This window comes from Saccostrea echinata, unplaced genomic scaffold, assembly GCF_033153115.1.
Source record: "Saccostrea echinata isolate AGI-Se365-2 ecotype Australia unplaced genomic scaffold, CSIRO_AGI_Sech_v1 ptg000015l, whole genome shotgun sequence".
Taxonomy (NCBI): Eukaryota; Metazoa; Mollusca; class Bivalvia; order Ostreida; family Ostreidae; genus Saccostrea; species Saccostrea echinata.
In genome coordinates, this window is record NW_026889764.1 from 12083694 (window position 1) to 12155782 (window position 72089).

At 32.8% G+C, this 72089-nt stretch overlaps 3 protein-coding genes and 1 long non-coding RNA gene across 5 annotated transcripts in view; 1 reads left to right on the plus strand and 3 right to left on the minus strand.

Annotated features, from left to right (window-relative positions):
* The first annotated feature begins 22638 nt into the window (after positions 1-22638).
* Positions 22639-29264, plus strand: LOC133187629 (uncharacterized). The gene is made up of 8 exons (XM_061323048.1): positions 22639-23278; positions 23415-23447; positions 24401-24543; positions 24653-24934; positions 25656-25760; positions 26632-26667; positions 28795-28854; positions 29036-29264. The coding sequence occupies exons 1-8, from the start codon at positions 22639-22641 to the stop codon at positions 29225-29227; spliced, it is 1491 nt and encodes a 496-aa protein (XP_061179032.1). The 3' UTR covers positions 29228-29264.
* Positions 29265-39195: 9931 nt separating this feature from the next.
* On the minus strand, positions 39196-40976 carry LOC133187631 (putative nuclease HARBI1). Its single transcript, XM_061323049.1, has 2 exons — positions 40861-40976; positions 39196-40219 (listed from the first exon to the last, which is right to left on the minus strand). The coding sequence occupies exons 1-2, from the start codon at positions 40974-40976 to the stop codon at positions 39196-39198; spliced, it is 1140 nt and encodes a 379-aa protein (XP_061179033.1).
* A 9919-nt stretch (positions 40977-50895) lies between these two features.
* Positions 50896-54879, minus strand: LOC133187871 (uncharacterized). 2 transcript variants are annotated; one of them, XM_061323262.1, is made up of 6 exons: positions 54787-54879; positions 54096-54234; positions 53015-53092; positions 52509-52653; positions 51629-51769; positions 50896-51311 (listed from the first exon to the last, which is right to left on the minus strand). In XM_061323262.1, exons 2-6 carry the CDS (start codon positions 54222-54224, stop codon positions 51049-51051), a joined length of 756 nt encoding a protein of 251 aa, XP_061179246.1. In that variant the 5' UTR covers positions 54225-54234; positions 54787-54879; the 3' UTR covers positions 50896-51048. The 2 variants fall into 2 exon arrangements, with proteins under 2 accessions (XP_061179246.1, XP_061179247.1); XM_061323263.1 differs by lacking the exon at positions 54787-54879 and having other exon boundaries at positions 54096-54709.
* Positions 54880-68161: 13282 nt separating this feature from the next.
* LOC133187872 (uncharacterized) overlaps positions 68162-72089 on the minus strand; it is an 11320-nt gene continuing 7392 nt past the window's right edge. The window contains exons 2-3 of the long non-coding RNA XR_009721266.1: positions 68545-68616; positions 68162-68293 (exon numbers count right to left, since the gene is read on the minus strand). This is a non-coding gene — a long non-coding RNA (uncharacterized LOC133187872). The remainder of the gene's footprint in view (positions 68294-68544; positions 68617-72089) is intronic.

Genomic DNA, 72089 nt, shown 5'->3' on the forward strand with positions numbered 1-72089 from the left:
TTCCATCGGCTTGTTGCACAGAATACACGTTACCCCCTTAATCTTTCATAACTTTATAAGGCGTAGAATTCCAGACACCTTGTATCTTGTTTCTGCCCTGAATTCTGTTCCGCATTAAAACACGTGTTAAAAGAGGTTTTTCTTTGGCATCTCTGTTGTAGAGTTCTTTCCTACGTAGAGCATTGTCATCCAGATTTTGCTTAGCGCTTTCCATCGCTGTTCGAAGCCTTTTCCCGTGTTGTACAACGTAACAACTGTTGAAGAGATTTTGGTTGTTGGAAGTCCGAGAAGATGATCGATAGGTAAGGTCGGATCTCGTCCAAACATAAGAAAATACGGTGTATACCCGGTAGAAGAATGGATTGTTGAATTGTATATTACATAAATTAACTCGGGCAGATGTTCAGGCCACTTACTCTTTTGCTGGGGAGATAATGTTCTTAACAGATTGTGCATTGTACTATTATATCCTTCTACCTGGCCGTTTCCCTCAGGATGATACGGAGTTGTTCTAGTTTTGGAGATATCATACATTTTACATAGTTCTTTTTACAACTTCGCTTTAGAAGTTTCTCTCTTGGTCGCTATGAATCCTTCTAGGAATTCCAAAAGGAACTAGAAATATGTCCATAGGACATGAATGCACCGCCGAGGGTATTTAGTAATGCAAAATGAAAATTTGTATTAGTGTATGAAATTTGATGAGAATATCTTGAATATTTTCTTTAAAATTGAAATTGAAATCTAACAAGTTGCAAATATATATATATATATATATATATATATATATATATATATATATATATATATATATATATATATATATATATATATATATATATATATATATATGCTAAAGTTTTACCAAATTATGCATTAGTGCAAAAGCTTACATAAAAATATCGTAAAAATAATGGTTTCTTTAAAATTAAGCAAAATGTAAATTTAAGAAAAGTGAGGTCAAGGTCACAGGAAAGTTCAAGGTCCACTGTTTGATGCAGTTGAATATCTTAAGTTTGATAAAAATATTTTGAATGGTTTATTAGAAAATGAGCTAAACACTAATTTAAAATAAATGAAGTTAAGGTCAAAAGAAAGGTCAAGGTAAAAAAATGCTGATGCAGTTGAAAAGGTTACATCAGTATGTATTAGCATATGAAGTTTGATAAAAAATATTATGAGTGGTTTCTTTAAAACTGTGTTAAACACAAATTGAGAAAAGTGAGGTCTAGGTCAAAGGAAAGGTCAAGGTCCGAAAATATTGATGCAGTTGAATAGCTTACAAGAGTATGTATCAGCATATGAAGTTTGACACTAATTTAAGAAAAGTGAGGTCAAGGTCAAAGGAAAGGTCAAGGTGAAAAAATGTTGATGCAGTTGAAAATCTTACATCAGTATATATCACCATATGAAGTTTGACAACACTATATTCAATGGTTTCTTTAAAACTGAGTTAAACACTAATTTAAAAAAAGTGAGGTCAAGTTCAAAGGAAAGGTGAAGGTAGAAAAATATTGATGCAGTTCAATAGCTCTCATCAGTATGTATCAGCATATGCAGTTTGATAAAAATATCTTGAATGATTTCCTTAAAACTGAGCAAAACACTAATTTAAGAAAAGTGAGGTCAAGGTCAAAGGAAAGGTCAAGGTGAAAAAATGTTGATGCAGTTGAAAATCTTACATCAGTATGATTGGTACGCTAAAAGATTCCCTATAGGTGGCCGTACTGTGGGAACTGGTGCTTTGGCTACCATGCAGCGTTCACACTTTTTGCAATATTGTTCTACATCATTTTGTATTGTTGGCCAATAACATCTCATTTTAATTAATGACAAAGTTCTTTCTATCCCTTGATGACCTGCGTGATTGTGTAATGACTCTAATACATGGTCTTTCAAAGACAGTGGCAAAACAAGTTATCGAACAGTTGCCTAATACATGGTCTTTCAAAGACAGGGGCAAAACAAGTTGTCGAACAGGACCGGTATCACTTTCAATGTTTCTATATAGAACTTTATTTTCAATTTGTAATTTGTTTTGTTGTTTTAATAGTTTTCGAACATCTTTCTTCTCTTGTTTCAGTTCTTTAATTGTGGGTCGAGTATGACTATTAAGCTAATGCATGACTCTACTTATTGTTGGATCTAGTTCTTGTAATGAAGACAATTCAGTAGGTTGGTATTCTGGCAAAGCTGATGTTGCTTCAACAGAGTCTACATGAGTAAATTGAATATGAGCATCTAAAAAATGAGTACCTTCATCTCGAAGATCCATCAGTGAGGTGCTGTATATCACATTCTGAAAAAACAGATTCAGAATTACACGTGACAGTTCTAACTCTTGGTGAAGGTTTACGACTTAAAGCATCAGCGTTTCGGTTAACCTTTCCTGATCGGAATTTTACCTCAAAGTTAAACTGTGCCAGTTGACTAGTCCATCGCATCTCCGTTGCCCCTAACTTCGCAGTCTGTAGGTAACTCTGCGATTATTATCCGTGAAAACAATAAACGTTGCTCCAAGTAGGTAATCGCCGAATTTTTCTGTCACTGCCCATTTTAGTGCCAACAGTTCTAATTTCATGGAACTATATTTCTCCATATTACGTTCCGCTGGTCTCAATGTTCGTGACGCATATGCTATAACTACGTGTCGTTGATCGTTGATCAGCACCATGTCCATCAAAACTCGCATCAGTCTCCAGAATGAAAGTTTTCTTAAAGTCAGGGTATCCTAAGATTGGAGAAGATACCAATCTTTCTTTGAACTCGTGGAATGCAGAATCACATTCTTTACTCCAAAGTTCTATAAATGGTTTGGATGGACATTTCTTCTTTTTCTTCTTGTTATCTGTGGTTATACCATGTAAAGGCCTTGCAATTTTTGAAAAATCCTTCACAAATCGTCTGTAGTAACCAGCTAATCCTAAAAATGATTGTAACTCTTTTTTCAGATATTGGTGTTGGGCATGATCTTATAGCTTCTGTCTTTTCAGGATCTGTAGAAACTCCTTCGGCTGAAACGATATGTCCTAAGTATTTTACAGATGTACTGAAGAAATTACATTTTCATGGTTTCATTTTAAGACCACGACTTTTTAGTTTGGAGAATACAATGTCTAATCGATGTATGTGTTCTTCAATGGATTTAGAAAATACTAATATATCATCCAAGTACAAAAGTAAGATGTCAAAATTTTCATCTGTAAAACAAGCCTCCATCATTTTTTGAAATGTAGCGGGGCTGTTACCTAAGCCGAAAGGCATCCTAAGATATTCATATAAGCCACCAGTTCCAACTCGGAATGCCGTTTTCTCAATTGATTTCTCATCCATAGCAACTTGATGGTATCCTTGGGCTAGATTTATAGAACTGAAGTATTTCGCTCCATGTAAGACGTCTAACGTTTCCTCTATTCTAGGTAACGGAAACGCATCTTTAATAGTTTTCTTGTTCAATTCGCGATAGTCAACACATAAACGAAGACTTTTGTCCTTTTTTCTCACTATCACGACAGCGGATGCAAATGGACTATTGCTCTTTCTAATTATCCCTTGATTTAAAAATTTGCGTATGTGTTGTTTTACTTTGTTGATTTGATGTGGTGGTATTCGATGATGTGGCACTCGAACAGGAATGTCATCTGTTACCTTGATGTTATGTGTAATCAAATCCGTATAGCCAAGATCATCATCATCTTTAGTAAACGCGTCTGAATGTTTTTGAAATTACTTTTTCTGGCTTTCGGTCAACTGTGCATTTCTACGTTTAAATTTTAAATCATTCTCACATTTACTTCTGTCGGTTTGATGAAATCTGTATTTATTTCCCGAACGTAAACTTTCTTATCAAGAATTTCTAGGTCGTATTCATCGTCTGTAGTTTTGATGACATCAACTTTGTGTAAGGTTCCAATTCGACCTTTTGGTTTTAACCAGACATCTTCATCGCCAATATTTATGATTCTGACAGGGATCTTTCCATTTTCTACTGTTCCTAATGTGTCGAATACCATGATGTTCCGTGGAAGCGATCCTGTTGTTCTATGAATTGATTGGACTGTGGCTGTATATTCTTCACCTTTTTTATTTTGGCGAGTTTAACGAATAACTACTTTCATTGAATTTCTTGTCGCCCGGCGATTTTTACAAAACTTATTCGGTCATCGTGTTCAACCATATCGAGGACAGTATTGACGTTGTTCCAAGAATCCTGTTGTTTTACACTTTCAAATTTAATTTGGTCCTTTTCTTCGTTGATGTAACTCCGAATGATTTAAAATGTTACAACCTAGAATTATAGGGTCGAAAACAGAACTGTCTTTTGAAACCAAAAATCCTACATCAGTAAATTTACAACCAAATACATCAAAGTCAGTTTCTATGTATCCTAAATACGGAATTTGCGTATCATTTGCTGCAACGAGTTTGAGAAATTTTCGGGTGTCATTCAGTTCTAAAGATGCTAAATGTTCATTATAAAATGATTCTGAAATAGTTGAAACTTCTGAACCGGTATCTAAAAGACAATGGAAGGAAGTTGTGCCCATTAAGTTTAATTGTGGTTGTTGGACATTTTGATAACGCATTGAAAACTTGTTTCTGAAGTGTCATTTTGGATTCTATTTCCTGTCCCTCATCAGTTAGACTCCTCACCGTGAGGGTCAAGCTTTTGGGTTGTTTTCTGGTTTTCTTTCTTTGAACGAAAAGCATTTGTTACTCTTGTGTCCTTCTTTTTTACGCATTTGAAGCAACTGATCTGACCGGTTTGCTGTATCATTCCTCTGCCTGCTCCTCTTCCACGGACTCTTCCTCGAAACGTTCCTCTGTAGTATCCACGTGTCTGATAAGTTACACGTGATTGATCGTATTTTGGCTGCTTTGTTAGGTTAGTCAATAGTTCTATCTGCTGTTGTTGTTTCTCCAATATTTCTTATTGTTTTCGCAAAATTTCCATACGATCGTCATTTGAGGTTTTCTTTTGAGTAGATGATCTGTTGATTTTTGCAGTCCCAGACTGATGTGTTTAAATTGTGTTTGATTGTGTTTAAATGTAACAATAGCATACCTTGAATTACATGTATAAAAACTAGTTCACCGGTTTAACAAGACTACTATATTAATTACTATTTCATGATATATGATATGATAATTATTTAACAGAATTAATAAATTTGATTATTAGATTCTTTCGTAAACATGAATCTCATATGTAAACGTAAACAATCAACTCATTTAGGAATTCCAAAATAAAGACTTAATATGCTGTAAATTACACATAAATTTTACAGGATACTTAATACTTTGATAACTTCTATGGCGATAAACTAGAAATTATTTTAACTTTTACGGACTTCAATTTCACAAAGCTTCCGAATCTCAATATGGTGTGTCTTGTTATGAATTTCAACCGACAATTCAAAGGAATAAAAATTATTATTTTAAAGAAACACTATTATTTTATATTATTCTTATTTTTAGATTTATGTTTTAAATAAAGAACTTACAGAAACCCAAAAAATAATTTTAACATAAAGTAGTACTGAAATACGAATATATTGATATTACGGTTATTTAAATAATTTACAATGCATTGTTCGTATTACTCCATGGTCCAGTTGATAGGCAGCTCGCCTCGAAATCTAAAGGACCACGGTTCAAAACCAATCACGGGAACAATTATTTTACCAAAAATTATTTTGTCAAATATATAATTTTAAAAATAAAATACATTATAACAATTTCACAATATCACATTAAAAAGTAAAACAAAGTGCCTGACGTTTCTTGAATTTTCTACAATTGAATTTATTTACAAATTTGAATTTCCTGAAATATCAATTAATCAAATTATGAAAACAAATAGTGAGTGTACCTTTATCAATATGAAACAGTAAACACAATATGTATGAAATTTTCTCAATTAGTATGAGAAAATTGAACAAGTAAAAATTTTAACTGAAACCAAATAATTCTTAACAAACAGCCAAATTTCAGATATCATAACTATTATCTGAGTGTCACTCGCGGGTTGTGATCAAAATCAAATTGATCGATACATATGCAATTAAATATCATTTTCCCTTCCATGTCACTTACCATAAACCGGTGTTGGATGCACTGTTTTTATTCGCAAATAATCTGTGAACACTGTCACAGCCCTCTCTTCAGACATTTTTGAGTAAAACAATTTAAACTTAAACTCTGAGCTCCCCTGGTCCCCAACATGTAGTCCTTCCACTTTCGAGGAAATTCGAAATTAACTGTACCTCGACCCCGACGTAAATTATGCAACATCACGAATAGTATTTGCTTTCGCATGGTTAGTATAGATACCGTCAACGTATATGTAACCTAATTTTTATTGTCTATTGTGAAGTGAAATTTTGACTTGAAATTCTCCATTTTTTTTATTTGAAACAATTTTTAAAAGAATTAGGCCAAAAAATCTGCAAAAATAAAACAGTCATACAAAAGTAAAACAAAAACAAAATTATAATGTATATATTCCAGTTACGGCTACAAATTGGCGTCCCTAATTTTAACACTCCTTTTACTTAATGCGCTTAATGCCGTAAGTAACTACTGAAAAAGCTATGACTTTTTTCAAAAATCATTAAGTCGCTGTTTGTATTGATCAATAGTAGTTAATTGCAAATTATGCTATATACAGTACTTAATTCGTCTTCATTATACATCATTTATCTACGTACATGTAGATTGTTTATTAAATTTTCTCCCTAAGCTATTCTTTAGAATTCGGACCAAATACGACATTTAATAGTGTAGACTGTTCAAATAATTACACCGTTAAAGTTTACAATATACTTCAGACAGTTTAAATAAAACAAAAACAAAAAATGATTTCCTTTTCAACAAATGGCCATATTCTCAAGTTCCTTTCAGTAATGCGTAAAAAGAAGTCAAAAGTCTAAAGCGACAATCAAATAAGATAGTTTTCATAAATGCATGTTTTAAAACGATGAAACCATTATAACCTATTTGTTACAAAATGGAGAACTGAATACGATTGTTTACCGTGCTCTGTCTAGTAAAAGGTGGGTGGCTTCAAACTTTTGCATCACGTTCAAGACGCTATTAATCAAGTTAATCAAGTTAAACAGAAAACACTTATCATTTTTCCTGAAAATTTTTGCTTAGTTCCTTTATAAATGCTAAAAAGAGAAAAGAAAGAGAAAAGAATGGTGTATATGGAACATTGTATACAAGGTAATTTTTTTGTCATAATATACAATTCGATATAATTTTTTTCAAAATTAAACAACACCCCCCCCCCTCCCCCAAAGATAATTAAGGATTATCACTGCATAAAGCACCTGTTTCGGAACACCCAGAACTTAATTCAGCATCGAATCCTCACTATTTCTAAGATCCCTATTTTTCCTCGACTGGTAGACAGGAAATCAGATGGTATTCCCATGGCTACAACAACTGTACCAATGATATCAATGTGTGGCTACCTGTGTAAGGCGAACAGTTCCTGTCGGGTATTCCACTACAACAACATCTCACAAGAATGTGGACTTTATAACAATCAGAATCACAGAGATGTCGGAGAGGAAGTGGGGACCAAACACTTTCAAATAATGCCAAAAGGTGTGTGTGAGAGAGAGAGAGAGAGAGAGAGAGAGAGAGAGAGAGAGAATATAGTACTCTTTTAAAATATTTTCCAACATTCCCCCTTCTTTCAATTTTTTAAATTATTTGTTGCCCTGTATCAATTCTGCTCAGTTTGCTTCTCATTTCTTCTCAATCGATCGGGTCGAATGATATTTTGTAGATCCCGACGTTAGGCCAATATCATACCTTTACAGGAAATTTTATATAAATTTAATAAGGACGTTACTAGTATCTGAAATTCTGAACCACGATTCATAATTAAATTCAGACTGACTGTTTCATGAAATCAAAAATAAATAAGTTAATTAATTAATAAATAAATAAAAAGAAATTTTTAGAAAAATCTTGACATATTTTTCCTTACCAACGCAATTTGGAGAAGGTTTCTAGTATTTTCAACTATGTGTTAAAGTACTTTTCGTTTGTTTTTCCTTTTTATAATAGATTTGGATGACATTTTAGGTTAATTAAGGTGTTGTACTTTAAAATGAGGATCATTTTTAATGTACAGATGGTGATTTCGTTCCCCCGCCTTCACCATATGATGACAATATAATATCAGAAGTTGTAAACTACAGTTTCCAGAAAAAGAAAAAAAAACTGAGGGAAAGAAATGCATCTGTAGTAGATGCAGGACTTTTTTTCGAAGTTGTAGTTTATATTCTAAAATAAGTTAATGTAAGGATAGCAGAGGTTCCCCTCTTTTCTATTTTATTAAAAATAAATTTTTAGGCTCGACCTGTGTACGTACATATTTAGCTACAGTGTTGATTGGTTGATTGATTGAAGCTTTGTTCTTCCTGTAGAGTGTGTTCTAGGAATAGATGAGTTGTTCCCAGATTTAAACCAATGTATCTACATTCATACAACAACCATGATCTACGGAGACGCCCAAGGAACGTGTCATTCAATGTCCAGAGAATTAATGAGCATATATGGAGGGAAGTACCTCGCAGTCAAGGATGTGATGCAAAAACGTAATATTTGTGAGTACATGCACCATTGGAAACCAACTCCTTGATTGAAAAATGAAAAAAAAAACCAAAAAACAAACTCCCACCCTCTCTTCTTAACAGCAATTTTATTTTAATTACTAGTACTTAATAGCGTGGCAACCTGCAGAATAATGTTTTGTTCTGTCTTTCAGTTGGAATTCACGTATACGCTAAGAGTGTCGACGCTTTCTCATATGAGTGGCGGAATGGTTCGCCGATCACAGATCACTGGTGCCCTGGTGAGCCTCTGGAGGACCGTGACTGTGTTAGTTTAATTGAGACGACATGCATGGTGTCCAGAGATAGGACTGGACGATAGCTCCTGTACTAAAGCCAAGAGAGTGTTCTTTTGCGAAGACTGACTTCAATGCATCGTCAAACAAGCATTTAATTAATCGTTACAATTGTTGAAGTTTCCTCTATACTGATTTCAATTATATCCAAACCCTTGTATCACAAGGTACATGTGATTCTCATTGTGTAGTCACAATTATAATTAGTCCAACATTTTTTTTACAAGTATTTAATGCCGTGTCGGTCTGTTTTAAAATTGAAATTTCACCATATGCTTTTTTCCTGTATACTACCATTAGAAATCACTATATAAATCATTGGATCCGTTTGACCAACTTTGCTGTGGGTATATAATTTAAAAAGTCGAATTTGTGACAACGCAGATTTCTCTCTTTAATGAATAACAACGTCTGCCCTTGCTTAATTCTGACTCTGACGTCTCTCTCCGTCCTTGTCAAGCACCCTTCCCAGATAAACATAGGACTTCACCTCTTAAATGGCACTCCACCTACGTTATCAGGGGATTTTCAGTAATGTTGATCTTCATTTTTGTCTTCTCCTTGTACATTGTAGATCTTGAATCCTAGCGCATTAGATATTTATGCAAGGAGGGTAGTCTTTTTTTTCGATCTGTATTCGTTTGTTGGACAGAGTAAAGCGCCAGATCGTCAACGAAGTTGATTTCACTCAGCTTTGTCCAGTGTTCAATGGATTCCTGCCTTTTGTGTTTGTTTTCATATGTCCCAGTCAGTACAAGGAGTAAGATCAAATATGGAGATAACAAACAGTAATCAAGCTAAAAAGTCCATTGAAACAATATACTAGTAAATCGGGAGCAGCAAACACGAACCAATTAAAACATCATAGGTGGAATCAGGTGCACCCCTTGCCGACCGCATCACGTCCGCCTCCTTGTCATGATCAGGAAAACGGAAAAAATTCTTAGATTATTTAATGTGTAAAAAATGGCCTAACAATTAGTATGAAAAAATGTCAGTCAGCATTCAATAGATTGTATTTGCTGACAAGGTCATTTTATCAACCATAGAACTTGCAAAATGAAGACTTCATACGAGACTGTTGATATTCTTGTTTCATCAACTTATTTGTCAATAGCTTCTCTCGTTTTAGAAATTGTTCATACGTAGAGAATGCTCTTGTGTATCGGATCAACTGAGAGACATAAACCCCATTTGCAGGTGATAAGGGGTATATTGCTGCATAAGGAAGGGAAGTTGACGATTGTAAAGTTGAAGTCATCACGTTTATCATAAAGTTTTGTTGTTAGGTTATCATAAACATCTTTTTCTAGTAAAATAATCAAATGTGTCAGACTCTGTGGTATCTTATATTTCAAGTTCACTGGGATATATCGAGTTGACATATGGGTGTAAGTAAGTATTGTTAATTGATAATACGTCGTCGATATATTTAAATGTCGATTTGAAGGCCACAATAAGTGGTTTCTCCTCATATACAAGTTTTTATATAAATTCTGCGTCATACGTCTGCTAATAATGGGACGCAATTGGTACCTATGGAAGTTTGTTGGAAGACCTGATCTCCAAAAACATCATAGATATTGTCAATCGGAAACTCTAGCATCGTTTTAATATCAGCTTCAAAGTACATGTGTGTACACCCAGAATGTTTTTTTAACAAAACAATTTTGCAAATGACGAATGACAATTTAAGGTATGTAAATTTACGAGTAATGTTCTCTTTTTTTTATTATTCAAAAAGCAGTTGTCTATGATGTCAAAAAGCCTGGATTTTAATTTATTGTTGGGAATGGTTGTATGAAGTGTTGAAAAGTCGTATGTTTTGATGTAATTGATTTTGGTAAAATTTTGTGATTTCAAATTTTCTAAAAGTTCCTTGGAGTTTTTAAGTATCCACATCTGATTTACACCACTTCTGGAACATATTGTTGTACAATATGCCTGAAGTTTCTCCCTCACTCCTGTTAATATTTTAGTGAGGAGTAAAGGAAAGAGTCTTGGTAGAACAATTAAGAGGAATGTCGACAGTAAAATAATTCCCCCGCACGCTATTCGATCACCTTAAAATTGTATGACAGCTGCGCATGTACATGGCATATCTTTGTGGGTGCACAGATTAGGGAGATGGGCTTCTGCTCCATCAGTTTCCAGAGTGTCTCCCTGACAACGTTGTCGAATGCCTTTTCATATAATGGACAAGGTGGATGTAAAGAGGAGAATTCCATTCCACTGACTGTTCCACTATGATTATTATACTGTAGATCACTAAATTTTCGCAATACCTTATTTTCGCGAGATAGTCATTAATTCTTTATAGGGGAGACAAAATGTATTGTGGTTTTTGCGCTATATAATCTTAAGGAATACTAATATACACGACAATGAAATTTTTGTGAGCACACTGTCTCGAGTAGTTACGCGAAAATAAAGTTATCGCGAATAAAAAGTGATTTACAATACACTGTACAAGTTGGCAAACTGATCAGCATAACCTATGATACTTTTGGAAAAATGCCTGCTAGTCCTGGAGCTTATTACACGTATCTCTCTAAATTGATTCTGTTGCGGAATTTACATTGCATTGAAGCGAATATTCACTAACGACTCTTCTCTTTGATACTTTTAACTTGAAACTGTCTTTTCATTTGCTCTGGACCTGTTCTCCTTCATAGGTCATGTTGACGAGTCTAAGCAGCGTGTCAAATACTGCCTTTATGTCAGCTTCAATAGCTAATGCCCGTATCTCATCTGACTGAAAAATATATGATAATCCGATTTCCAATTGTTCATTTACCAGTAATCTCACTGGAAAAAAAGTTTCTTTACCAAAACTTGGGAAAATCCTACCAACAAATCTTCTAATGTTGTTGATGAAATATGGAGATAACGAACAGTATTCTAGCCAAATGTCCATTTAGACAATATAAATCAGAAGCAGAGCAAACACGGACCTCCAAAAACATCAGAGGTGGGATCAGGTGCCATGGAGGAGTGAGCATCTCCTGCCGACCGGTGACATCCGTCTTGTGCTCCTTGTCATGATCGGGAAAAACTGAAAAATCCGTAGACAATTCAGTGTATAAATAAAGGACTAACAATTAGTATGAAAAACGCCAATCAGCATTAGACTTAATGATTGGTTGTATTTGCTGATAAATGTACTGACCATAAAACTTGCGAAATGATGACTTCAAACGAGACTGTTAATGGAATAGAATGTACCCTTTTCTAGCCTTGTTTATGTCGGTGAAACCAAGGGTTCAGTGGGCTTCATTTTAAATTAACAATGGCGGTCAACAGCTTCTTTACAACCATTTAATTCTCCTGACCATTCAATTTTGTAAATGAAAGTTAGAATTTTAAGAAAAAAATATCAACATATTAATAGGCCATTCTTTAACCTTTCTGTAGGCAACGAGAAGAATACTGGATTAGGAAACTAGGCACTCCTTTTCCATCTGATTTCAATGACAAAATCGGTAGTGCGATAATCCTTCGTCCCCACTATAGCGACGTGAATGTGATTGAACTTTTTAACAAAAGACAGAGACATAAGCGTAGTCATGGACATCGTATCACAATAAACCTAAATCAAATACACATAATGCCTCTTTTGAATCATTTCTTCCTTACGTCATTAAACAGTCAAGTCTGTATCACATACACACCAAACTTGTGAGTTTTATATGGTCTATATGAAAAGGCTTTGCTTGAATTATTCAACACAGAATACAAGATGGATTCTCTAATTAATCATGCATAGACTTTTTAAGCCGTCACGTTTTACAGAAGACAATAATTCTCAAGAAATCCATCTTTTTCTTGAATTAAAATTTGCCAACAGAAGAACTGACGTTGTAAATCTTAGTAACAGTCATTCTTAATCACAAAAGAGGTCCAGTTTTGTACATGTATTCCACCATATTTCTGGTTGATGTCCCCACCTTGTATTTCTTACATATATTCATCGACTAATTCTTCCAAACTTTTTAACTACAAGAAAATTCTACAGTGCCTAGATATTAAAATCCTCCAATGTGTTCGTGTTTTTCTTCGTAATACACATATAGTCCCGCTAAACATATCATTACTGGCGATTAGTATGCAGGTAACGATGAAGACTTTAAATCACTTAATATAAAAGGGCTAAAATTTTAGAAAACCCCGATCATCGGCTGGCAAAAAAATTTCATAAATATTATGAGTTCCACTGAATATTTAGCCAGGCGATTAAACAAACATAAGAAAAGAAGACCCTGTCAGAATGTTTGTTTGTTTGTATGTTGTTTAACGTCCCTCTCGAGAATTTTTCACTCATATGGAGACGCCACCACTTGCCGGTGGAGAGCTGCAAATTTTGTCCTATGCTCGGCACTTACGGTCATTGAGCAGTGAGGGATCTTTTTCGTGCCAGCACCTACTGCGACACGGGACCTCGGTTTATACGGTCTCATCCGAAGGACCGATCTCTACGTCCCACAGTGGGATTCGAACCCGCGACGTAAGGATCAACTCCTTACTCTGCGACTCTAGAGCAGACGCTCTAACCACTGCGCCACGTGGGCGAGCCCTGTCAGAATGAATTGAAAGTATAAGGTTGATGTTGAAGTCCTGTGTTCAACAGTTAATGGCAATATGAAAATATCCAACCTTCTGTCTTCAGTAATTCAAAAGTAAGATATTAGATAGGTTACATGATCAACTAATATGTTCTGGTCCCAGCCAACAAAGCAGGTAACAAAATAGTTTTAAAAACTCCAAGGGACTTTTAGAAAATTTGAGATCAGAAAATTTTACTAAAATCAGTAGCATTAAAATTAAAATGTTTGTCTTTCAAACACTTAAGGACGTACAACACACCCACCACCAAAAACTTCCGGTCGTTTAATTTTCGCTATTTTTTTTTTTTTTTTTTTTTTTTATATATATTATACATGACTACAGTGCAGGGAACTAATTTTGTTACATAAACCAGCATCAGCATAAGCATTAGTAGCATCAGGATCGAGCTAGCATCAGCATCAGCATTTAAAAAACAGCATTACCAGGATCAGCATCAGCAAGCAAAGGATAAAACCAGCATTGACCTACATAAAATCAGCATTATCCTATTAGCATCAGAAAATCAATGAGTTTTAATTCGGTAAAAAAATAAAAAAGAAAGAAAGAATATTGGTTAAAGTATTCACATTATTGATATATAGTGAGATATTATGATCAAATAATTGTAAAAGACACTTTTATTGCTTTAAACGGCAATGCTGAAATTCATTATCTACTTCCGGTAGCATGATGCTACTTCCGGTAGCATTGACCTAATTATAAAACAGCATCAGGATAAGGATTACTAGCATTAAATCAGCAAGCAAAGGAAGCATTCAAATCAGCAAGCAAAGGAAGCATTCAAATCAGCATCGATGCTGTAACAAAATTAGTTTCCTGCACTGTATATATACAATGCTTATGCACATTTTGGACAAAATCGTTCGTGTCGTATTTGGACAGGAAGTTCCAAAAGTTACTCCCCTTTGGTTGTTCGCGCTGAGAAGAAATTTTCAATCTGCGAGCTATAAAATCCTTTATTATCAAAAAAGTTTAGCTAACCTGGCTGTCAAATTTCATCGACTCATTCATATAACCATTTACCACACAAATAAAGTATTTTTGTAGAGGTACACATCGGCAAAATATTTTTTGAAGAACTTAAACTGAAATACTATGGTTCATTTAAGCCGTAAAAAAATGCGTATTTTTTAATTTAAATGTTTTTTTTTTTTTTTTTTTTTTTTTTTTTTTTTTTTTTTTTTTCTTACGAAAAAACCTATCGTTTTATTTTGGATAAAATACCTTTTTCATGTAACTGGTTACAAAAGTAATCTTGAAATTTTTTTTTATTTTTTTAAACGAGCCGTTTTGAATTTTTAGCGGAAAATCCCCCCTCTCTGTCCTTAAGCCACGTTTCTCAAGCGTCTTTCAGACGTGGTACGAAAACATTTCTAGATCTACAAATACACATGAAAAATTCCAAGCTAGAAAATATTTTTTGCTTTAAAAAATTATTTACATTATATTTCAGAGTTCTTGAAAACTTTTCAGTTCATTAAAATGCTGATGTAAGCAACTTTTGACGAAGCCACCCCCCCCCCCTTTTTTTTGAACGCAGTCATTAGAACTTGATGAAACATGGGTTACACTCGAGATATATATTTAATCTTTCAATCCCTGAAGTACCAATAAATTCATTCATTCATGCAGATTAAAATTCTGACGACTAGAATTAGAGTTAAACTATCAACTACAAGAATAAAAGTAAAACTTATTCTCTAAGGATTTTATGTCCACGTGTCCAATATGTAGTCCATACACATGGCTGAAATGCATTTAATTTTATACCTGCGTATGAATTCAACTTACATTGACTTTTAATCTCATTTTTCATTTAAAGTGACCGCACAATGTTGAAAATTCAGCTCTTCTATGATGTAAACAGACTGGTAAATGGAATATTTTGTTTCTTATTTATTTCAAACAAGAGAGGGTTCTAAAAGCCCCCTCCCCCCACTTTTATGAATCCTTCTGTTGCTTCTATAAATAAAATGGAAATTTCGTATTCGTCTACATTAACTTCAATTTATCAAACTGTAAATTCTCCATCTATGTTTAAATCATTCATGTGTCAAAATATTCATGTACAGTGATACATGTATAAAACGTTTTGTTTTGATTCGAGGAAATGCGCACTGAAATTGTTGACAATGGTAGATCTGACCAGTTTGCCGCATATAAGATACGAGGGCTATTCATTAAATAATGACACTAAATGTACTCCCTTTAAATTTTACACTTGATTGAATTGGAACATCTCTTGAAATGTTTATTGTCTTCCATACTATTGATTTGACATGTAGTCACAACCTATTTATAAAGCAATTTTCAAAGAAAGCATCTTTTTCGGACCCACCCTGAGGACACTGTTAACATGAAGACAGAAGGAAAGTCCCGAAAGAACATTTTGAACATCAGGTCGTATGTTAAGTATCGCTTTCTAATGAATATTACGAGAAAAGAAATTTTCAAAGAACTCGCGTCTTTATATGGAAACTCTGTTGTATCTATCAAAATCGATGGATAAAGCATTTCAAACTTGGTAGGGAGTCAGTTGAAAATATCAAACAGCCCGGAAGGCCTAGATAAGTTCTCAATGAGAAATCAGTTGCAGCAGTAAAAAACATTATCGACAGAGACGGCAGAGTGACCGTGAAGCAGATTGCCAAGAAGCTGAACATTTCATCGGGTAGCATTTTCAAGATTTTAAAAGAACTTTTAGGAGTCAGGAAAGTATCTGCGAGGTGGATCCCACACATTTTAAATGATGAGCAAAAAAGAAAGCGATTGCAAATTTCTCGAAAACTATTGAAAATTTACGGAAAATGTGATAAAAGACGTCTACATGAAATTGTTACGGGGGATGAAACCTGGCTACATTTTTATGAACCTGAGAGAAAACTGGGAAACAAAATATGGTTCCTTAAACAAAGTAAACGACCTACCATTGCTAAACGCGGCAAGACAGCAAGGAAGGTTTTGTATGCAATCTTTTTTTTATTCTAACGGGGTAGTCGCTCAAATTCCAATTAAAAAGGGCAGAAGTTTTACTAAAGTTGTTTACGTGAAAAAGATATTGTCTGAGGTACAAAAACATTGCAAAAACAGAAGACCAAAGTCGGGAATGATGAGGATCAAGCTTTTACATGATAATGCTCCAGCACACACTGCAAAGTACACACAAGATTTCTTGTGTGAAAATGGAATACAGCAACTGGATCATCCCCCTTATTCACCAGATTTATCCCCATGTGACTTTTTATTATTCCCTAAATTGAAAAAAATGCTATCTGGACGGCGTTTCCATTCCCGTTCTGCATTAGGTTCAGCGGTGTATCAGTGTCTAAAGAGTATACCTCTTTCGGAGTATAGAGGCGCGTTCCAGAGCTGGATAAAACGACTTCAAAGATGTGTTGAAGTAAAGGGTGATTATTTTGAAGGAATGTAAATAAAATAGAAAATAATACTATGTTATTTCTTACTGTATTGAAGAATTCTCACTATTTAATGAATAGCCCTCGTATTCGTGAATTTGGACCATTTCAGTAAACAATTCTATTACATTTTCGGTACTTACGTAGTATATATTATAGTTTTCAATTCCTGAGTTCATCAGAATTCATTGTAAATATGTCTTCATAACTGTTCGGCAAACAGGAGGAAATAACTCAACAAGGGGAGGGAAAAATCTCCCATATTTTTTGAGTTGTTCCTCTTTAATCAGTGAACTTTTGGAAACGGGTTGTAAAACATTTTTTTTTTCTTAAAAGGAGAACAAAACAGTATTTATATGGCTAATTCTTAATTTTAAAATAGGCCCGTGATCTGGTAATGCAAATGTTACATAGCCAACTGTAACAAAAGAAAGTAATGTATCATAAAAAAGATAAAGAATATTGTTCTGCTAATATTGATCACGGATACGAGATTCATTTGAATTGAAAGAAATTTTAAGACAAAATCTTTCTTTTCTTCCCTTTTTATGGAGGGAGGGGCGGGTTTAAAAACCAAAAGCGCAAATAATCAATTTAAGGATACGATTTGGTATTTCTAAAGAAACCACCTGAAGTTTCTAATCCCATTTTCTTTTAATTACGTTGGGGTCGATTCGGTCGTCATTTTGGCGCTTTATTATAAACTTCAAATGTGACGTCAAGTTAAACGTTTAATTGAAATCGCAAGAGTTATCTCCCCAAGTGTGTTGTACGTCTTTAAAAAACATTCTTCAAAATAAATTAAAGACTAGGATCTTTTACATCATTCACAACTGTTTATTTAAAAAAATTTACATACCTTGACACTGACCATTTTCAATTTTATTTTATTTTTTAAAAACCCATTCTGATTCAACACACAAGTACTCTGAGGTTGATAGTAAAAAAATTGCTTGAAATTCTTATTGACAAGATCTATATATTTTTTGGACCAAGTCTTCCAATAATCTTACAGAATTTCATGGGTATGATTGTGCTCTGTTATCAACTGACATGTTTTTGGTTTCTTATGAGTCAAGATCTCAAAAAACTAACCTGAAAAGAAAAGTTTCTTGCTGTGGCCTTCACCTCGACAATTAAATAATTATATCGATGACGTTTTATCAGTTACTTATATTCATTTTCCTTTCGTTGATTTGATATTTTGATCAAAATATAAGTCAATAAAAAGTCTAACAGATCTGTTTCACAATTGAATGTTTGGCTTACAAAGATATTGATTGCAAACACAAAAAAAAAAAAAAAAAAAAAAAAAAAAAAACTTTAAGACATTATGATTAATTTTTATTATGACTTCAACTTCCTTTCGTAAACTTCCTTATTTATGTAGCAATATACCATTATTACCAGCAAATGGAGTTTATGTTTCCTAGTTAGAGCATGTTCTACGTACGATTTATTTTCTAAAACGAGACAGGGTACTGACAAATAAGTTGTTGATACAAGGATATCAACAATCTCAACATTTTGCGGGTTCTATGGTCGATACAATGATCTTGTTTGCAAATACAATCTATCGTAAAGTTGAATGTTGACTGACGTCTTTCATTCGAATTGTAAGCCATTATTTTCACACTGAATTGTCTACACTTTCTTTCGTTTTCTCAATTATGTCAAGGAGCACATAATGGTTGTGACCAGCGGCAGTGAATGCTCATTCTTCAATGACACACGTCCTCACCTCTGTTTGCCTTGGTCACAATATTGTTTAATAGACTTTTGAGCATAATTACTGTTTGCTAGCTTCATGAACATTTCACTCTGCTGCTTTCCAATTCCTTTTATTCTTGCTATTAATGGGAAAGCAGTGCTAAATAGTAGTTTGATTCTGCTGGTTGAATGTCTGGTGGTATAGAGGAGACTGACCGATTTAGGACATCCTAAAAATTCTACCCAGCTCTTTAGCCTTCCTTCTTTTGTTATGAGGTTTCCATCTTTACCCGCACAGAATTATCTGTCTAATTGAATGTGCATGCCAGCTTCCTTGTTGTCATAAAAAGGTTTTACTAGGCCCTGCTGCATCTTCTGCCTGATTAGTTAGGCTGTCTTTGTGGTCCTTCATATACCTTTGATACTAGCCTTTACTTCCCTGTCGAATGCTTTCTCTGCTCTCGTTCGATTTGGGTTAAGTGAGGCTTTCTTTGATTTTCTCACCTTCGGAATTGGCAAGGTAGCATTGCATATCTACTCCTTGCGATGTACACCCTTTCTACCAAGAACTTCCTCATAAGTAGAATCTTCTTGGTTTGCTACCAATGTGACTCTCTCTTCTCTATCTCTCTTTAGCCACTCTTCTAGTGACTAAAAGGAGGTAACAGGCTGAGATAGAAGGGAGTCTGTATATTCCTGTGCCTAAGCATGCCTTTTTGAGACGTGTGTTTTAATAGGATACCATCACTAATCAAAAGGAATTATAAATCAACACCTTTTATCAATCGTACAGTCGCCCGCGTGGCGCAGTGGTTAGAGTGTCTGCTCTAGAGTCACGAAGTAAGGAGTTGATCCTAACGTCGCAGGTTCGAATCCCACTGTGGGACGTGGAGACCGGTCCTTCGGATGAGACCGTATAAACCGAGGTCCCGTGTCGCAGTAGGTGCTGGCAAGAAAAAGATCCCTCACTGCTCAATGGATGTAAGTGCCGAGTATAGGACAAAATTTGCAGCTCTCCACTGGCAAATGGTGGCGTCTCCATATGAGTGAAAAATTCTCGAGAGGGACGTTAAACAACAATACAATACAATCAATCAATCAATCAATCGTACATCACGGCACAAACGACCGAATTTCTGACTTATGCAAAGAAAGTCAATTTGATTCTCTGTGACATGGTGTGGGGATATCCAAGTGGCTTTGTGGCCTCACTGGGAAAGATGTTCTCTCCTCTTTCTAGTTGGTTCAAGTCACACAGGTCTGCAAAACACTCATCATCATAATTTATCTTTCCGAGTCCATGTGTTTCCATAACCTCTTAGAATTAAATTCATCTATTTATACTCTGTCTTAATTAGTATTTATATTTTTTGTCAAATGTCCCACTTAAAACAGCAACATCTTTAACCATTAACTGCAATCCTCTGAAGTAGAACTAATAAAATCACAAAAATTGCAGCAGTAAAGTAGGGCTACAACAGCAGCAATTCAGTGTTTAATTTCTAGTCACAAGTTAGAGCATTTCAAAATGCCTGACTGAAAGCAATAAATATAGAATGTATGAGCATGATAAGTGATAAATGTTTCCATCCGTTTCCCGGCTGGATCAGATATTTCATTAACGTACAATTTGATTGATTGAATGTATGAAGTTCCTTTCGAGAATTTTTCATTCATATAGAGACGTTGCCATATACCAGTGAAGGGCTTCAAATTTAGACCTACAGGTATACTCGGCACTCAGGGCCATTAAACAGAGAGAGAGAGAGAGAGAGAGAGAGAGAGAGAGTTCTTTATCGTGCCAACGCCTACCATGACACGGGACCTTGGTTTTTAAGGTTTCACCCGAAAGACCCGTGATTTTGAAGATCTTTTTAAAGTTTAACTTGGTTTTTAGAATCATCCGAAAATGGTAAGTGAATAAAATTTATGTTAACATATTTAATGTTTATTTCTTAAACAACAGGGATACAAGTGGAATGTACATAACATTTGAAAGAAATTAATAGGATTGTTGCCTTGCAAGTACTTTTTAAAAAAAAGTTTTTAAGGTTTCATCCGAAATACTTCTAGTGCAGGGCGCTTGGCGAAGGAACAATTATTATCTGTGTATACGTCGTAGGTTTCACACGGTGCGGCGTACGAGAATACTCGGGCCTCTCGATCACGAAGCGAACGCCTACCCCTAGGCTACAGTGACCGTAACAAATTAATGTAACTTACTTATGCTGGAAAGCTGTCAAATGCATAGACAGGCCTGTAGAACGCGTGGGGGGGGGGGGGGGGTCCCGTTGCTACGATCCTCATAGAAGATCAGAAATGCCGAAAGGCAGCTGGAATACGATAACTTCTTATTATTATATTATTTTAAAGAAATGAATATCTTTATGGAGTCATAATTGTAGCGTGTACTTTTATGCATGTTTTTTAGCTCCTCTGAGCCGAATGCACAAAGAGCTAATGCTATGGCCATTTGTGCGGTCAACTTCATGTAATATAGGTCATGTCTCAAGAATCACCCAGCCAATTTTTGTCAAATTTGTCTAAGATAATTCTTGGCCTTAGGGCTTTCATTTGTACTAAAACAGAGATGTGACACTTAAACAGGAGGCAATCAGAAGTTAGAAACTTATTCACTATTCACTATTCACCATTCACTTTTCGAATAGGGAACCGTATCCTGTTGTAGGTTCCCGATTCAAGTTACCGTTAATCAAAAGATACAGGATCCAAAACCAATATAGCTAGCCTTACCAAATAGTGGCCGTGGATATAATACTCTTAAAAGGAAAACATTGTACAAAGGGCTTGGTAACATCCAGATCCCATATTATGACCTTCATCTTTAGGCAGGGGAGGGGTCTGGAAGGGACCGTTTGACCGTCAAAGTGAATAATGAATGGAGTTTACGAGACCGGCAACGTATTTAGCTAACCCGGTCAAAAACGGTAAAAACGCCTATAATACTATGTATATATAATACTATCATAAGAGCACATAGATCGAGGGGCTGGATTACATCCAGGATCCAAGATTTTAGACCTTGTACGATTGTCAACAAGTGTGCCGTCCACGTTGACTGTTTGCTAGAACACAAATGACATATTGTGATCTGTTTCTTCTGAAAGAAGGACACATTGCACCTTGCTTTTGATACTTACGACTGGGATCTTCAATAACAAGGGCTATATTTTGTAAATTTATTGAGGTTTCAGGGGAAAATCGACTAAATATCTAGCGCAATATGAGTTTTGACTGGAAATTATCGAATGCATTCGTTGTTTGTCTTCCAACAAAATTGTTTCCTTAGATGAGCACCTAGGTTTATGCATACATAGCCAATCTTGGATTCAATTTGCCTTGCAGTTACTTATTGCATTCAAGCATATTTGGCAGTGGTAGAAATTAACAAGCCTTACCATAATGAAGCATTAGCATTACATGAACAGGATAAAAAATTACCAAGGATAATGCTTTTTTTTATCCCTATAAAATACACTTTGGTCGGAAAAGATTTTGAAAACTCCGAGTCACAATTATAGAATAACTTACATTGCTACAAGACATCCAAGAAAATTTTAATAGCTACTGGCAAAAACTTTGATTGACTTCTGAATATAATAAATTATAATGAAAACTCGCTGAGATAGCGGTTACATTTAATGATTATTTATTAGATAAGTTAAAGTTATTTTATGTCAACGTATACCAGGGTGCTTGTTAAGATAAAGATAAAGATATCTAAATTGTCGATATAAAGACAAGTTTGTAAAAATTGGATGCTCTATTAGAAATATGTTGATATAGGCTAGATGTCACAGTCACGTGATTTACCTGCACTAGATTACTAAAACCCAACAAAGCCATTTAAATACCACAGAGCAAAAAGCTTCAGGTAACATAAATACCTTTTTCACTGAGGGAGATACGCAGTATTTTTGTAAACCAAACATTATTATGATGACAGATCTCGAAAACTACCCGCTATTAACCAGTAACAGAAATTTTGAATCTGATCTTGAGGTTGAATTCTCTCTTCATTTGCTGAATACAGAATCACAGAAACACCAAACCGAAGGAGAAGGATTCCAAAGGTTTAATGAGACAGAAACTCAGGTGAAGGAACTGGTCCAGGAAAGCCAGATTCCAGACCCATCGCCAGAAGATAAGGAAGTACCACACATACCCCTGCCACCCGGGAAGAAATATCACTTGTTTGTTTCTTACTGTTCAGAGGATAAAGAAGAAGCAAGAAATATTACCGAACAATTGACAGAAAGATTCAACCTTACATGTATGAACTGTAATGATGATTTTACACCTGGTAAAAGTATAGACCAAAATATTCACTATGAAATGGAGTGCAGCCTTAAGGTCCTCTTACTGCTGAGTACATCTTACTTGAAAAGGCATTGGTGTGTAACAGAAGCCCGCGAAGTTTGTCAATTATCATTTACTGATGTTAATAATTTAAATGTCATTCCGGTACTTTTAAACCCTGTGCAAGAATTGCCCCCTTTCTTGAAGTCAATAGTTTATATAGACAAAGTTATTGAAAAGGATGTTGCAGCCAAAATCTATGATGCCTTCAATCGTACAGGTGAGGTTCAAGTAAGATATATTTCATTTTGTTGTTAAGAAGTTGCTATTCGTTTTGTATCACCATTCAATTATTTTAAATTTCTCTACACGAAATTAAGAAGACACCTAACATTTTTTTCTGTATAACTTTATAGGAACTTTGGATCCATTACATTTGAACAGAAAAGGTATGTCCTTTGATATGAAGCCTTGCTCAATGCTATTAATACGAAAGTTGATACCACTTATATTTTTATTTTCGTACATATTGCATTTACCCACCACTATATCTCAGTAGTTGCAACGTGTACCTTGAAATAGGTACAAACTCATCAACGGCAATGACCACATTTAGTAACAGGAAAAATCATACCCTTTGTTTGACATTGATGTCAGTAAAATAAACTGAATGCATGGCCACTGAAAGGAATCTTAAGTGACCATTGATTGACAATTCAGTCAACGACAGAATCAAGGTTGTATGATTCCTCATCCTAAAATATATATGAAAATTAGACGTTATTACAATTATTTCACTGATTAAAGTTATTAATTGATGTTAAACTGTATCAAATAAGATTAAATTACTAAAGTCAAGGCACCTCAATCACCAAACTGAATATTGTGATATTTGGGCGATGCCTAGAAAGAGTCTGTTACAAATTATGACTGTGACAAGATTGCGGCGCGTAAACCGTCGATGAATTGTATATTTCATTACAAGAAAGAAAACCCAATGATTTGAACTGACGACTTTTGAAGCAATTAGGTTGGTAGTCACGTGGTACACTTACAGTCACTTTTACAAAGCTATTGCACGGTCAATCTCCTAGTGTGAATGGATACCTTTTCCGGTATATATCAAAATAAAAATCACACAAATTTATTGTATGAATTATGCTCATTTCATGTGACGTCCATGATTGTAAAAAAAAAATAAATTGTTTATGATTCTTTTGTGTACATTTCATTATATATATATATATATATATATATATATATATATATATATATATATATATATATATATATATATATACATACATATATATATATATATATATATATATATATATATATATATATATATATATATATATATATATACAAGAAAATGATAATCTTGTAAATTGTTTTTTAGTTTCCAGACACAACGGTGGTTTGATATGCCAAAAAGTAGCAGAAAAAGCCAAATTTGCTATCCATGGACTTGCTTTCAGATTTTCACCTTTGGAGAAATATGAGCAAAGGAAAGCTACTCAGTTTGACATTAATCTAAAACAGGTCTTATATTTTTTCTCTTTTAATTCGCAAATCGTTTCAGTATGATACTTTGAAATATTCTAGAATATTTTAACAACACATCATATGATTTTTTTTAATTATATTTCAGCTTGAAAACCACTACACCACTCTTACAAAGTCATTAAATAACAAATTCCTGTTCAGGAATTATCAAGTTCTTACAACAGTGGAGTGGCGTTGCATGGCTTTGTTTTTACTATTTCTAGCAGCTTTTGCCGTTCAGGGCTGTTTGATAGTCTTCAGTGTAACCTTTAGTTACGAAAAGGAGAAATATAATATGTTTAATCTGATAATACTAACAGTCGGTTCGTCTATGGTGATTTCAATATTCCCGATTGGATACTTTATTATTTATGTCTGTCGAAGAGTCGTAAGTAGGACATCTCTCTCTCTCTCTCTCTCTCTCAAATGTTTTGCGTAATATGTATATATATTGACACGCAAAAGAAACGCATCTTCTTTTAGAAAAATATAAGATATTAGGAAATTCAATAATTTTGTACTTATGTAAGAACATCTTCAACTTTCCTGTGTCTGTAATTGGCGATGGCGAACAAGGCGAGCGAAATGCCTATAGTGCAAAAATAGGAAGATGAAAAATTAAATCTCGGTTTTAACATTAACAAAATGTTCCTTGATATTTTATCAACATTACAATATACTTTATGTAGAATCTGCACAATTTGTAAAAATCTCACAAAGATTGAAATTATTTGCCTATGAAATATCATATACAATCTAAAACGGTCAATGATTTGAATGCCACCTGCGGTTGGAGGCTGCGAATTTCCTCTTTTCATAGTGGCTCCGGTTCTGGCGTTTTAATTTCCTAGTACGACGGATATCAAAATCGTGAAAAACGTCTGGAAAACGTCAAATTTTTCGGATTAGGTAGCATCCGAGCTGCAATTGTTGGGCATGGCGGATTGCACGCTATAGTTGAATAAATGTTTAATTTTGAATAACATTAGATAGAAAATATTCACATACATGTAGTTGTAGTAAATTACTTGTTGCGTTTATTTTTTGTGTCAGTATATTTTTATTTTTTAATTCCCTACTGTTATATTTTCTAAAATATTAATTTATAGCTTTCAAAAGGTGTCCACTCAGTAGTGCTTAAACACAATCTGATGTTTTACAAGGAAAGTAAATGTCTTGTGTACTTTGACAACGCATGCCTTTCCAAACCTACTGTATCCTTGAAAATTCATTTCAGAATATTTCTAAGACAAAATTATATTTCATCATTCTGTTTAACATGCAACGTTTCTTAATTATAGGAAAAATATAACTACATTGAACGTTTTCAGAGAAGTGTGTAATTTTGTATGTATATCTTTAAAACATTTTCTTCGTAGCCCCATAAAATCGGCTATATAATAACATTGTGTCAGGCGAATCGGCGCGTGTTCTTCAATTTTGCAAATGAATATTATCAACCGTACAAAGCATTAATTTGTAATTTGATATCAGTGTTTGATGCTTAAAGGTTAAACGTTGTTTTAGATTTATTCATGATTTTGTAATACGTTTGTTTATATATATATATATATATATATATATATATATATATATATATATATATATATATATATATATATATATATATATATATATATATATATATTCTTATTTATCGAAATTGTACATTGCATTCTCGGAATTTTCTTAGTGCTAATTTGAAAAGACATATAACACTCATATGTCTGTTTAATATAGACGATAGTGCTGTGAATTTTAATAATTTGGAAAATCGGATTTTTTCTGAGAAGAAAAAGAATATAAAAATGAAGTAGGAAACTTTATGTGACGCGCATCAATTTACTTTTCTCACAATGCTGGCAATCGTCATATGCTCTATGACGACGAGAAAAACTTACTAACCATTAATCATTTTCCAGCATTTTTGAATCATTGTTATCTTAAATAAGACCACTAAGGTCATTGGATATTATTTTAATTAAAATGATATTTTGTTTTAATGATTTAATTTGCATATTTACACGACAGTTTTTGTATATCACAACTGTTAAAAATATTTTCTCCTTAACAAAAAAAACCCAGCTTTATCTCTACAGATACGATACTACAGAATGCGAGGTATCTATATGTCTTATTCTTATCTTGCTGATAACTTTATATTCTTTTTGAGTATATTCATTGACGTTTTACAGTACCACAAACAATCCGGATAAGTACACATTTTTAATTTTACAGCTGGATAAAGTCTAAGAACCGATAATAAAATTAATTACAGTCATATCTTATACTTACATTATTTTGCTGATGACTTGCCACATATTTTTGACATTCAAAGATCATTTCTGAAAAAAGAGTTTACACTTTGACTTCAATCACATCACAATGGAAATATTCTTACTCATTCCATGGTAGTTCATGAGGACATGAACTTTTTCTAATTTGCAAAGAATCTTAAGGAAAAATATTATGAATTGTAAATATATATATAATTATTCTCTCCAGTTGAGTAGTCAGATTAAACTGTTAAAGAGATGAAGTTTGATCAATTTCTCAAGTATATAAAATTTACATAAAATCAGGGATTGGGTCGACTTCTTTCAAACGTAATAGATTAAATTACAAATACCTTGGATTTTAAAAGTAATCAATTGCAAGTTTATTACAGTCATTTTTTTAAACTAATCGTTTACATTTGATTACTTTTCCAGCATATAATCTTGATTACTTGTGATTACTCTTGGTTACAATATTTTTAAATTTCTTTTTGTATAAGTTCTTTTAATGTTCGGCAAAGAAACTCGATTTTTTTTACAGGAAATTATATTCTAAAATCAATACTCATTTTACACACTTTTTAATTGCATTTAATCATCATTTACATCAGATGGTTTATCTGATAATCTGATTTCTGTCTCATATACAAGTAAACATTTCGTACCGATACATACTCAAATCTTTCTGCGAAGGCACAGAATATGAATTGTATTTAATGAAATTCACTCACAATGTTGTCGAAGTAGAAGTACAATTAAGTATGAGTTCTGTTCAATATAATTCATTCAGCCTGTAATCGAAATCTAATAAAACTTTCAAATATATGTGTAGAGAAACCCTGCAAAAAGGTTTTTCAAAATAAAATGGCTAAGGATTTTAAATAAAACAGTGAAAAAAGATCTTTTACTTTCCTCTCCCCGTGGTGAGCAGAGGAAACATGTTTTATGTATGTATATGCTGTACTTTGTACACGCATAAAGCACTGGCTAACTGAAGAGGCATTGTAGCTATAAAGTATACTTATAAATTTAGCGGTAATGTATAGTATACTATTTTGTAGCGGTATTGAGTACATTTGAAAAAAATTAACACTTACTGAACAAGTATTGTTACTTCACTATTGTTTATACCCAAGCTGACCCAGTTTTAGTACACCTGTATTTTACTACTAATTAATTCACATATTTTGTTTGGTTGTGTGTTTGTTGTTTAACGTCCCTCTCGAGAATTTTTCACTCATTTTGAGTCGCCACCGCTTGTCGGTGGAGAGCTGCAAATTTTGACCTATACTTGGGACTCAGGGCCATTTTTTCCTGCCAGCACCTACTGCAACACGGGACCTAGTTTATACAGTCGGTCTCCACGTCACACATTGGGGTTCGAACCCGCGACGTAAGGATCAACTCCTTTCTCTGCGACTCAAGAGCAAACGCTCTAACCACTTCGCCAAGCAGGCGACCACATATTTTGTGTAATCAAAGTCTTGATTTTTAGAACATAGCTAGTATGAGAGAATTCACTCACTACATGGTCAATTACCTGATAAAAATATTTCCAATAATTTTTACTTATAAATAAATTTACAGACTGAAAGTCACCAAGATCATAATCTTTATGAAGTTCTATTTAAACAATTTTAATCATAAAGTAATTAAAAATAATCATATGTTTACAAGACTTTTTTCCAGAGTATCGACTCAATTACATTTCATTAACATGTATTTAGAAAAAATGCATGATTACTGATTACTCATGATTACACATCATTCTATAATCGATAACAGCTAGCTGATTACGATTACTTATGATTACCCAATCCATGCATGAACTGATTCTGCTTCAAATCGGATTCTTGACAAACGAGCCTAAAATATTTTTCGCAGCTGAACCCATTATAAAATACTAAACCAAAATTTGTCTTTCATTGATGAAAACATCCTCAATTATTTGTGATTTATCCAATACTTATAGAAACATTTGATATATCTACTGAAGTCAAAAAAGCCATCAGGAGACCTGGAAAAAATCGAGGTAATTTCAGATCAGTTTTAACACCCTCACTTCTACGCAATACTTTTTAGCCTAACTCTTTCAATCTTTATTAACAATTGATTATTTGTATTGGTCAACTATCAAACATGCTTATATATTTACTGTAAACGATAAACATCCTTATGAATAAAAAGAGGATTGTGATATCCATTTTTTTCAGAATAAAGTAAAAGATTTAATTGAAGAGAAACTGGGAGAATTTCAGAAAACGAATGCCATGAAAAACTGGACTAGCTTAGCGGAGAGTGGCAGTAATCGTCATCCAACAAGAAATAACCGAGCATGTCTTTGTGAAATGATTGAAGACTTTGTGAACAAAGTACTTGATGATAGAACAGTGATTGAAGTCTGATAACCTTAAATTTATGAGATATTTCATAAATTGTATATTACGATGTATAATGCATTTCATACATATTTGTTTTTATAATCTCATTAAATTTAATAATATCAAGCTCATTCAATGACTTTGATTAAGAATATTGGTTTCTGATTTTAGAAACAATCCTTTTGTAGTTGTTTGTCTTACATATATTGCAATATCGTCACAAACTTAATAGCGGACGTTTGTGATTCCAAAATCGAGTCTTCAACTCTTAAGAAGGGATTCTTCTCATATTTCTTGTATTTAAAAATTAATGAAATTTTCATAGATTCAAGAAGACATTATCACTAAGTAATGGTATCAGTTAGATTGAATTTGACAGTTTTATTTTAGAAGCAAGGTCAGGTCAAGATCACTATCTTTTCCCTTGACTTTTAGAGTAAAAAATTACTGTTGCTAATCATGTGATGCCTACTTCTATTTTAAAAGTTTAAATGTTTTTCTTTTTACACAAAAAGATGTTACCATATCGGGTCTCTCAGATGATCCTACCAAATTAATTGATATAATTTGACTAAAAGAGATATTGTCTAATCCGAATTTCCTCTGTTTTTCTTAATTTTTCAGGATATATTACTTATTTTTTATATACTTCTTATCTTTAAATATTTTTTATTTTCACAAATGGTAAAGTAGTCATAGAAATATACAAAATGATATGAAAACAAAAAGCTTTGACCGTTTAGTAAGAGAGAAAAACACTTTTTACTTATTTTTTGCTCAAATCTGTTTTTAGATCTGAAGCTTTCAAAAGCTAACAAAGTTGTACTTTGTCTAGAAAATCATTATTATTTGCTATAGTTTAAAACTTTGGGGTATTTTTATTAATTTTAGCTAATTTCAATATTTTTTTAAGTCGTTGATTGTTTAAAAAAATTAACTAAATGTATTGTTCTGTGAGTGATTTTGATAGGCAGAAAAGGAGATATTTTCATACGCCGCAGTTGCGCCAATAAATAAATATAGTCTCTGCTAGATTTCAAACTCATCTTAAATTGTACAATTATGATGGGTAAAGAAAAATATGATCTTTTAAGTACATTACAGTACGTATAAAAGACATACAAGCAAATATATACTTGGATTATTTCGTCTAGTCAGAAACCAGAGAAAAATCCCTCCTTAAAAGTTCATGCAAATGTAGCAATAAGTTTTGACCGGTCTTTTTTTTTTTTTTTTTACAAATTTAAGGCACTATAGATACTAGAAATAAAAATCTTTTAGTTGAAAGACACATCAAAACCAAAGGGAAATTGTAATTGTAGACTCAACACGAAACATTCTCACCGAAAGATTAAAGAAATAGGACATACAGTACCGACCGGACACAACCTAACACCAGAGCGAACCCAAAGCGCACCCCGGGTTCGCTTTCTGGGTTCGCTCGGGGTCCGCTACGGGTCCGCTTTCAGAAATTTTGGGTGCGCTCTGGGTTCGCTTCGGGTTCGCTCTGCGTTCGCTCGGGGTCAGCTCTGGGTCCGCTAGAGCGAACCCGGCGTTCACTTTCTGGGTTCGCTTTACGCACTCATGCGCGAAGCGGACCCCACTTTAATCTTGCCGCCAGTAAGCTCCGCCCCTTGTTTATTCCAAATACAGCAGTGAAATCGATCATTGTTGTTTTTGTGGCGATCGATACATGTGCATGTGCAGTGGTTGCAATGTTATTGTTGACAACATACACGAACGATCACGTTTTACACAAAATAGTTAAAAATATTTAGGAGTGGATATTAAAAAAAAAAAAAAAAAAAAAAAAAAAAAAAAAACTTATTAATAGATATTTTAGATTAAAATATTTACTGCTGCAATTAATCGTCTTTGGAAAACTGGGGAAAAAAATTATTTAAAAAAAATATTTTTGAGACTACATGTAAATAATATTTAATAGGTATTTTAGATTACAAATAATTATTAATGTAATTCTCCGACTTAATTTTTTTTTTCTTTTTGATACGTAAAAATGTAATTTATGATCGAATGCAGCATGTTCTATCATATGATATAGGTTGACTGTGAGTTTTGATTCTATTGGATTTTATAATACGCAGTATGGGGGTAATTTTTTTTTTTAAAAGTGGCTTAAATAATGAATGAATACTTATATTCATCTTTCCATTTATGAATTCAAAAATCAACATTTTTTTTTAAAATTCATTCATCTGCAGAAATTAAAATAATAATAAGTATCAGGGATAAAAAGTAACCCCGACAATCTTGTCGTGTACATTTGTCGACTTATTATTTATGTAAGTATTGGGAATTAATAATTTTTTTGTAAAAATGTACATATCTGATGTATTGATATTAAAATATCATGACCACAATAGGCAGTTAACGTGACCCATCATCAGAGAAAAAAAAATCGTTAAACATCTTAACTATATGCTTAATCATCTAAAGTTATGCTATTTAAAAGAATACAATACTGTACGACTTATTATATTGCTTATTTAATACCGATAATTAGTTCGTTCAATAATGTACATGTAAATCGCGCGTTGTTTTTTTTTTCCTTTTTATTTCAGTTAATAATAATAATAATAATAATAAAAAAAAAAACAAGGTAAATCAAGCTTTACATTATATTTTTGTAAAAGATAAATCAAAATAATATTATAGCAGTTTACGATTGGACATACTGTACATGTACATTTATGCTGTTCTTTATTCATTTTTTTATGTATTTATTATTATTATTTTTTTTTTTAACTTTTTTTCAATTAAGAAGATTAATAATTTTGATGTTGATCTGGATTTAAACAAAAATGTAAATTAGAATTATAAAAATAAAATAATTGAATGAAAGCACGTACATATACATACTTTTGCACAGTATCTTGAGATAATGAAATGTTATAATTTGAAAAAATACTTTTTTTTTTCTTTTTTTTTTTTGTAACAATTGTGATAACCATTATTTTCTTTTATACATTAAAGAACTTTTTGTCTGATAAATTTACGCAATATAAATAGATGGATTTTAAAAAAAAAAACAAAGAAAATAAATGTGTAAATATAGCATGCCATCTAGATATTAATTTATAAATATAAATATTTTTTTAATCGTGTTAATAATAATTTCACACTGTACATGTACATAAACATGCTTTGCTTGTAGAATGTTTTATTTACATCGAATGACAAACTGGCATGCTGATCGGCCGACGCGCTGATTGGTTAACACGTCTTATCGCTAATCCTGATTGACAGATCAGTTACGCAACACCGAACGCGCGTTCGCTTGCTGGGTTCGCTACTGAATTTGGGGTTCGCTTTCGGCGTTCGCTCTGGGTTCGCTGCGGGTTCGCTCGGGGTGCGCTCCGGGTTCGCTCGGGGTCCGCTATAGCGAACCCCAAGCGAACCCGAAGCGAACCCAGGCAGCGAACCCGGGGTGCGCTTTGGGTTCGCTTTCTGTTAGGTTGTGTCTGGTCGGTACTGTATTTGAATTTTGCACTTTGGATGACGAAGTGTCAGTGAAAAATTCTCCGTGAGACACCTTTTACTTTAAAAACTCTAATAAAGAAAGGTCTCTTATGAGGATACTGTGTAGGAGAAAACAATATACAATCAAAAAACAAGTGATAAATAAATTGTGTTACAGAAGTTCTTTGCGAAAAAATCAGGTGTTTTTCATTGTGCGCTCAATAGTGACAGATTTTAAATATTTTGATTACAAGGCAAAAAGAAGCCACAGAGTGAGATTTTATTGATGTCAGCTTTCTGCTATATCATCTTTTTCAAAAGAGAGAGTAAGAGGGCTCTTCGGAAATAATTGAGACATTTACTTTTACATGTACTACACAAAAGAAAGAGATAAATTTATCGAAATCGTCAACATTCTATCAAAGACAAATAAAACAAATGTGGAAAATTTCTAATTAATAGGATAATCAGATAAGTCCCGGTGAAATTAAGACTTGCATATGTTTATTGAACTGGAACAGCATCATTACGTAATTTTCTCGTCAAACCAGCCGTAGATCTTTTCCATAGAACTTTCGGGAAGCGTACCTCTTCTTTCTCTGTCGTCACATACTAGTATAATATTCTATCAATAAAAATCTCTCTTTTCTTTAAGGATTCTTTCAAAAAGTTTTCTTTAACGATTCTTTCAAAAAGAAATAAAATGTGTGTTGTTGCTACCCAAATGTAAAGTTACACGAAGTATCACAAAGTCTTACAGGTTATTTAGCATTACGCAGTACCGATTTCTGCACCGCGGGACAACTTAATTTATAAAGTCCGTAATAATTGATGGTCGTCCAGAGCCTTTGTTTTTACTTTGCTTGAAATACTTATATTTGTAAGAGAAATATATACCAGTAAAAAAGAACAAAACACCAATGAACAAACCTAGACATTTTTTCGCATTGTTATTGTTTTAGCAGTCATGTAGTCCGGATAAGATTCCCTAAAGCGCTATACAAAATTATAGGTATGCTCGCTGAGCCGCCTTGACGTCAACTTCATTTTGTCGTTGTATTCAGATTTTTATACCGTGCCTATTTTTTAATGATCTCCGTATTTCTCGTCAAAAGTCTTACAAATTTACACAGCATGAAGTCAAAATACAATTGAAAAAATTATGTACATAATTTGAATTATTTTTCCTTCTACTATGGGTCAACCGGGAGTTTGAAATTAGGAGTTACAGATTGTCGCCTGTGTGGTGAATGGTTATTTCTAGAGCGTTTGCTCTAGAGTCGCGGAGTGAGAAGTTGATGCTAACGTCGCGAATTTGAATCCACTGTGTGACGTGGAGACCGGTCCTTCGGATGAGACCGTATTTACCGAGGTCTCGTGTCGCAGAAAGTGCTGGCAGAAAAATATCACTTACTGCTTTAAGGCCGTAAGTGCCGAGTACAGGTCTAAATTTGCATCCTTCAACCGGGAAGTTGTGGCGTCTCAATAGAGTGAAAAATTCTCGAAGGGACGTTTAACAAACAAACAAACAATCAATCAATAAATTAATATCTGATTTCATGACTCGGGTACCCTTTTCATTAATACATTAGTATACCATTGAAAAGAAAAAATAAAATATTTATAAAATATTTCTGCTTTTATTAATTTTTTGTTTGTCTAACGTAAATGGCATTTTCACCGAAAGGCGTTCATTGTATAGAAAGAAAAAAAAACACAATGTCTCAACAAGTAAATTGATGCAAAGCATCAAATCGGCCACAAAAATGTATTTCATTTTGAAGAATTTCCACAAGAAAGAGTCCAGAGAAAAAATCCAAATAGAAAAAGTATATGATACAATTTTACACTTCCCTTACTTTTCTGCGCATTTTTTCCCGCGAGTTTTCAGTGATGAATTGTTAAACATTTTATTCAAATGAAAATAAATTCATTAATATGAAAATCGGACTGCAATAAAGGATAGTAATGTATTATCATCAAATTATTTGATTCAAGGATTATGAATGTCTGAATGCTAACAAAATGGACACAAGCTTCACGTGCTGATACCCTGGATTTTTGTCACTTTATAATGCCGAAAACAGTTTTGTGATAGGTACATGTATGTATGTGAAGTGCAGGAAAAAAATTCATTGTGTCACTTGCAACTGCAGTGTAAATTCAAAACAGATTTCAGTTCTTATTCCAATTTATTGATTATTTTAGACACTGTAATTCATATCCGGAAACTCAATACGTTTTTATATCTTACGCACGTCTATGTTAGGGAGCAATTTATGAAACAACTTATTGCAAAATCATTAAATTATTAATTATCTGACGAGAAATGAAAAACAAATGGAAACATAATAACAAAATATTTAGACATAGTTTTAAGCATTTTTTAAAGGATTTTATTCTTAACTTTTATGTTTGTTATCAATAAGGAATTATTGCAACGAAGCAAGAAAAAATAACGTCTCATTTCCCCATGAGCGCATTCTGACACAACCACAAATTGATCGGCCGCTGCTGCAGCCGATAATAATTTCGGAACAGTTCTTGTCATTAACAATCAAATGGTACATATAATGAGTAACAGCTGACAAGTTTTCATTTTTTTTGTTGAAAACCAAAGACGGTCTGAATTCTTCCTAGCATCCCACTAGACGTATAACTGTTTGTCATGATTCTGAGAACAATTTTACGTTTTACTTTTTGCAATCTGCAATTGCTTCGTTAATAACACATGCATATTTTCGTAACTTTCGTAATCGATTAACTAGGATAGTTGATTAATGTTAAAACAATTACAATGGTTTTCATTGTTAAATTCAGAAAAATTCCCCAAACAACTGTATAGCATGCTTTTAGATAGCTTTCAAAATAAGATATTGTTTACATTTTCTATCATTAGCAGCAAGGATGCATATATATTCAAATATTTTTGTGCTCATTTTCTATACTTAAATATATAGTATGCAAATGAAAAGTAGCTTGTTTGTAAAATTAAATAATAATTATTGACTGTTTGGAATAAATATTTTATTCAGGCAATATTAGGTAGAAATGAATGTGAAAAACGAACTACATACTGTTGGAAAGCCGATGGCTTTATGAAAAAAAAATCCGTCCCTATTATACATGTTTATTTTTAAGCTCACCTGAGCCAAAGACGAGCTCAAGTGAGCTTTTCTGATCAAAAAGTGTCCGGTGTTCGTCTGTCTAGCTGTCCGTCGGTGTGTCTGTACGAGATACATTGTGCAAAATCTAACAGTATAGGGTTACTTTCGGTGGTAAAGTCTATATGGGTTTTGCTTTTCTGTATATTCTTTGACTGCAGTTTTATGTTTATATTTTTATAGTTAGGTTGATTTTCAATATGGGATTCCTCACGTCCATACCTACTATAGACAAGTCCATAACATGCATGTCTGAAAATCCTTATGGGGTTAAGTCTGTATTAATTAGTTTTTTAACTTCGCACAGTCATATCAAGCATAAATAAACCCTGTTATTGAGGGGTTAACCCCATGTTCACAATACAGAAATAACCCCAGAATACTGGAAAATACGCACTATTAACCTCACAGCGTATCTCTGGTAAGACCAGCTACTGTCCGTCTGTCACACCTAATATCTCTGGAACCGTAAGACATATGGATTTGATATTTTAAACATAAATTGCCTTCTATGCTTTCTGTAAAATACCAAGGTTACCGACCTTATGTATCTTGAACTTGACCTTTGTTCTACTTTTCAAAATAATTCATAGTGCCGATATACAACACATTTTTGACATATAATTAAGATGTACGTCTTTTCTATTTAGCACGAGCACTGTCATATATATATATATATATATATATATATATATATATATATATATATATATATATATATATATATATATATATATATATATATATATATATATATATACACACACACACACACACACTTTGCAAAAAAATACTCCGGACGGTTCATTCTGATTTACGGTCTTTTGAATTTTGAGAGGCTTGGTTTTGATAATTAGCATTTATATCACACGTTCATGAGCTCATGGCACTGTACCTTGAAAATGTACGTTATACGGGGTGCGTTCGTTTCACTGTTCAGAACACTCTGAACAGACAGAACAGCAAAAAAATGAAAATGAACACTGTCCGGAACATGTTCTCTTTGTACCCGCGAAATAGTTGGTGTAGAGAGAACAGTGACGTCACTAACATGGCGGATTCATGGTATCACTGCAGCTGCGGGATTTATTTTGCAACGGAAGCCAGATACCAGAGACACCAATGCTTCCTGACAAATAATGCCGATAGGTCCAATGACGGTAATTTTTGCTTGTCACTATATTAGTTATTTATATTTGATTAATTAGAGCAAAAAGACAAAAAAAAAGTCTTATTGTAGAACCACGTGCAGAATGTAATAATCCAAAAGCGCGTTGTGTGACACCCCCCCCCCCCCCCCCCACCACCACCACCACCACACACATACATACAGAAAAGCAATTGGAAATAAAATATGATGTTTTAAAGTATTTAATTGTTTGCATTTAACATATAGAGAATGGAATTCCTTTAAAAGTTGTCCGTTTAACTAAGGGGAAAGTGCGCAACTTTAGCCAATATTGAACTGGTTTAGAAAATAACGTTTAAAAATGTTTATCAGCTGTCTATTTAAATGTTGAAAATGAGGATAATTAAAAGTATATGTATACTCAACTAAAATAGCCCCAAAGTGGATTTTTTTTAGTTATGTCAGAGGAGAAACTTGCGTATCTGCTGATCAGTATTAATTTTATTTTAGTAATAATCCATGAAATCAATAAATAGGATAATAACAAAAATCTCTAATTTTATTTATAGAGAGAGCCGAAAAAGTGAAAACAAACATGGAGAGTAAAACATTTTTTCAGTTTGAAGAATGTGGAGATTTTTTCGACAGCATGACCGTTTTCCAAAACCATGCATGCGCTCGTGCACGCGTTGATCACCAAGGGCCCACCGCCCAAGAGCAGTGTGATGCCAGAGAACCACCCAAAGATGAAAAAGGTAAAAACTACGGCAATTCTTGGACAAGAAATGCAACTTTGCTGCTAATAGACTTGTATAAAAAATACAACGACCAAATCCAGAGTGGCAAAATTAAGAAACAGGTTGTGTGGGAAAAAAAATAACAAACCAGATGAGGGAAGAGGGATATTCGTTCAATTCTGAACAACTAGCTGGTAGATGGAAGTCTTTGTTAAGGGCCTACAAAAATGAAAAAAAAAGATCACAATAAGAAATCTGGGAGTGGAAAGAAAGGAGAGGAATGAAAATGAGCTGAATTACATACTAGGTAATGATCCTATAATACACCCCACATTTACACTTTCATCTGACGCATCCAGTTCCGCTGCTGAAAAAAGAAAATTAGATGAAAGAGAACACAGTGTCGTTGAAACATCCAGTGAACAATCATCATGTAGTACATCTGCACCGAAGAAAAAACTCACAAAAAGGGGGACAGAAAGACAGAGAAATGAAATGATGCAGGTTTTTAAAGAATATATGGACGAACAAAAAGAAGAAAGAATTCGGAGAGAGAAACTACAGAGAGAAAAAATGGGCCCGATGCGAGAATTAATCGATGTTATGAAAGAAAGCACAAAGAAATAATAAACGACATTGGTAATGCGAAAATATGAACAGAAACAGTATTTAATTTAGTATATAGTGTCTGGTAAATTTTAGATATGATCTTGATTTGAAGCAAATCTAGAAATGATCATGGGTTTAAAAAACAGGATAGACAGACCCATATCAACATTCTCTGTTTTCACTAAATTTATTTAATTGTAATTTTTTTTTTTTTGGGGGGGGGGGGGTGATGTCAGACAATAATCACCTTCAACATTTTAAAATGTTCATTATTTTTACTCTTTTTTCGGAATGTGTGATCTGCATGGATGCAGCTCCTGATTGTGTTTTATGTGATTGTGGTCATTTGGTCACATGTTTGGAATGTGGGAAGAAAATAACAATTTGTCCACTCTGCCGAGTGGAGATAAAACAAAGAATCAAAGTTTTTATGTAAAGTTTGTTGAAGTTCATTACTTGTTTTCATTGTGTAATAGATAGTGTTAAGAGAGTAAGATAAAATATACGTTGTTTTTTATGCTCCAGGATGGAGGGTACTGTATAAGTTCATGTTAAATTTTATTACATGTACTAGTTTTAAGGATTTATAGAATATTTGTATGTCCAAAGCCCTCGAATGTTGGATTATATGATGGGTGTTATATTGAAAAAAAAATGATTGTCTTTATTTCATTCTCGTAAATGCATTTTTTAAAATTTATTGAGTGGTAAGTAACCATGTCTTTCTTCATTGTTCATTGTCATAAACTTGATAAAACGTTTTAAGATTTTTATTTCTTTTAATTGTATTTCAACTTAAAGAGGATAAGCAGCATATTACATGTGCGTACCATTGGTTCAAGCAAGTTAAACAATATTTTTTGTGCATAATGTCTAATGTCCACTGAGTCTTCTGCAAAGAATGTTGCGTTTAATAATGCCCTCCGTCTCATTTTCCTGAACAGCCAGTTGAGGCATTGGCGGTTGATCAACTTCCAGTGGTTCCATATAGTCCTCAATATCCTCACTTTGAAGAAGACAAATATTTTGCAGAACACAAGTGCACATGATAATTTTAACTGCTGTTGGAATACTTAGTACATCGAGATGATATAAACGTCGAAACCTGCCTTTTAAAAGTCCAAATGCTCTCTCAATGACTACCCTGTTGACAGAAAGCAGGTGGTTAAAATGTTTCTGTTCTTGCGACAAATGTCCATTGTCACGATAAGGCGTCATAAGCCATCGTCGCACGGGGTAAGCTCCGTCTGCAATAATGTGGTTTCCGTTACAGACCTCTAAGCCAGACTTCCACAAATCGGAATTCCTCAAGACGCGGGTATCGTGACAACTCCCTGCAAATCCACAGTAACAATTCAAAAACTTCATATCAGAGTCGCAGACTGCTTGTAGCTGTAAGGAATAATAGCCTTTCCTATTAATGTAAGACTGAGGATTTTCAGTTGGGGCTTCTATAGCAATATGAGTGCCGTCAAGAGCCCCAATAATTCCTAGGAATCCATTTCGTTGATGAAACTTGTCAATGGTTTGTTCAAGCATTTCAGCTTGCGGCCAGATGATAAACTTTGATTTGAAATTGTTCAAAATAGTGTCAATAATCCGATTTCTACACACAGTAACTGAGGATTCAGATATTCCGAATCGGTCTGCTATTTTTACGATACTGTCCGATCCACCTAGGTACCACAATGTGACGTATAGTTGCTTTTCGACTGATATTGGTTCTCTGCCTCCGTGTCCCTCCACATCGAGTTCATGACAATTCTGCAAATAGCCTTTAACTGTGTCGAAAGTAGGACGAGATAGTATAAAAATCCTCTTGAAGTCGGTATCTGAGTACTTTGAGACCACATCCTCGCAATAGTTTTTAATTCTACTTTTTGGTTCTCTGGTGTAACTAAAAAAAATTAAAGAAAATTCAAAATAAAGCAAAATACCCTCTGTTTCATGTTCAATAAAAAAAGAATAAAGCTACATTTTTTTCATCTGTACTACAGTGTATATTGAAACAAATATTTCTGAGCTCGTTACTTTCTTAATTATAAATAAAAGTATTGTCTCCCTAGAAATTCAGTTCAAAAAAGCGCAGATACTATAGATTTTTATACTAGTTAACATTAAAATAATTAAGCATTTGAATTCAGCATTAAATCACGAACGCATCCAGATTTTTTTGGGGGGTGGGGGTGGGGGGGGAGATATAATCTCGATAAACACCCAAAGAAGAAATTTCGACAACAAAACTTTTTGACTTGCCAAAAAAAGCACATGGAAAACTTGTCCAATTTTCTCGAAAAATCCTAACCCTAGTTGTATTTGGGGGGGGGGGGGGGGTGTCAAGTCAAATTTTAAAAAAAGGTGGAAAGGCAGTATTTGCATTTCAAATATATTGCACCAAATTTTGACTTCCATGTACTCAGAATTCAGTGTTTAAATAATTAATTCCAAATGAGGCCTTTTGTACAGTTGGAAGACAGTTGATCTTCTCATTTCAAAGGCAATTGTTTACACAATCATATCAAAAATGCTTTTACTAACGTTTGTATAACATGCACCATCATCGCAGTTGCAATTACATCATCTTCGTCACTGTTATCGTCATCGTCGAGAAACTCTTGCACAAGCGGTAAACACATCCATTTCATGGTCGCCATACTCTTTAATCGACTTCCTGTTCTTATTCATTTGTTTGGACGTCTGTCCGGAACTTGTGCAGACATATTCAGAACAGTGAAACGAACGCACCCACGATTACCACACAAACTGAAAGAGCAAGGTTCACCCTCTATGCATAAAACTGCCCTGTAGATATATACCAATTTATTAACTTACAATCTATATCCCTTTTCAATCATCAATATGAAGTGCTGACTTAGTGCTTTTATTTCCTGTATAAAAGTTTTCTCTGAGAGTCTTGGTATTGGAAAACAGAGTTTGTGATATGTATGAATATGTATGTATGAAACTGCAGTGTTCTTAAATTTAATTTTAAAGAAAACAAATTAGTGAAGAATCAAACTATGAGCGCTCCCCTCGACCCAAAAAGAAAAAAAAAATCAGTGTTTTTTAATCTTCAAAAACAGTTCTATCATTAATAATTGCATATTTTAGATCAGAGATTGCGCTCACTACGAAATATTGAAAAATAGCTTAAAAGTTTGGCCTTTTATTTTATTTTATTTATTTATTTATTTTTTTTTTAAAGAAATTTTCAGGATATGGCACAAATGACGCAATTCATGAAACATTGACTACCTAGAAAATGACGTTATTATCGACAGATACGCAGTAACCAAGGATTTAAATGATTTAAACTGAGCAGTTTCAATTTTTCAGAATTTTATAGGACCAAAAAGGCCCTAAGAGAACCGTGTTCTTTATACACTGAAAAACACCAAAATGGATCGTTGTAGACTAACAATTTTTCTTTCTTTGCAGGCAAATATATGAACTATAATACCAGCAGCAAATAAATAACTGTCTTCTCTTAGATTTACCGTTCACGGTAGCTCAGTCGGTAGAGCGCTCGCTCCGTGATCGGGAGGTCGTGAGTTCGAATCTCGGCCGCGACAGACCTAAGTCGATAAAAAATAGGTAGCAACTGTTCCTTCGCCATGCGCTCGGCACTTTTTAGTGAAAGTTGCGGGTCTTTCGGATGAGACCTTAAAAACCGAGGCCCCGTGTCACGGCAGGCGTTGGCACGATAAAGATCCCTCACTGCTCAATGGCCCTGAGTGCCGAGTAAAGGTCAAAATTTGAAGCCCTTCACCGGTATATGGTGACGTCTCTCTATGAGTGAAAAATTCTCGAATGGGACGTAAAACAATATACAATCAATCAATCAATCTCTTAGATTTATTTACATCTTTAATAATGTTATAAAGTAGGCGACATATGCATACCTTGGAACACTCTAGTTGATTAACAGAGATACTTTATCAGGTGATATACAGTCTGTGAGAAAACTGTTTATCAGTAAAAATCTGATCAAAAGAATTAATAACGTCATGGAAAGAGATTCTTGTGAACGCTGGGTTTCGTGGTTACAAACTTATGCTAATGCAACATTGTTAGCAAACTAATCAGTGGATATGACTGCAGACTGTGTATGAAATTTTCAAAGAGAGTACTTTTGATAAACTTATTACTTTATATTTTGGCGTAACAATGCTGATGTGTGCTCCGTGGTTACTTTAGTATTGAAAGGAGGGATGAATTAACATACATTGAAAATTCATAAATACATATATAATATAAAGCATATGGGACCGGGAATCGAACCTGGGACCCATGCATTACTAGTCAGGTGCTCTAACCACTAAGCTTCCCAGGCCAATATCCTCAGTCCAGCCTTAATTCCTCCATTCCTGCCTCCTTAAATAGTATTTTCCCCCAAAGACACAACACCAGTTTACCTTGTCAGGACTTAACATTAATTACATTTACAAATATATAATTTTGCCTGAACAAGGTAAGCAACGGCACCATCTGTAGAACTGAAGGAGGAATGAGTTAACATACATTGAAAATTCATAAATACATACATGTATATAATGAAAAGCATATGGCTGGACCGGGACTCGAACCAGGGACCCCTGCATTACTAGTCAGGTGCTCTAACCACTGAGCCTTCCAGGTCGATATCCTCAGTCCAGCCTAAATTCCTACACAACAAAACGTGTTAATTTTAAAATTTAAATAACATGAGTTACATATAAACACATAATGAAACTTCACACATCAACAAAATATATTTTTACATGTGGTAATTAATCTGGTGATCTTGAATTACACGAATATAATATAACATAATTAGTATTGTCATAGTACTAGTAACTTTTCGAACAGCCCTCGTACATTTTATATGCTTAATAACGCTCAGTGGGATTCGTGATCAACCTTAATCGCTAACGGTAGAGAAACAATCAATATAGTTGACCTTATGTTATTTTTTTGTATAACAATACATGTATTATTTAAAAAAAACATATTGCTGTCATGGTAATACAACACCGCTACACAAAATTTGTGGCCTATTTTTGATTAATACTGTCATTTCCTTGAAAGATATCGATGGTTAATTGAAACTGCTAAATACGAGGGGTGATCAGAAAGTTCGCGAACTATTTGACTTACTTCAATAAATGAAATAAAATTAGGTTTCAGTGTTCATTGCAGCCCGGAGGACCGGGCTGCTCTATACATATACATGTAAGTTTAAGTGTTGGTATATGGGGATTGAGGTGGGAGAAGTTATTCAGAATTAAAGGTTTTCTAAACATTAAAAAGATTGTAAATCAGAATGTTCTTTCCCTTTATAAATTACGAGATACACAATATATTTACTTCCATAAAGTGAATCTGTAAAAATATATATGTTTTTCATATTTAATATATAAAGTTGCTTATCATTTACTATCGAAAAAACGACAGGTCCCTTTTTTTAGAACATCGAATTTTACTTATCGCATAAAAACGTAAAAACGTACTTTTCACAGTTCGCGTTTTATAATCTTAAAGTGAAAAACATTTTTGAAAATAGGTGATGCATGTGTCTGGTTTCAAATTATATTTTATGTAGCCAACATTTAATTGAGGAATTGATAAAGTTTAAAAGGGTATCGTTTTTGTTCGATTTTCATTCGACTATAACTTTTCAAAATATTCTCTACTATCGCCTCCATCATTTAGACGCATGCCTTTTTCACACATATCGAAGCGGTTTGATGATCAAAACTCATTTCCATTGTTTACTTTATTTATTTCCCGGGCGACAATTGATGGTTACATCAATGTTTTCTTGTTATTTTTTTAAATAGTCCTCTCCAATTTTAATGCACATCTGCCACCGTTCTGCCCATGCGCGAATCACGTGATCCAGGAGGACACGTGACATGCTCCGTAGCTTCTGTTCACAGAAGCTAAAAGAATTTTTCGAGTCTTATATTTCTTATCATGAAAGTTACTTCTTCTTTTTTTAACAAAAACAGTCCATTTGTCAGAAATGGCGAAATCTCGGTAATACGATGGGTGGATAAATATATCCTTTCCCAGAATGAGCAAGGTGACCATCAGAACCCGACTCCTCTGTCTTGGGAGCGTCCTCTTTGCAATGTGGATAAAATATGGGCGCCTTCTTTTTATCATATCTGATATGTTTTAAGTCTAAAGTAAATGATATTTAGGGGATTTGATAATTATATTATTGTTAAAATACGCACCTATTTTTCTAATTGTAACTTGGCGATCTTTCAAAACAAATTGCTCAACTAAGGACACATCTCTTCCAAAGCTTGCTTTCACTGGGCAACAGAACAAACATCATTTTTAACCATCTCCCTTCCTTCCCTTAAACAATCAATCCAATTAATGATTGAACTTCTGGCAAGTCTTTTGTCTTCATAAACCCTGTGCAAAATATTATATCCTACTGCAAAGGGATTTCCAAGATATACGTTAAACTTTACAGCCCTTCGTTGAGCGAGTACGACTATGTCAACAATTTTTTGTCACAAGTCACCTACATATTGACGCCATTTTCACATTGTGACGTCACAACATGGAGCAACACATTACATATCACCTGCTATTTATAGAACGTGTGTATGACTATATGTGTGTCAAATTTCATTCTGATCTGAATTGTGGTTTTGTAATTATAGAGATAGTTCGCGAACTTTTTGATCACCCCTCTTATAGATCTTCAAGACCTTGTTGCACAGAAAACATAAAGAAAATTTAGAAATCATTGCTACATTGAAGCGTAATCATGGTGACAATACAGCAGAGGTTTAAAGGCACTATGAATTTAGTCACCTTCTAATAATAAGAAAAATATATTACATGTATTTCACCTTAAATTGTATTAATCTAACAAAACTTCAGTTTAACAATATATGTAAAATCAAAATTGAACACTATTATATTGATCTTGTTTGATGAACTGTTTTTGAAATTGCCTTTATAAAAGCATACGGAGAATTAATTTGAAATTACTTTTCAGTATAATTACCATACCAAACAATAAAAAAGTATCACATTCCTTTCCTAAAATGTATTATGAAATTCCTTTTCCATTAAAATTTACATATTTTTTTTTAAATTTTGTTTTACTGATTTAAAAAAAAAAATGAATTTGAATTACTTTACCTACATTGGATTTCTTAACTTCATAAAATTCCTTACAAACAAATACAGGCACGTAGCAACAGGGGTCCAGGGGGGGGGGGGCTGCCCCCCCCACTTTTTTCCAAAGACTTTTTTTACTATTTGAAATGTTAATTGAAAGCCCCCCCCCCCATTTTTTGTTGTAGAATAGTCAAATACGGGTTTTGTAGTGGTGTATGAATAAAATTTGGTACTGAAAGAAGTTGGAACCTACCCCCAATGTATCGTTCTGTGGTCTTATTCCATTCCAAGAATTAAATAATTTAAAACATTGATGTAGCAATGTCAAACAGACCTCAGCGTTTAAGATTGGTAACAGTGTATATAAGGTCACGTACTCCCGGCATTAGTGTTAACTTGGTAAACAATCTCTATGCGATGGGCAGGGGACCTGAAGAAAACCTTTCGAACATTTTAAACGAATACTTGAATTGAAGAACATAGGAGAAAATACGTTACCATTAATGTTTATTTGTTTAGAAAATTCCTCTCTATACTTTACTTTGTTTAATCTAGTATTTGTATTGTCTCGACAATGGTTTAGAGTAGGCGCTTTATTCCTTAGAGTAAATTTGATTTGGATGTGAAGAGTCAGCATATCCTGTTGAACATCGTGACAAAAGCTGGCTACTGCTCTACGAGCTATGAGCTCGGCTCAAATTGGAATCTGTAAAGGATGAGGGTATTTAACGCCGGGATTTGGGGTCTTCTGTTGTTTTTATATCTTAACTTAATTTCACCTTTATATTTTTGTTACAGAATCCTGACAATATGGTACCAACTGTAAATGTTAAAATGATTTTAGACTGTGAAGCAATAAAATAACTCTGTTTTATGTCCTTATTGCTTTCCAGATATAGAGAAGTTACACTTACCTGCCCTTGATTGAACATTTAGGTATGCATGAGAGGTGGAGCTAACATTGTAAGAATGGATCTGAAATTAGACTAGATAAATAACAATGACTTGTATAACAAATACGTGATCACTCTTTCCGATCTCCCTCTTTTTTTTCAGTTTGGCACAAGTACACTATTTACAAGGGTTTCAAAACGAAATTAACAATATGAGCACGTTTATGATAGTATAGAAAATTTTAAATCAATGCCTGACAATCTAAATTTTTCGAACGCAATGCCCTAGTAAGCACACAACTTGCTACCTTACAAGTCACATGACGGAATTTAGTATTCATAGGGTTACCTGAGGTAAAATTGGTTGATTGATTGAATGTTGTTTTACGCCCCATTCGAGAATTTTTCAATCATATAGAGACGTCACCATATACCGGTGAAGGGCTTCAAATTTCTACCTTTACTCGGCACTCAGGGCCATTGAGCAGTGAGGGATCTTTATTGTGCCAACGCCTGCAGCGACACGGGGCCTCGGTTTTTAAGGTCTCATCCGAAGGACCCGCAGCTTTCACTTCAAGGTGCCGAGCGCATGGCGAAGTAACAGTTGCTACCTATTTTTTATCGACTTAGGTCAGTCGCGGCCGAGATTTGAATTAACGACCTTCCGATCACGGAGCGAACGCTCTACCGACTGAACCACCGTGACGGTCCTGAGGTAAGAAATCACGTGGTGAATTACAATATATAACATGTCACAACCCTTGTTTACAACAGAGAGAGCGAATCGAATGTAAGAAGAAGCAGCATGTTAGACTATTAATCTCCTTTTGACACAACATTATTTATGCAAGTATTCAACTACTGTTAAATAGAGAACAATAGGCAATATGTGCTGAAAGTGTATAAATTCTGTAAAAAAAAGTGGGCATCCTCATTATCGTATGAAGATTCAAGAAATTTCGCTGACCCCCGCCTTTGAACATGTATTCGTATTTCTGAAATAAATACTTCTATTTAATGTAATTACGAAAAGTTGTAGATAGGATATTGACCATTTCTGCAATTAAAAGAAAAATACTTGTTTTGAAAGTTTATTTTGTCGCAAATTTCGCATGTCCTTAAGGGAGCCGACTGGGGTTTTATTGCGTGAAAACTACTATAGAGAAACTCTTTAATTTTATACCATATATACCTTACATTGACTTCAGTATACATGCTAAGTTTAGTGAAAATCTACCGTCTGGTTATTTCTTAGGGACCATCTCAAAATACAGGTACATTACTATAGAATTATATAGGAAAATACCATTTTTTCGCACTTCGGAGCAAATTATACAAATACTACTGTAGACTTTTTGCTCAAATTTAATTATTTGATGGGTAATACTATATTGTACATTTTGTGCAAGAAACACAAAATTCTACCATCTAGTTTCCAGAGGGGGCATCTCAAAATGTCAAAATTCATGATATTTTCCTGTTTTTATGGAGTACAACAAAACATGACAGATATCACAGATTTACATAAAAAATAATAAGAATGATTGATAGATTCTCAATTTCCTATGTTTAAAATTTCAAGAGCATATATTTTTTACTTTTTATTTTATGGCATAATTAATGACCCCGCTTCGGATATTCTTAACGTCAAAAACACACTATTACGACGTCTATCTACCCATCATTTGAAAAATCGTTACAAAAATCAGTTATTTAAAAACATAATTAGATTTTTTAACCTCAGATTTCCTAAATTTGTTTTTTTTTTTTAATTATGTAAAAATAATTGCTTTAAAAAGAGTAAATACGTTTTATTTTACTATGCTGCGCGAAGTATTGCGCAATGAAAACCCCAGTCAGCTCCTTAAGTGCAGTCTTTTGCATACCTTGTCAACTTATTTTGTTAAAAAAACTTTTGAATTTTACACTCCTCTAAGATTGATATTAAAAAAGATGCCTGTTTCTAATTGACCAACAATCTGTTTGGAATTCCCATGGGTGCTAATTGTGCCCTGTTATTACCAACAAAGTTTTATATCTTTGTTGAACGTGTATGCAACTTTATTTCAAGAATGTGTTCTTTTTATACTTGATCCGCGATCTAGTGTGAGCCAATCAGAAAACTGGGAATAATAGAGAGAAATTACAAAATTGACAGAATTTGAAAACAATTATGGAAACATTATTGCAATTTTTCTCTTCTTTTTTGACGCATAAAGCTGTAGAGTTTAGTGATCTAAATAAAGAAAACTGTTTACTTATCAGTTTCCTTTATTATAATAATAGAATATTAAGCTCGTAGCAAATCAAGAAGATATATTTATTTAAACTTTATAACAATTCGAAAAAAAAAATCTAGTAATCATATGTTTCCATATCAAAAAGATTTTAAATCATTATCAATAAGACATCACAGTTATTACTTTGGCTTTATAGGAAAAATACAAACAGCGCGTATACTAGTAATGAATTTTATGAAAAAAATCAGCAAAGTGGTCATATTATTTACTCAAATATTTATGTCGAATTCATATCTGTGTCCATTCAACATAATAATATTATTCATGCTGTCGTATATATTAGAGATGAATTATCAATAATCAATTCGGAGAATGATGTAAATTGTACGCTATATTTTACTTCATATTAAAACATTTATTTATGTTTAACAAGAAAAAAAAATAAAAATCATCATTATTCTTGCAGGGCACTTTGGACAACCTCTCAAAGGTAGATATACTTTGATTTGATTGAAATTAAGATTTCGCATAGGAACAGATCAACCGATTCGTCATCCAACTTGAATAAAAAAAATAAGAATACATAATTCATCCAAATCCCATAAAAAGTCGGGAACAAGAAACTAACCTTAAAGACACCAGAAACTTATTTTTCAGCAGCCAAACGATTTCTTTTTCCATTTAGCATTTACTAGGTTCAGTATTGCCTTATTTTACATATTCAAAGAGTGATAAAAATGAAATTGTAATAAAAAGTATGACTCATGGGCTGCTATAAATGAAGAAATCTGAAAATGGCAATGAAAAATTCCCACGATCAAATCACACTGTTTTTCACATATCCTAGTGTGTCTCATCATTGCGCACATGAAATAACGCTTGTATCAAATAACAGAGCGATTACAAACTTCTGTACGTTACAAAAGATCGTCATTTGATTTTTTTCCCAGTATGATGGACCTCTATTTCTTCACCTCTGTTTAAAATCCATGCCTTTGTTATAAATATCCTTATGAATACATACGTGGAAAAAGTAAAGAAGGACCCTTTGTAAAAGCTGTAGACCTTGAAATATTTTTCTTCGTCTTCTTATTTCTTACTGAACCATATTAGTGCAAAATTTTTTTTCTAAAAATTCTAATTTAAAAGGTGGTAATTCCAACTTTAAAGTTAGTTTTTTCAACTTTAAATTAGGTAATTCCAACAATAAACTGAATAACTTTAATCTTGGCTTTTCCAACTTTTGAGTTAGTTTTTCCAACCTTAAAGTTTGAATTACCAAAAGATTACTATGTGGCACTAATAAGCTTCCATAATAACTTCATGAGATTTTTCTTTGAAATTTGATCTTGACGAAGAAATCTTAAACTTTTGTTTGCTACCAAATGTAAACACCATGATAGAATATATCAATACTTATTTCTATTTCCTCTCCCTGTGAATTTTGATATGTCATCCGTTTTGTCCAAAACACCACTTTTTTTAATCCTTTTTTTTTTTTTTACCTTTGGTACCTACATGTATTTATCAATTGAAATATGATTTATTTTCTCATCAATAGTTCATGTATCTTTTCAGCTTTGAAATTTTATTAAAAGATTCCAGCATATAATCAGCATGGCCTGACCACTTAACATGTACGCTTTTTTATATATCCCAAAATGAATCTTGAGGAAGTTGATGGTCAATTATTATAATAAGTTCATTTAAACAGAATAACATTTTGTGGTCAATCACAGTTAATTACATGATTGGATGTAAGCATTCATGCACACACGATGTTAACGTGTTTAGTATATATTAAAAAAGAATTTTCAACACATTATGATATGCTACAATCAGCACAAAACACTTTTGCCACCTCTGAAGTGGACGTTGCCTATGAAAGCTGGTTCCTTAACAGTTTAAAAGATATGCAATTCCTGTAGAAAAGTTTAATCCTGGTTTTTTAAAGTGTTGTGCATATTATCTTTTCTACCTTTTACATAATAAGATTGCGAGAAAGAAAGTATAACTCTAAATTCAACTTTCCAACTGTCACTTTTTTAAACAAAAGGAGAGTAGCTTAAACTGGACATGGGGTAGCACTACTAGAACCTTGAATCATGTTTCAGTTTTAGTTTTTTATATGCACGTACGTGATACTTAATTATATAATTCAAACTTCAAAACTATCCATAACAATTTTTTTATCCTCGAATATCCTAAACCTCTAAACTATCATATATCTAACGTAAAAATAAGAATTAATTTTTTTTTAATGTTTATTAGATACACATTTATTCCACATTTTTTAAAAAATCCAACAAAATGATACATTTATTAAGAAATATGAAGTGTTTGAATGCACAATTGTATGATAGGCTAGGAAATAATCAATTTGAAATAATAATCATCATACATTTTGATTATTTTAGAAATGTTAATGAAAGAACATGAAACTGTTTGATCAGTCCAATCAGTCATTAGTTGAGAGTCTCATTTTCTTCCTCATTCAGACTGCTTGTTGTATTTTGGCGTAATTTCTTGTATAACAAAAATGTAAAGGGCAAGACCATTGCGCTAAAAATTAAGCCTTGACCAGCTAGAAGGATGGAGTACGGAAATTTGAGGCTCACAAACATTTTTCTTTCTGTCCAAAACTTCAAATTCTCAATGGAATTATAATACTTGTTCGTAGTCATGTTAAGAATAATCCACCGAATAACCAGAGTGAGTTCAAGGACAACTGAAATAAATGGCATATTTAAAAAAAAAAACTATTACATAGAATATTCACTGTCTGTAGTTACTTGCAATTATTCGATTTCTCTGTTTGAAAAAGTATTAATATGTGGAAATGATTGCTAAAAAATTGTAAACAACCCTCTAACCACCTTGGCTACTTCTTAAATATTGTAGCTATAGTTTATCAGATGCTCTTTATAAAATGTTTGGGGTAGTTATTCAGAAATTAAAAATACTAACCTTTCAATTGAAAATGATACAGTGAAAAAACTATGATTGGGAAAAGCCAAATTTTAGAAACAGAATCAAGCGCATTACCTGCAATGAAAAAGACAATTCCTCCAGCTAGAACTTTAGGGGGGGATTTAGAATTCTTCACAAGAAGAGTAAAGCTTATAAGGCACAAAACTAGAACAACTACAAACGCAGCAAAATGTATCTGCATCTCAGTCCAAGTCACTGAAAGAAAAGGGTAATAACAGAAGATAATTTTTCTCAGTGTTGTAAAAAGGTTTTATAAAATATAGCATAAAAATCGTGAATTAAGTGTTTTCTTAATAACATTACTATCTGAGCCCGATCATTTTTTTTTAAACCGACAGGCTACTGACAAATAAGATAATTTTACAGGGATGTCAAGAACCTCCCTTTAAATCAGTCTATTGAAAATTCTATGATCGTTAAAATGTCATGTTGCAATAGGCCTACAACATTTCGCTGACATTAAAATAAACATGCAAATAATGAAGGGATTGATTTTTTACAGTCTAGTTAAAAGTCAGCATTTCACCAATTCTTTGGTCATTATAATTAACTTTGTTTGCCAATACAACCAATCATTGTGTCTTATTTTGAGCAACATGTTTCATACCGGTTGTGAGACCATTGATTAAATCTATTTTGACTACGGATTTTCCGTGTTCCTGATCAATACAGAGGATCTACAGCAAGTGCTCGGTCAATAGGGGAGTCCTACTCCTCCTACACACATCCTTCGTCTGGTGTTTCCAGGAGTCTATGTTTTATGATCTGATCACACTTTAATTGTTTAGAGGATCTCTGAGATCGTTTAAGTTCGCTATCTCTATCTTTTTTATTATATATAATACGAGATTTATATATACGTATTCATTGGATTTTTATGTTTTTAGGACAATTGAATCATGAAAAACGAAAAAAGGAAGAGTTTATATATTACGGTCTGTTGCACCACCATTTGTTGAATCTCGAGAGCGTGTGTTAGAGAAGCATTTATTTGTAGGATATCCATTTTTTCGTTCGTATGTACATTTCGTCATATAAAAGATGCTATCACTGTATTTGGTGACCTGTGCTCTTAATACCTGAAAAACAAAACACACTTCTGATATCTATTGTTGAAAAATGACCAATAATGATTCTTATATTGGAATCCACATTGCTTTTGTAATCTTGTAGTGTATTCAGGCCCAAAATTATATAACCCATAAGTTGTATCTTTATACTATTAAGTTACAATTTGATGACAAAAGTAAAAAAATTAATGCGTATATTTTTTTCTGTTTAATACTTCCTCTTTGCTTCATTTATGAGTACATGCACATATATTGCAGGTCTAAATAAAACGTAAATTTGTAAGTGATGAAAAGTAAATTCAAAATTGACTTTTGCTCTCGCAATGAGGTACATATCTATATGTGTTAATTCAGAGTGCAGCATAATTACTCGGCCTTCGATGAGTTGTTCTAAAAGGGTGTTATTCATGAAATACGGTTCTGTCGATAAATTTTTCCACACAATCGCCTGTAAAAAAAGATGATAAATGACTGTAAACAGAGCAAAGTAATCGTCTATGAATTTTATATTTATTTTGTTGCAAAACGCTCAGAAATCATGTATGGTCTATCTATTGAACTCTGGTTAAGTGCAACTTACATCATTGATGGAACGAATTAATTATCGCTAATAAATGACGACAAAATACTAAATCGAAGAATATTGATTTTCTCTCAATAAAGTATGTATATATATATATATATATATATATATATATATATATATATATATATATATATATATATATATATATATATATATATATATATATATATATATATATATATTAGGGATGTCAATTTTGTCAATAATTCATATTCGAATATTCAATTAAAGTATTCGAATATATTCGAATATTCGATAAAATAAATAAAATCTGTTTTATTTTAAATATGCTTCATCCTACTGTCATAAAAGGTTTAGCGTAGGTATACTTATATTGGAAGTAAAATTGTATGAAGACTTTTGTAGGTGTACAATAAGAAACTACATTTGATATTTGTCAATTTTTGAAATAAATAATTGATTTAAGTTTAGAAAAGTATAATTTTAACAAATGAAACATGTGTATTTATAGTAGCTCCAACTGAGGAACCAGTCGTCTTACAAAAGGCAAGATAGTCGTAACGGTATACTGTTCAGATTTCAATACGTGTAATAAATTCCAATTATCTGCCTAATGGGATATGATTATAATCTTTGATACAATGTACTAAACAAATATTTCCATAGACAATTTTCCTAGGCAATTAACTAATATCCCGATAATGAATATAAAATTCAGGATTATGTACAACCCGAGATAAGTAATTTACATATTTATTCTGAAATTAAGCTCTTTACAATATTAATTACAGACTAATTCATATATATATATATATATATATATATATATATATATATATATATATATATATATATATATATATATATATATATATATATATATATGAACTGTGAATTATCATACCATGATTCTAACAGGTGGAAATGGTTTCATTTCTGATGAGATTCGCCAGCCTGCTGTGACTAGTGCTGTCAGCCAAAACCCAAATGTTAAAAGTACTAACGTCAACGTCATGAAAAGATTTTTTTTCATTTTGAAAGACCTAAATGAATAATATTACATTAAAAAATATTCTTTATCAACAGATAACCACTGCAAGGATGATTGGTTGATTGTGTATCGTTTTACGTCTCAGTCGAGAATTTTTCACTCATATATATAGAGACGTTGTCAGGAAAGTAACGAAGAAGCTTCTTTTTGTCTTTGTATAGAATTCGCACAAGGTTGTCCTGCAATGCTAATACATGTAAACCGAGAATTAAAGCGGCTGTTATTAACAATTCATGTTGATTTATCTGTGGAATTCTAAATCTTATTCATCATTCAAAATGTACCAAGAATGGACCTATTGAAATATATATTATGCTATTCCAAAATATATTGGATCAAACAAACAGATCAAGATGAAAGTGAACAACTTTCCTATTGGTAATCATGCAACAAGTTCTTTTCTTTAGTTCATTTTAGGAACGTCACATTAATCAACGAGAAATTATAAATGAAATGAGCATTATAAATTATTCCCAGGAAATACGACTGAGTTTAACAAATATTCTATACTTCATGCTTTAATAGGCCTTTAAAAAATACATACCTAAACACTCGGCCGGAAATATAAATTCCTGACAATTACATTGAGATATTTTTCGTCTCTGCTTCAAAAGGAAGCTAAGTGGTTCGTATGTGCACATTGCGTGAAAATCTCACATAAAATCTCGGAGTGTTAAAATCTGGATTTTTTTTACATTCGAAGACCCAGGTATCTGGTTTACATTAAAACGATAATACGATCTTGTCTAAATTATATGACATAATATGGACAAAAGTAAAAATGATTAAATAAATAAAGGAAAAGGCCTTTGGGCCAATACTTCCAACTAAGTAGCCTTTGCACTGTTGCTCTTCAAAATTTTTTTTTAAAGAATGTTTGCGTCTTTATTCCCAAGAAAAATTTTGTCCCTATACTGTGACCCTACAACAGCCCGAAAGGATCACATTTCAAACAAACAAATCAACACGGCATGATGTGACAATCATGGTCTTGCTGTTTTGAAGATTTTTTTCCTTGTTCATGTATACATGCATTATGTATATTTTCATTCCTGGGTGCAGGCCGACTCTAAACCTAGAATATGTGATTTTGAGAAAAAAATCAGAATACAAAATAGTGATATTTCAGCAATGTGATATTTAGAAAGTACTATTTCTTGTATATTTCGTGGGTTTGTTGTATTTTACAAAGAATACTAGTATTACGGATTCGGAAAATAGCTCTTCAGAGCTAATGTTTGTGTTGTCAAAACCCGACTTAAAATGAATATTACGTTATCTTATCTTATAATCCACAAAAAATGTGAATATTTCTATGTTATATAAATATTGCATGTAGTCGAGTGTAACTTCGAAAACCGGCGTTAGGGCCGAAAACTGTCTGATATTTTTTTTCATACAGCATTGTATGAGGCATATATCGTACTGAAAACGTTGCTCTTCAAATGACACTTTGATTTACTTGAGACAGTCCGACATTTTAACAAAAGACAAAAGTGTTAATAGCTAATGAAGCAATTCTTTCAAGAATGCATGCTTGCATGGAAAGTATTCAGTATTTTTTGAATCAGTTACACAATATATTATCGGTATTTGAAGTAATATAATTGTTTGGTAATGGAGAGAGGATTGAAGTATCCTAAATCGTATGCATAGGGCTTGAAGGAGTTGTCATGTTGTAAAATTTGAATTTACCGGGTGGCAGTAAATACAAAATTTACAACATGACTAGTTGTCATGTTGTAAATTTTGTAGTTACTGCCACCGGTTAATTCAAAATTTACAACATAACACAGTGCATTTGGATTATGATAAGACAGTCTAGAAAGGAAAATACAGATTAGAACTTTGTTTGAACTGAAAAGAGGAATAAATGAAGCTGATGATGAAGGTATATTATTTTTTTTTAAATTACTGGCATTGAGAATAACTTTACAGGCGCGTAGCAACGCTTTTTAAAGGGGGACCTCAAAAAAAAAAAAAATAAAATAAAAAAAATAAAAAATAAATAAATAAATAAATAAATAAATAAATAAAAATAATAATAATAATAATAATAAAATAAAATAAAAATAAAAAATAAAATAAAATAAAATAAATAAATAAACCGGAAACCGTTTTAACCCGAAAATCTTATATGAGGAAGGGGGTGAACCTTGTTCTTCTTTTTGAAATTTGCCAGTGCTTGACCTCACAGGAACAAAAAGTGTTTATACGTGTATGTGTGTGTAGGGGGAATTTTTTATAAAGATTTACTTTGGAAAAATCTATATGGGTCTGTGTTAGAAAGAATTGCATGTCTAATGGATATTCTTTTTAATATAACCAGAAGTAGAACTCTTCTATGATTAAAATGAGAGATTTACCAATCAACTCTGTTCATTGCTTTCAACCCAGAATAAAAGAATATCTTAATTTTTAACACTGGATGAAGATATCACTTGAAGTCATACATGTTTATTACAAGTACAGAGATATCGTGTTTGAGTCTTTTATTTTATCCCCCCCCCCCCATTTCAGAATAAGTCTTTTTTTTTTTTTTTTTTTTTTTTTTTTTTTAAATTTTTCATTCTTTATGATCACTATATAATATTCTGTTTGAAAAAAATATGCACACATAACTAAGATCAAATATTGATCAAACATTTGCTAAATAATCACTTGAATTTCTTTTGTTCAGTGACAGTCCAATTTTGAAGGATGTCAGTACTGAGATTAATATCAGACTGCTCACTAATATCGGACTGCCATAGGTAAATTTTTAAACTGCAAGAACAAAGGAATGACATCACAGCAATGTTTTAACTAGTTATAATTGTAACCGGGACTGCTACAGATGTTCCCCAAACGCTCCCCAACTCCGATCCCTTTTGGTGTCTTATTTCTTGTAATCTTCATTAAATAAGAAATCAAGTATTTTGGTCGTTTTACGCATTACACGCGCGCACACGTGCAAACATGTTCATGATAACCATGTCATCTTGTCTACACTATTTATATATATTCTATAAAACTGAGTATCAAAGAATTTCATCAAAAAGTATAAAAGTTACGGCTATATGAAGTATATTGGTTATTTTAAGCTTTGCAAGCGCGTGCACGTGCATGCACGTGCATGTTGACCATATCATCTTGTCTACTCGATTAATATATTTCTACATTCTGAATATCAAAGCATTTCATAAAAACGTATAAAACTGACGGCTATATCAATTATATTGGTCATTTCAGCATTGCACGCGCGCTTGTGCATGCATATGCATGATGACCATATCAACTTGTCTACACTTTTGATATATTTTTATTTTTTTTGAGTTTCAAAGCATTTCATCAAAAAGTTTAAAAGTTACGGCTATATCAAGTATATTGGTCATTTAACGCATTGCGCGCACGTGCATGCATGTTCTTGCATTCAATTTTGATAGTAGCATAATATAGGAATCCATTATACCTATATATATTCTAAAGATGAAAACTGAAATATCTTTATTTTTTATTTACTTTCCAGTCTTCTTTATTTACTTCCTGTCAGAACAATCTTATACATTAGATAACGCAAAATGATTAATAGAGGTCAGCTCAAACCTTTCAAGGACATCACAGCAATGTAAATAACGTAAATAACGATGAAAACTGGAATATCTTTATTTTTCATTTAAATTCCTGTTTTCTTTACTTCCTGTCATGACCAGAAGTGATCCAAATGAATAAGAAGTTCATCCTGTATCTAAATTATCCACAACTGATCATCCCTACAAGTTTCCATAATAAAACACCCATGATTGAGACAACTTTCGCTTTTTTCGGCAAGCAAATAGATTGCATATACCTTTCTAACATCGGTACTAGCCAAAAGCATCGGTAGAAATAAAAAACTTGAAAAATTAACTTTTTTGCATCACTTCCTGTCACGACCGATTTTTATACGATTCATATAAACTGAAAACTGACTATCAGTCCTGAAAGTTTTAGACTTCAGTCGTTTACTGTTGCTAAACAGTATTGTGAGAACAAATTCTAATTTTGAGGACAGGTAAACACAAGACCGGAAGTGAATTTTATATATAAAAAAAAAAAAAGTCTGATGTTTCTCTAGACATTTGCAGTATCTACAACATATATAAAACATTTCAAATACTTTATCTATAAGCAATATTTATGAGAAAGTTAAATATCGAAATAACGTAGTTTATCTCCTAAAACCGGAAGTTGACGTTTTTGTTTCCAGTGGAATCTAACATATTCCAGTGAAAGAGATGCAATAAAGGGATGAAAGTTTCAATTTAAAAAAGAAAACTTAAAATTTTTTTATTTCTTTGATCATTTCAGACTTAGAATAACACCCATTACGACTAGTTTATTCATATTATTCAAAATCTTTCAATTTTCGGTCTTATATATTGTAAGTCAATTTTTATGTGGTACATGTATTTAAAAACTGAATAAGTGGAAACTAAGAATACATCAAGATTTTAATTGTTCATTAATAAGTCTAGTTCTAACTAATGCAGTTGTGTTGCGGACACAACATTAATAGCTATATATACCACATTCATTTATTATTTTCACTTCTTATTTCATTAAATATTTCTGAAATGTGAAACACTTCTCTTATATTTAGCTCTTTGATAATAAAGTTTGTTTACTGGATTAAGATAAAAAAGGGTGATTCTTGTACAAGATAGCACTTTAAACTCACTGATATATATATATATATATATATATATATATATATATATATATATATATATATATATATATATATATATATATATATATATATATATATATATATATATATATATATACTTAAATAAATGAAAACAGAATGCTACAGTCCAAATTAAATAAAATCTTTACTGTTAGCGCTTTCAGCCATGTTGGCTCTTCAGACAGTTATGAAAAGTTCAAAATGTTGCCAATAACGTTGCTAATGACGTCGTAAAAATCTTAGGTATTATGACGTCACAATGAAGTTTGTGGTAGCGGCTACATGAACTTTTTCAACGCAGTTAAAATACAATGTATAATTAAAGCATAGAAATAATATAAAATCTGTGAACACATAATCTATCATTTGCGATTTAGTTTTGGATTAAACAGTCTTATAAAATAGTCCTCTTTGGTTACACGGGCGCTTTCATCCGATGTCCACATTTTGTAGAACGGGAAAATCTTAAATTTTCCTTTACCACACTCAGCAAAATGTTCTGAACATGGGGTGCATCTGACAGTTTCGTCCCTTATATGTTGTTTGTGAACCCTAACTCGTGCGTTGAGTTGATTTGTCTGCCCTATATTATGTTCTCCACAGGTAGGGCATATTGCACAGTAAATCAAATTTGAAGACTTACAATTCATACTGGTATTTGGTTTTAAAATTTTCCCGTTTTTAAGTGTAATATGTTCGCCCTCCTGAATGAAATCACACGTTCCACATCGGGGGTCACCACACTTTTTGACGACTCTCTGGTTGCTAGAGGAAAATTTCGCTTTGGTTAAAATCCGCCTCAGGTTTGGTGCTTGTCTTCTGCTGTTAATTATTGACGATTTGTCTAGAAGATTTTTCATGTTTTCAGATTGTTCTAATATTGGAAAAAATCGTTTCGCTGAATTTAGAATATTGTGGTTACGTGGGTTATGAGTTATCACAAATGGGATGTTCTCTACGTCGTTTTCCTCTGGATGGCGACTTTTTCTTAATTTGGTTATTGGTATGTCTTTTGCCCGGTTGATTCCGTCCTCAATAAGGTTTATTGGATAGTTTTGTCGCCTCAGGTGTTGTTTTAATTCTTGGAGTCTTTTCAAGCGTAGAGTAGGCTCGGTCACAATGGTACAAATACGTCTGGCCATATTGTATGGAATGTTCCTTTTCTAGATATACTCATAATAAAAAACGGAGAAGATATTTCTACAGACCTATTCTGTAAAGAAACAGATACTCACTAATACTTGGACATTCGTTCCTGCCATCCGTCACATACAAAAAGGAACATTTGATTTACTGTGCAATATGCCCTACCTGTGGAGAACATTATATAGGGCAGACAAATCAACTCAACGCACGAGTTAGGGTTCACAAACAACATATAAGGGACGAAACTGTCAGATGCACCCCATGTTCAGAACATTTTGCTGAGTGTGGTAAAGGAAAATTTAAGATTTTCCCGTTCTACAAAATGTGGACATCGGATGAAAGCGCCCGTGTAACCAAAGAGGACTATTTTATAAGACTGTTTAATCCAAAACTAAATCGCAAATGATAGATTATGTGTTCACAGATTTTATATTATTTCTATGCTTTAATTATACATTGTATTTTAACTGCGTTGAAAAAGTTCATGTAGCCGCTACCACAAACTTCATTGAGACGTCATAATACCTAAGATTTTTACGACGTCATTAGCAACGTTATTGGCAACATTTTGAACTTTTCATAACTGTCTGAAGAGCCAACATGGCTGAAAGCGCTAACAGTAAAGATTTTATTTAATTTGGACTGTAGCATTCTGTTTTCATTTATTTAAGTATTTTTTACTGTACCAAGAATTTAACTTATCAACGTATATATATATATATATATATATATATATATATATATATATATATATATATATATATATATATATATATATATATATATATATATATATATATATATATATGGTTTTTATTTTCCAGGAATACCATCCATTTTTTTAAGTTTCCCAATAATATAATACCATTCACTTTACATAGAGAATTAGTTAGAGATTAACTTGATTAACGACTGACCTAATTCATTTCTGCAAGTTTTTCAAATTCAAATTTTAATATTAGGTAAAATGACTTATGTTGAGTTAAAATCAATAAAAAATAATATGGTCATCGATATAAATTTTTAATGGGGAGCGTTTCGAATGTTGGCGATAGAAATCGATAACTACTATAGGAAGTAATGGAAAATTGCCAGTGTAGGGTATAAGAGTGATCATTGAAAACATTCTGCAATAGAATTTTTATTCATATCAAAGGACAATGTTAACAAGACAATTTACCAGCAAATTATGCCAAAAAATAAATGGGTCATCGGCTAGGATTTTCAAGGGGGCATGTCAAATTAGGTATAGGGCACATGTTGGGGAACATTTTCACTGAAAATACCTTGGCCAGTAAATCATTTATTTATAAAATCAACAAATGAATATAAATCGAAATATTTACAATATTTTTGAATTGAGAGGAAACGTTTGAATTTCTTTAAAAGAATTAAAAATGTATATTTTTTTTTATGTTTTGCAATACATTATTAAGTCAATTTGATTCAAGGCATATATGCGCGGTTTTCTGCGCAGTGGCGCGAAGTTTCGAATTAGGTCTGTCGTCCTTAAAGGTGCTTAAACACAGATTTGAACTTAATATTTTCTCAAATATTCAGTATAATATCACGAATTACATATTGCAATAGCATTTCACAAGAAAATATAATTAAAAACATATTTTATCTGGAAATTATTGGAACTATGAATTCTGGGACGCGTTTGATTAACACATCTTTGCACTTACACAAATTATAACTTTATCCTTAATATTTAAGAAAAAGGCGATTTTGTTATGTATTAATGAAAAATATTACATCTATAATTCATAAAATTCTGAGTAGAAATGTTCGAAAGCAAAAACCAACTCACCAGTATTGTCAGTCCGTGCTCTGTGATGTGTACAGACTAAAACAAACTGAACACACCCGTGAAACGTAAACTGTTCTTGTAAACAGGGCACGAGCTCTGTTATTGTTAATGTTTACGATTCACCGGTTGTGTTCAATTGTTTAACACTGCACACAACACTGAGCACGGACTTACAATACCGTGAGTGGCTTTTGCTTTTGAACATTTCTACTCTGAATTTTCTGGATTATAGTTTTAATATTTTTCATTAATACTAGGGATGTCAAAATATTTATTTTCTTTAGTCGAATATTCGATTGCATGATTCGAACGATAGTCGAATATATTCGAAACTTTTTCAGAATCTAAAATTTAATTTCAAACTTCACTGGTACATGACATATTTAACCCCAAATCCCCCCCCCCCCTTTTTAAAATTTTTTTTTAAAAAAAGTTACTTCAAATGATACACACGTATGTTCACATGGACCTTAAAATGTGGATAGCGTGTTTATATTTACTAGATATAGACCGCTAATTTCTCCAAAATGTATGATTTCCCCGTCAATCATGTTCATAAATCGGTCTGTAAAGTTCTTTTTTAGGAAGCATGAAAAATGACAGTGCGATATATTTTTTTTTAAGCTTATTAAAATGAGAGGGGGGCGGGGCATGCAAAGTGTCTGTGGTAATGTTAATTATGTGAATATACTTTATGTACTAACTATCAAAATGTCTTTAAAAAATGTAAAAGAATATTAATTTTATAATAATTATTGTAGTGTCCAAACATGTCACGCCTATAATGGGTACTTGGTATGAGATCAAGTCCAATTAATAATTTTACAAAGAAAGCGCAGTAAAGCGAGATAATTTTATTACAAAAACAACACATTAATTGACAAATAATTCTCGCGGAAGTGAAGCATTTCTAATCACTGTACTTTCTAATGTAAAGTCGGCAGTTTTTAATGAGGAAAATTATCTTATCGACTATGTCTGAGGAAAGACGGTTTCTCAATTTTAGGATGAGAATTCCATCTCTTTATCACTCTTTTATTGAATTTATTTATTCGAATGTCGTTTCGTTATTCGATCGTCGGTCCATTCGACTGATAGTCGAATAGTCGACTATTCGTTGACATCCCTAATTAATACACATCAAAATTGCCACTTTTCTTAAGTATTAAGAATAAAATTAAAATCTGTAAAAGCGCAAGGATGGAATAAGATTTTTGTTATATTTTAGTATGAAATGCTATAGCAACATATAAGTCATGAAATTATAGGCTACAGAAAATTTGAGAAAATATTAACTTCAAATCTGTGTCCAAGCACCTTTAAGATATTCAGTTTACTCCATTCAAACCAAATACGGTGTCATTTATCAAAAGAGCCATTGCTGCCTCTCCGACAACACGGCCGACTCAAAAATTTAAAAAGAAATCACCTGTTTCTATTTATAGATATACCATGTAATATGAGGACGAGTGTAATATTTTCATAGTTGCAAGTATGTCAAATGACAATCATTTAATTTGTTCAATTTTCTAATTCTGAGACAAAAGATTTAGAAAATCAATAAAAGTAAAACAAGTAGCTATGAATTTGCAAACTTTAGTAAAATAGTTTAGGACTGTCTTTTCCCGAGATACTTCAAAGTGTAATGTTTATATTATAACTTTCTGAAATTATGTATTTTATAAAACGTAATAAAGAAAAACGTAGAAAGATACACAAAGAAAATAAAAATTTAAAAAGCATAAATGGAAAAGATGTAGGGCTCGAACTCGCAATCACCATATTTATGTTCCAGCAATTATACCACTGCGCCAACGAAGTCAATGACGTCGAATGGATAAATTCAAGATAGATTGCTAAATCTTACGATTATATGAGAAGAAAAATTGAATATATATTTTCATCATTTTCAATATGAAGACCACATTTAACCAGAATTATCTAAATGTAATGTAGTGCAGTCATATCCAAATAAAATTATTCAGAAGTTGTTTTTCTGGTTAAGGGTGGTCTTTGGCAACAGTTTGTCATCTTTAGGTGGATACCTCAATATTTACTATATACTCCATACAAACTGGATAATTTTCATATTTATCATATGAAGGAACTATTAATACTTAAATATAATTATTGTGTGGTTTGGTTTTACGCATGTATAAACTAAGATTGTATGACAAAATTTTGGTTAAACAATGAATTTAAGAAATCACTAGTAGAGTAGGCGAAAATGCCTATCAAATGCGCTATGGCTCTTTCCAAATATTCTAGTGTCCACAACAATTTAAATACTGAGAAAAAAAATGATAGATTCCTCCGTAAATTCTTTATTTCGTGAAATTTACCTATAAACCTATTTTTTTTAACTTGCTTGATTGTATTAAATCTGTGAACCCATACACATTTTTTAAATTGCATAACAATTATACATCATGAAATAACAAATGGTCCTTGTTATGTGGCTATTTTCACCTCAATAAATAAATTTCTTCATCTTTTTATATGATCCATTTCAAGAGTTGATCACGTGGTATATAGTACAAATATCTTTTTTGCTTGAACTTTCAGTAAGGCGTGACATTCTCGGCTAAACATAATTAGCGTCTGTCAAATAGTGACCTACATTCTCATTGGTTGCCAGATAAGCACAGCTTTTTCATTCATGGGTGAAATGCACATGGGGTAAAAATGGTTCAGACGTCAACGAGTGACGCAAGGAACCAATTACATCGTTTCTTACAGAGGTGTGGCTTATGTCATCTCATTGTTTGACAACAATCTAAAGTTGCTAATGTTATTAATTTCTTAACCAATGTGAATCTAGGTCACCGTTTGAAAACGCTAATTTTGTATTGCCGAGATTGTCACGCCTTACTGAAAGTTCAAGCAGAAAAGAGATTTGTACTAATTCAGCCTAGAAATGAACATTTATCAACAATTTTTTAATATGTTGACGGTGCGACCGTTGGGGCGAGCGCATCGTTCACTTAATTTTAAGATCCGCCTCTTCAAACCGCACAAGACATTTGGAACGTCTAGACTGTGACGTCACATGACGTCGTTTGTTAGCTGCATTTCCATAAATGAAGTTTGAAAAGTGCAAAAAATTTAACAAAGAACGTTTAATCTACTATGTGTATGCAATATTCATTAAATTAAGGTGAGTTTATTTTTTGTGAATTTTTAGTTGTTGTTACCGCGTGACCGAAATTAGCAGCGAGAACAACAAGCGATGCATTGTGGGTCCAGAATTACTGCGGAAAAAATTCTACTGAATGAATGTGCAGTAATCCGAATTTTCTCTTCGCCCAGGCGTTGTCGTTAGAGCTCGCAGTGACGAGCGGTGCTTCGCGCCGCTCACTGCGCTCGCTATTAAAAATAGCTAAAGATTATACTTATGGTTACTTGTAGTGTCCGCAGCAAAAACGCTATGCATTTTCAAAGCCAGATAAGATGCAAACTAAGATATCCAGGATATTATGCCAAATTAATTTGAAATTTAGAAGTATTCAATTTAATTTTCAGATGATCAATATATAATTATATAGGTATTTATATAATTATAAAAGTAGATAAACTTAAAGATGTGATATAAATTAGGCAGAAAGATTATCAAGTCATTAATATGTATAAAATTCTGGATTTCAAAGAGAACCATAAGATTTTTCTTTAATTTCACTGCATTCAGGTATATTATTGAAACCTGCAAAAAAACTAGTTTGAATTGAATAAATATCTTTTAATACTATTTTTTTTTTTTAGATAATAACAAGTGAAAATCATTTCGCAGTGCACAACACAAGATCTCACCCAAAATTTGACTTAGCATAACTTTTTTTCGATAAAAATGCTTATAAAAAAAATTGGGACTGCATAGGTCTTGTACTTTCTAGAAAACATGTCAATAATGTGCTGTATGACTTTTTAAATTTTTGATCCAAGTACAAGACAATTAGCACAAATACTGTGGAAATGGCGAATATTTACAGGTTATATTCACAATAAGTTGTACTTTATTTTGAAGAAAGAAGTAATTTTTAAAATTTTTGACATAACGGGGGCTTTTGGTTGGAACGGCTAGTATTAAGCTACGTCTTTCTTTATTAATATCCTCAGAAAACTTTGTGACATAAGCCACACTTTTTTAAATGAAGGCGTTTGGTATTACTTCTATATTATAAAGATATGATCTCAACAGAATTTGCTCAGCCAGGTAAACAGAGAGACAGGTGTTATTTGAAAAGACGAAATAAAACACTTGACAAGTAGAAAACAAATTTATTTCATATTCTTATTTACAGCAATCATTGATCTATTTAAATGTAATCTGTATGTAAACAAATAAGAGGAAATGCCTGTTAATAGGTCATTACATCAACATATATTTACATTTGCAAATATTTCACTTAAATGAACATATTGAAGAGAAAATATGTTCAATATTAGGGGGTCAGAGGTCAAAGCGTGACCGAATCACACGTCGAGAAGATATCTTGCCTACATATTTCTATAACAGTGAAACTGAACTTCCAGCTTGATAGCGATGACAAAGATGAAATAATTAAAACATTTGGATATTTTTTTGAATCAACAAATGTCCATTTGATCTTTCTTCGGTGTGAAGAATAGTTTGAATATTAATTAAAATCACGCTTAACTTTTTAAGCCGAAATTCCTTTGGAGGTATGTAAACTGAACAGATGATACCACCGCTTTTGACTCAAAATATATTGAAAAAAAAAACTCACAAAACAGTAAGATTATTTTCAATATCGATCATTGTTTTATTATTATGGACATAGATTTTCTGAAATTGATTGCGAAACACCAATAAAAACCTTCAAATATTTGAGCTAGGCGATCTTTCATGACCAAATAACTTCCAGCTCTAGGTAATACTGCGTGTAACAACATAGTGATACGGCGGACAGCTTGTGTAATATTTCTTTTTGAATATTCGTCTCAAATGTAAATATATGAAATAAACAGCAATGTTAAAAAGTTCACTGGGAAATAAACTTGGTTGGTACGTGATCAAATCTTCTGAAAAGCCCTTTAGGCTTCACAGGATTTGATCACGTGACCAACTAAGTTCACTTCCCAGTGAACGTTTTAACATTTTTGTTTATTTCTTAATTAAACAGTAATTGCATTTTCAAAAAATGTATTTTATTACATTAAGAAATAAACATCAGATGCTACATGTAAAACTTAAACCTGAATTTATATAAAATATATCGATTCAATAGCAACTCTATATATTAATTAGAAAAAAAACTACACGTAATCAAATTATGAAGGTCCATCTTTCAAACAATCAAAGTCTTAATTCTTTGCTGATAACTTTTGCACGATTTTATCCAACAAAATTGTATTTACAGCTTAAATTATGGAACTATTTAATGCTCTAATAATATATATGTGTAATTTCTTGTGCTGTAAACTTCATTACTTCACAAATCATCAATCAGATTCTCCTCGATTTGTTTGTTTAATTTCTTGAACAAACCGTAAATGCTATATATGGCAAGGATACTAAAAAGCAGACTCTCTCCGGCAAGAAAAATGGAGTAAGGAATATTGTGTTCATATGCTACCTTGTCAGTGTACCCGGTTCTACGTTTGAAGAGCTCCCATCCCTTTCTGTCGATTTCGATCCAACTGATTATCACAAGGAATTCAAGTAAAGCTGTATGAAATTACAATTATTTGATCAAGAACAAAATTTATATCCTTACTTGTAAACTACGTTGTTAAGATTTTTGTATGTAACTATTTCAAAAGGATAAAATTGCAGTCAAAAAGATTTATCAATAAGATCCATGAACATTTCTTGAGAAGAGCTAATGCATTGTAATATCCCAAATTATGTATCCTTTAGGTACAAATGATTGACATACTGTTAAATTATCTATGGGCATATAATTTTTGAGATTTGAATCCCAAACAAATAGTTCAGATATCGTATTTGAATTAATTTACTACTAATGAAACCAATAGACTCGACTTACCTGCAAGAAACATAGCAATTCCCGCAGCAAGAACTTTATGGGAAGATCCAAATTTCAGAAGGACAAGAAAAAAGCTAACAATATTTAAACATAGAACAGCAACGGAACCTATCATCTCACCTAAAATAAACAATTCAAACACTTCTACATAGAGCATCACAGGACTTTAAGGTTGCATTATAATAATTTTTTTTTTGCCTTGAATTCTTGCAGGTACATTGATAAATACATAGAACTTACAAATAGCCTGTACCAGAGTTGTTACATCACGGCTGAGTGGAAAACTTTCGCAATTACGATTTGGATAATGATATATGCATAATTCAAAGGAAAAGGCGTTTCCCTTTAAATCTTCAAAATTGTATCTTTGTACCTAAAAATAATGCCATTTTAAGAAACACACATGTACACACGCACACCCACACACCCCTCCCTCACACCCACACGCTCACATCCACACACCTATATATATATATATATATATATATATATATATATATATACATATATATATATATATATATATATATAACACACACAGAGAGAGAGAGAGAGAGAGAGAGAGAGAGAGAGAGAGAGAGAGAGAGAGAGATTATTCATTTTTAAAAACATCAAGTGTCTTACGTAGTCGTTGAAGAACAGATTATAATAGTGCAGCAATGTGTGATTCATTGTTGATTCCCATAACATCATCTCCTGTTTAATGAAGGAAAAATATTGTAAATAAATGTAAACGTAGGAAATATTCTTTGAAATGCATTGATATAAAGTGGGGTTTTTTCCTGAATGATAACCTTTAGTTTTTAGCTCACCTGCCAGCCAAAGGCTCAGGTGAGCTTTTCTGATCAAAATTTGTACTTTGTCCTTCGTTTTCGGCTTTGTCGTCATCTTCGTAAACTTTATACAATTTCTTCTTTTTTTCTAGAACCACATGGCCAAATTCAACCAAAATTGCCACAAGGCATCTTGGGTAAAGAGGGTTCAGGTTTGTTCACATGAAGGGCCACGTCCTCTTTCAAGGGAAAGGGGGGGGGGTTAATAAAAAGAATTTATGTAAATTTAATGGCATATTTTAAAATCGATCTTCTCAAGAATCACTAGGCCAGAAGTGATGATACTTACTTAAAGGAATCATTACATACAGTGTAGTGTAACTTCAACTTTGTTCAAATCATGACCCCGAGGTAAGCTGGGCCACAACAGAGGATCAAAGTTCAACACAGGAATATATGGGCAATTTCTTTAAAAATCTTCCCCAGAACAGCAAAGCCATGATTATTTTGAAATTTTATTATGTTGCGCAAAATGTGGATTTTAAAACCGCTAAAAGGCAAATTTTAAAGATTTATTTCTTAAGTTTTAACTCCTACATGATTTTTTAGCTCACTTGAGCTGAAAGCATTTTGTCCGTCGTCCGTCTGTCCAGCTGTCTGTCTGTCCGTTCGTCTGTAAACTTTTCACATTTTCGACGTCTTCTCCAGAACCACTGGGCAAATTTCAACCAAACTTGGCACAAAGCATCCTTGGGTAAAGGTGATTCAAGTTTGTTCAAAAGAAGGGCCACGCTTTCTTTCAAGGGGAGATAATTAAGAATTAGTAAAAATTTGGTAGTATCTTTTAAAAATCTTCTTCTCAAAAACCACTGGGCGGAAAAAGGTGAAACTTATTTGAAACCATCATTTTATAGCGTAGATTCAAGTTTGTTTAAATCATGACCCCCGGGCGTAGGGTGGGGCCACAATGGGGGGATCCAAGTTTTACAAAGGAAAATATAGGAAAATATCTTTAAAAATCTTCTACTCAAGAACAACCAAGCCACAATTAGTCTTATTGATTTGGGATCATTCCAGGTAGTGTAGATTTAAGTTTATACAAATTATGACCCCCGGGGGTAGGGTGGGGCCACAATTGGGGATCAAAGTTTTACAATGGAATATCTAAGAATTTTTTTTAAAAAACCTTCTTCTCAAGAACAACAAAGCCACAATTAGTCATATTTATATGGAATCATCCTCAGGTAGTTGAGATTCAAGTTTGTTCAGATCATGACCCCCGGGGGAAGGGTGTGGGCCCACAATGGAGGATCAAAGGTTTACATAGAAATACATAGGAAAAAATCTTTAAAAATCTTCTTTTCAAGAACAACAAAGCCACAATTAGTCATATTGATATGGAATCATCCTCAGGTAGTGTAGATTCAAGTTTATACAAATTATGACCCCCGGGGGTAGGGTGGGGCCACAAGTGGGGATTAAAGTTTTACAAAGGAATATATAGGAATATATACATGTTTGCAAAAAATGGTGGTTGATTTTCTTTCATAATAAATAAAAAGAGAGATTTTGTCTCCTAGAACAAAATTTCCAAGTTTCAAACAAATTGAATTTGCGGGAAAAATTTGGCCTATCTATTGTGTACTACCTTAGATAGCAAACAGTTTTTTGTATTTATTTAGCGAGCGTATTTGGACTTAGATTTTTTTTAAAGGGGCCTGGACACAATTGCAATGTTTATATTCTAAATTTCTAAGTTTATTAAAAAAAACTTCATTTCAATGAACTGAAATTACACGAATATTCTTAGAATTCAATGACAAAGAAAGGCTTCTTTACATCACGTCAAACATCTATGTTTGTAAACATACTGTTAAATGGGTATGTTCAATTTGTTTACTCAGCAACAACAACGAACACGGACTGACAACACTGGTGGGCTGGTTTAATTTTGCTTTCTCACATTTCTATTTAGAATTTTCTGGATTATAGTTTTAATATTTTACATTAATATAAAACAAAATTTCTATTTTTTAATTTTGAGGATGAATTTACTTCGCGAAAATGCCAGGATATGTGTCAATCAAACGCGTCCCGTAATTCATAGTTTTAATAATCTTTCGATAAAAGATTCTAAACACGCTTTTATTATGTACATATGTGAAATGCTCTAGCAACATTTTAGAAAATTTGAAAATATTAGAAAATATTAACTTCAAATCTGTGTCCAAGCCCATTTTAAGACCATGATAGATTTTTAAGTATAATTTTTTTTTAATGTAGAATAGGTCTTTGTACCAAATTTTTGGTAGAAAAAAAATGTAAAATGACACATCTTTCCATTGCCTTTCATTATTTTTATTTGTTCTCTCAAAAAAAAAAAAAAAAAAAAAAAAAAAAAAAAAAAAAAAAAAAAAGAGCGATGACCCTGTGCTATGGAATTCCATATCCGACAGCCAACTGCTTACTGCCAACTGCTCACTGCTTACTGCCAACTGCTCACTGTTTACTGCCAACTGCTCACTGCTTACTGCCAACTGCCACACATATTTGAATAAATTTTCATATTTATATTGATATTTATGTGAATTTTCATAAAACCAGGCGCGGATCCAGGATTTTTTTTACAGGAGTCGCCCAACCCAGTAAAAAAAATCCAACCCAGAAATATCTTGACCAAAAAATCAAAAACAAAAAAAAAACGTAAACTCCTTTCCTAAACGTGAAAAACCTATTTCGGCCGGCGGGGGGGGGGGGGGGGGGAGGGATGGGGATTGACATTTTATGCTTCATATCTATGACTTTTCATATCATCTTAACACGGATCCGCGTTTTCTAGGGTAGGGTGGGTTTCCAAGGTCACTTTTAGTTGGTTTAGTATAGGTCTATACATTAAATAACTCTAAAATTCCAGGGGATGGTCTGGAACCCCCCTTCCCAACGACCCCCCCCCCCTCTAGATCTATGTATGTATAACATAACTTATTTGGAAAAACAAAGAGATATAAATCTTTAACTTGAAATTAACGGAAAATGGAAATTTATTTTCAAAACATCTTCCCCCGCGAAACAACAGATCCTTTTTTACAGTTTTTATTCATTCAAAAGGTTTTGTTGTCTCACTGGGGAGGGGGGGGGGGGGGGCACGTGTTTAAAGAATAAAAACAGGAAAATAGTCATTTTATTACCAATTTTAAATGCGATCACAAATAAAAAAATGTACTTTATCACTTTATCAATCTCATATGTTAAATTTTACATAATTTAAAACATACGGTGAGATTCAAGAGTCATTTATCCATTATCATTTTCATGAGTATTTGAAAATGGTGACGTTTTCAGCCTGATTTCAATTAATTAAATTTTCTACCCCTTTATGAAAGGAGTTGTAAATAA

Bases quoted from the DNA above. Each gene is read 5' to 3' on its own strand.
- LOC133187629 (XM_061323048.1), top strand. From the start codon at position 22,639: ATGACAGATCTCGAAAACTACCCGCTATTAACCAGTAACAGAAATTTT. The intron at 24,544-24,652 runs GTCTTATATTTT...ATTATATTTCAG, and splicing joins TTGACATTAATCTAAAACAG to CTTGAAAACCACTACACCAC. The intron at 25,761-26,631 runs GTATCCTTGAAA...AAAAAAACCCAG, and splicing joins CATGCCTTTCCAAACCTACT to CTTTATCTCTACAGATACGA.
- LOC133187631 (XM_061323049.1), bottom strand. From the start codon at position 40,976: ATGGCGACCATGAAATGGATGTGTTTACCGCTTGTGCAAGAGTTTCTC. The intron at 40,220-40,860 runs GTTAGTAAAAGC...AATTTTTTTTAG, and splicing joins ATGGTGCATGTTATACAAAC to TTACACCAGAGAACCAAAAA.
- LOC133187871 (XM_061323262.1), bottom strand. From the start codon at position 54,224: ATGAAAAAAAATCTTTTCATGACGTTGACGTTAGTACTTTTAACATTT. The intron at 53,093-54,095 runs GTATGATAATTC...CTTTTTTTACAG, and splicing joins TTCCACCTGTTAGAATCATG to GCGATTGTGTGGAAAAATTT. The intron at 51,312-51,628 runs GTAATGCGCTTG...CATTTATTTCAG, and splicing joins AATTGTCTTTTTCATTGCAG to TTGTCCTTGAACTCACTCTG.